Source organism: Salvelinus namaycush, chromosome 24, assembly GCF_016432855.1.
Source record: "Salvelinus namaycush isolate Seneca chromosome 24, SaNama_1.0, whole genome shotgun sequence".
NCBI lineage: Eukaryota > Metazoa > Chordata > Actinopteri > Salmoniformes > Salmonidae > Salvelinus > Salvelinus namaycush.
This window is the reverse complement of record NC_052330.1, coordinates 34,870,201-34,942,289: the sequence shown is the minus strand read 5'-3', so window position 1 is coordinate 34,942,289 and position 72,089 is coordinate 34,870,201. Positions and strand designations below refer to the sequence as shown.

Below are 72,089 nucleotides of genomic sequence, written 5' to 3'. Positions count from 1 at the left end.
CCACCCCTCCTAATGTAACAGATGTATAATGTACTATCGCCCTATCTGCAAGCGGGGCCAATCACAACACCCCTTATTGTCATCAGAGTTGAACTAACCAATAAGAATGCTTGAACATCAAATACGCGTTTCTTTAGAGGCAAGTGGAAACATAACCAACCCTGTTACACTAACTTCGTGGCTAGAGTCAAATACTTTCTGTGCCACACAACAGTCAAATACTTTGTATAGTACAAACTTCGTCAGATAACCGAAATTAATGTATGTGTGTTATATTAAACAGAGGAAGGAGTAAAATGTAGGCAAGCAATAAACATTTCAGAACAACTACTAGTTGAATAAGACATGGGAGAGATGTCGAACTTTGACCAAGATATTTATTTATTTACACCTTAAAAAAATAGCTAAACTGAAAACTGCAGACATTACTAGTGCCTACCCTGCGATCAAACCGCCATGAAAAATAAAATGAAACGAAGCCGAAGGTGATCATTGACAGCTGCCTTGAAGGAACACAGAGCAGAAATCTTTAACTAGCAAGCAAGTTGCAGCAATGAAGAATTGAGTGTGTGTGAAGGGGGAGGGAGATTTTCTATCGGCTCGGGCGCAAAGTAGGCTAATGACGAAATAACAAGATGTCAACGAATCTGCCAAAGGGATATTCAATGTCTTCTTTAAAAAAAAATCCATCTAAGAATAAGTGCCCTTCTTTGCGAGGCATTGTGATCATTGACAGCTGCCTTAAAGGAACACAGAGCAGAAATCGTTGTTGCAGCAATGAAGAATTGAGTGTGTGCGCGTTCACGCGAAGGAGGAGGGAGATTTTCTGTCGGCTCGGGCGCAAAGTAGACTAATGACGAAATAACAAGATGTCGGCTTCAACGAATCTGCATATGCGACCTTCTATTATGTTGAAAATAACGGCTGGCCTTATTGGAGGTTGTGTCTAGGTCATATTATAGCTCATAGTAAGAGTCGCGTAACGGAAAAAATACCTACTAAAGTGCAGCGGCAGTAGTAGTTGCTGTCATTCTTTTGGAAATAAGATTAAAAGAGTTGGAGTCATGTTGGCCCAATTGGTGTACAAGGAATTTCTCTCAAAAACAAAACCATGGTTTCTATGGTTATGCACACCAATGCGGTCGAATTCGCAACAGGTTCGCGTCCGTCTTCTCCCCAATCCTCGCTGTTTCTTCGACGAACCGGTGCACGTGAAGGTAGATGGACTTTCTCCGCACCAGAAAGTGGAATTGAGGTCCAAACTCAGGGACGATAAAGGGATCATCTTCAAAGCTTCCGCTCTGTACTCCGCAGATTCTACAGGACAGGTAGACCTGTGCCTCTCTCCCTCTCTGGGTGGAAGTTATACAGGAGTTGAACCCATGGGCTTGTTTTGGGCTATGACGCCCGAGACTCCACACCGGAAACTATTGAAAAATAATGTGTTGAGTTCAATGATGGTTGATATAGACGCGCTGCATGAGGACACAGGTGAGATCTTGGCAACAGAGACTATCGAGAGGCAGTTCATGACGGAAGGGCTGAGGAGGATACCGTTGGACATGAAAAATGGGAGAATTCGGGGGACCCTCTTTCTACCACCAGGTTAGTTATGTAGGCTTGGCCTATCCATTAATTTGATGAATAGTAAAAAATATCTATATATATTTCCATTGCCGTTGTGAAGTGTATGTAGTTTCATATTTCTCTCCTATCACATCGTTCTCTTCTCTGTCATCTATCGTTTATCTTGCACATATGCTTGAAAGTGTTCTTAACAACATGTGTCTCCTCAGAAAAACACAAATTACACTTGTAGGATAATAGGCCTTTTTATTAGGCTATTCAACTTTGCATCATAGACTCATAAAACAGAATGTGTATGTGTTTGAAGGAAACCGTTACAGAACAGCCATAAGTTTATATGTCGCTATCTCTCTGCAAGAGAGCGGCAGGTAGCCGAAGGGTTGCCCTTGAACAAGGCAGTAAACCCCCAACAACTTCTCCCCATGATGTGGATGGCCATTAAAAACATCCTCTCTGATTCAGAGGGTCTGGGTTCAAATGCATTTCAGTTGCACAACACGAACTGACAAGGTTGCATAACAACCCTTTCCTATTGCCACATCCTCAGGGCCAGGTCCATTTCCTGGTGTCCTGGATGTGTATATTCTGGGTGGAGGTATATCTGAGGTCCGGGCCAGTCTGCTGGCTAACAAAGGCTTTGTGGTTCTGGCGCTGGCCTACTCTGGCTTCCAGGACTTGCCCAAAACCATGCCCAAATACTTTGACCTGGAGTACTTTGAAGAGGCCATCACATTCCTGAGGAGACAGCCACAGGTTAGTTGCGGAAGAAGAGCAAGGCTCTGTATTCATAAAACATCTCAGAGTAAGAGTGCTGATCAAGGATTACTCTCCTCGTGGCTATAGAATATCGAGCACTCTTACTATAAGATGCGTCGTGAATATGGGCCATTTGTTCCATCCATGAGAGGTAAAAATGACACCTTGAGGTTCCTTTCACTGGACTTCAATATTTTGTTAACTGTGTAACTGCTGCCACCTAATGGCTGCTGTTTCTCTACACATCATATCAACTAAACAGACACACTCATAACAATGACAACATAACAACAATGCTCTTTATGTGTTCAGTTTAACCATCCTATTTATTGGTTTGTCAAAACCAGGTTACTTTGATTGTCTGTAATGATTTTTATCTCTTGGCAAACCATTGTCTTTTTCTCTAGGTCCAGGGTCCAGGAATAGGAATCCTGTCCATCTCTAAGAGTGGCGAACTGGCTCTGTCCATGGCCTCTTTTCTCTCTGGCATCTCAGCCACAGTCTGGATCAACGGCTGCAACGCTAATGTCATGACGCCACTGCACTACAAAGACCTCGTCATCCCTCCCCTCATGCCTAACCTAGAGAACATCACCCTCACACCGGCCGGCCTTCTCGACGTCCGAGATGCCTTACCGGATCAGATAACAGAAAGGAACCGCGGTTCCGTGATCCCGATAGAACGAGCCGGTTCTAGGTTCCTTTTTGTTGTCTCTGAGGACGACAGGAACTGGAACAGCTGTCTCTTTGGCCAGCAGGCCGCCGCCCAGCTGAGGCATCATGGGAAAGATAACTTTGAGGTGGTGACTTACCCCAGGGCCGGTCATTTCCTGGAGGTGCCCTACATGCCCCACTGCCCGTCTGGCTTCCACTCTGCGGTGGGTAAAGTGGTGGTGTTTGGGGGGGAAGCTAAAGCCCACCATGAGGCTCAGCTGGACCTGTGGAGGAGGGTCCAGGAGTTCTTCAGGACACACCTGAAGGACAACAGCAACACTGTCCAGAAAGCCAGGCTGTAACACTAAGAGAATGGCTGGTTGACTACTTTGCAGACTCCTGCCAGATCTCAATGTTTGGATAGGTGTTTAACATATCAGCTTACCACATCATATGATATAGTAATCTGATGTCTTACAGTGCAGTCAATGACGTGGCACATAACCATTGCTTAATGCAATGCAATGCCTGCAATGTAGTCAGCCTGGAACGCAACTAAATTATCCAATCATGAATAGCCTGTGAGTGTGCTGCTGTACTTTATTTAACTGGATTTTGTTAACAATAACATTGGTATATTATATACAGTACCAATCAAATGTTTGTTCACAGCTACTCATTCCAGGGTTTTTCTTTATTTGTACTATTTTCTACATTGTAGAATAATAGTGAAGACGACATCAAAACTATGAAATAACACATATGGAATCATGTACTAACCAAATCAAAATATATTTGAGATTCTTCAAAGTAGCCTTGATGACAGCTTTGCATGTTCTTGGCATTCTCTCAACCAGCTTCCTGAGGTAATCACCTGGAATGCATTTCAATTACCAGGTGTGCCTTGTTAAAAGTTCATTTGTGGAATTTTTTTCCTTAATACGTTTGAGCCAATCAGTTGTGTTGTGACAAGGTAGGGGTGGTATACAGAAGATAACCCTATTTGGTAAAATGGTGGTTTCTACTGACAATTGTGATGAACAAACTATGGCATAAGGGGATGACAAGCGGATAAGAGGCAATCGGTCATTTCGATTAAGACATTCATGAGTGAGCTAGGACAGATGTAGTCAATATAACTATTTGTTTAGCACTTTTGAAATGTACAGTGACAGAATTCAGAATGGGCCTTTCTTAGTGTTCTCCCTGTACACCAAGTCAGAACTATAGGATAAATAAAGGGATCATATAAGCAGACAATTAAAGCTCTTAAAATATTTGGTTATTACATTTCTCAAGAATTGGTTAAAGCCTACATGTGCACCACCAAGTCAGAACATTAGGCAAAATTAAGAGGTGAAAATATACCAAATTATTAAGGTGAGGCACATGGGCTACTATCATCTTACTACACAACATACACTTAGTATTACTTTCTTAGCTGCATTATACATATAGCCCTGGCATATTACATAATTTATGCAGCAGCATACAATACATTTTTGGACTCACCTTGTTGTGCTCTGTTCACTTGCACAGGAAGGTGGCGCTGTGGTAAATTGGGTGCAAACTTTGTCCTCAAAGTCTGGCATTCTCTTGATTTATGGTGCTTTCAAGACAACTGGGAACTCCAAAAAAAAATACAGGTTGAATCATGATGAAGTCAGTGATCTTCAGGTCGTAGCTCTAGAAAGTTCCTGATTTATAATTCCGAGTTGGATGAAAGTTCAAAACGTATTTTCCCAGTTGTAGCTCGTTTTTCCAGAGTGCCTAGTTGTCTTGAACTCACTAAAGTCTGAGGCACAAATCATGCTTCATTGACAGCATGGCCAATGTTGAATGTTTATAATTAGGAAAAGAGACCCTTAATCTTAGACTTGGGACCATACAGCCACTCCACTGAATAGCAGGCTAACGATTGCTTTCCAATGCTTTCAGTTAGCCACTGATTCCTTCCAAGGAATAAAAAGGATTTGCCAGTAGATTGTTGACTTGATTCATGATGATGACTGCTAGCTAAGTGTTAAGAGAATTTTGTTCTCAATGTTCATAAACTGAACGTCAATTAAACTACTCTGTCTGTTACTAAGGTTCTTATTGAAATGAAACAGTCTACAATAGTCAGCAAAGTTTATTTACGAGAGCTCTGCTGTGCATATACAAAAACGTTCCTTTTATAATATTCTCTTAACCTACGCACATACATACACACTAATATTTGGATTCTCTCTTCTTCTCCTGGAGTCTCACCAAAGTTTATTACCACACAGCTGACAGTTGCAGTCCCCCCCAGATACGGGAAATCTGGAGGGGCTCTCCCTGTCCTATCTCCCCAGAGTTATAGCCGGGTCGGTTCAAACATAGTTTAATGATCCACTTTGTTTTCTTTAGGCACACACATACATTCCTCTCTTCCTAGGTACATGCTACATAACCTCTTTCTTATGAACTAACATTATTTATCAATATTGAAAAACAGGGTAGAATTCAGTTAGTTATAGTTCTACGTTAAATGTGTACATCATTTAGTCATTATTCATAAAAATCATAACACTAAGATTTTAGCCAATCAAAGCTACTGTAGATATAACGTGATTTGACGTCATTTTATCTGTGGCCAATGACCTTGAGCCGTCTTGGATGGGCACTTCTATTATAACTATATGGCAGGACCCAAGGGGCTTGCATTTTCTGGCTCTACTCTTAGACTTGGCGGTGACATAGTGTCCCCATGAGTGACAGAACACTGAGCCAATCACGGCGCAACGCTCTGTATTTTCTGCTGGCTTGCCCCACCACCACAGAAAGACCTGAGCTAGGCTGAAACACCTGCATTTTGGAGCTGCCTTACTCAAGAAAACAAAAAAGAGACCATGTTTGTATGCAGCTTTATTAACTCAATGATATATATTTTACATGGTTTGCAAACTGATATGTGACACGTATTAAAAATAACATGCAAGACAGGCAACCCCCCCCCCCCCCCCCCCCCCAAAAAAAAATGTGTGGGGGGGGGGTTGCCTGTCTTGCATGTTATTTTTAATACGTGTCACATATCAGTTTGCAAACCATGTAAAATGTGCCCTGGATGACAGGTTGCCACTGTATATATTAGTACATAAAGAAAATATATTAGTGGTCAACATTTTGCTCCCAGCGTTGATCAAATCTCAGAATCTGACTGAGTTCCAGTGGTGTAAAGTACTTAAGTAAACATATTTGAAAGTACTAGTTAAGTAGTTTTTTTGGGGTATATACTTTACTATTTCTATCTTTGACTACTTTTACTTCACTACATTCCTAAAGATAATATGTACTTTTTACTCCATACATTTTCCTTTAAACCCAAAAGTGCTCGTTACATTTTGAATGCTTAGCAGGGCATAAAATGGTCAAATTTGCACAATTATCAAGAGAACATCCCTGGTCATCCCTACTGCCTCTGATCTGGGGGACTAACTAAATACAAATGCTTTTTTTGTCAATTATTCCTGAGTGTTCGAATGTAAAAAAAAAAACTTGAACATTTTCCCGTCTGGTTTGTAATATAAGGATTTTTATATTATTCATACTTATCTAGTGGTTAGAGCATTGGGCCAGTAAGCAAAATGTTGCTGGATCGAATCCCCGAGCTGATAATGTAAACATCTGTCATTCTGCCCCCGACCAAGGCAGTTAACCCACTGTTCCCCGGGCCCTGAGCAAGGCAGTTAACCCACTGTTCCCCGGGCCCTGAGCAAGGCAGTTAACCCACTGTTCCCCGGGCCCTGAGCAAGGCAGTTAACCCACTGTTCCCCGGGCCCTGAGCAAGGCAGTTAACCCACTGTTCCCCGGGCCCTGAGCAAGGCAGTTAACCCACTGTTCCCCGGGCCCTGAGCAAGGCAGTTAACCCACTGTTCCCCGGGCCCTGAGCAAGGCAGTTAACCCACTGTTCCCCGGGCCCTGAGCAAGGCAGTTAACCCACTGTTCCCCGGGCCCTGAGCAAGGCAGTTAACCCACTGTTCCCCGGGCCCCGAGCAAGGCAGTTAACCCACTGTTCCCCGGGCGCCGAAGACGTGGATGTTGATTATAGCAGCACCTCTCTGATTCAGAGGGTTGAATGCGGAAGACACATTTCAGTTGAATGCATTCAGTTGTACAACTGACAACTGACAAGGTATCCCCCTTTTACTTTTTATACTTAAGTATATTTTAGCAACTACATTTATTATTGATACTTAAGTATATTTAAAACCAAAAACTTTTAGACTTTTACTCAAGTTGAATTTTACTGGGTGACTCTGAGTGCAGAACTGGTAATTAGTTGCTTATAGATATCATTCAGTCAGGTGGCTAGCTGCCGGCAGAGACTTCTATTGCAGGAACATTGAAGGGTTCTCTCTGGCTGGTATTACTTAGCCAGCTAGAAGGATGAAGTAAGAAGCTAACATTAAATGGAGTCTACCTCAGCAGGAGCAAAAAATACGCTACTAAGTTCACATAACAACTTTGCTTTACAGAGAGTAGGCTACTGAGACCGACAGTGATTGGGTGCTCAGTGGTGAGGATGAGGCAGGCTGCAATGCATGCAGAGTAGACAGAGAGGGAGGAAGCAGAGGAGACAGAGAGAGAGGTTAGTTCCCAAACTTGGGGTCGGGCGCCCATGTGGGTCACCTGAAAAAATCTGTAAGAATCTTATCAAACCAGTTAGGAAAAATAAATAAATAAATATATATATAAACTCAGCAAAGAAAGAAACGTCCTCTCACTGTCAATTGCGTTTATTTTCAGCGAACTTAACGTGTAAATATTTGTATAACCATAAGATTCAACAACTGAGACATAAACTGAACAAGTTCCACAGACATGTGACTAACAGAAATGGAATAATGTGTCCCTGAACAAAGGGGGGTCAAAATCAAAGTAACAGTCAGTATCTGGTGTGGCCACCAGCTGCATTAAGTACTGCAGTGCATCTCCTCCTCATGGACTGCACCAGATTTGCCAGTTCTTGCTGTGAGATGTTACCCCACTCTTCCACCAAGGCACCTGCAAGTTCCTGGACATTTCTGGGGGGAATGGACCTAGCCCTCACCCTCCGATCCAACAGGTCCCAGACGTGCTCAATGGGATTGAGATCCGGGCTCTTCGCTGGCCATGGCAGAACACTGACATTTCGGTCTTGCAGGAAATCACACACTGAACGAGCAGTATGGCTGGTGGCATTGTCATGCTGGAGGGTCATGTCAGGATAAGCCTGCAGGAAGGGTACCACATGAGGGAGGAGGATGTCTTCCCTGTAACGCACAGCGTTGAGATTGCCTGCAAGGACAACAAGCTCAGTCCGATGACGCTGATGCATGACGGACCCTCCACCTCCAAATCGATCCCGCTCCAGAGTGCAGTCCTCGGTGTAACGCTCATTCCTTCGACGATAAACACAAATCCAACCATCACTCCTGGTGAGACAAAACCGCGACTCGTCAGTGAAGAGCACTTTTTGCCAGTCCTGTCTGGTCCAGCGACGGTGGGTTTGTGCCCATAGGCAATGTTGTTGCCGGTGATGTCTGGTAAGGACCTGTCTTACCACAGGCTTACAAGTCCTCAGTCCAGCCTCTCTCAGCCTATTGCGGACAGTCTGAGCACTGATGGAGGGATTGTGCGTTTCTGGTGTAACTCTGGCAGTTGTTGTTGCCATCCTGTACCTGTCCCGCAGGTGTGATGTTCAGATGTACCGATCCTGTGCAGTTGTTGTTACATATGGTCTGCCACTGCGAGGACGATCAGCTGTCCATTCTGTCTCCCGGAATTTAAATGTATTTGGCTAAGGTGTATGTACAGTTGAAGTCGGAAGTTTACATACACCTTAGCCAAATACATTTAAACTCAGTTTTTCACAATTCCTGACATTTAATCCTAGTAAAAATTCCCTGTTTTAGGTCAGTTAGGATCACCACTTTATTTTAAGAATGTGATACGTCAGAATAATAGTAGAGAGAATGATTTATTTCAGCTTTTATTTCTTTAATCACATCCCCAGTGGGTCAGAAGTTTACATACACTCAATTAGTATATGGTAGCATTGTCATTAAACTGTTTAACTTAGGTCAAACGTTTAGGGTAGCCTTCCACAAGCTTCCCACAAAGAAATTGGGTGAATTTTGGCCCATTCCTGCAATGAGATGTTCATATTGAACACGTGTGTGTGTGTGTGTGTGTGTGTGTGTGTGTGTGTGTGTGTGTGTGTGTGTGTGTGTGTGTGTGTGTGTGTGTGTGTGTGTGTGTGTGTGTGTGTGTGTGTGTGTGTGTGTGTGTGTGTGTGTGTGTGTGTGTGTGTGTGTGTGTGTGTTCAATATGAACATCTCCTCATGGCCTATCTTCCCCATAGCCCTACATTAAAATGCAAAAATGCTTTTTTTTGTTGCTGATGCATGTGTCAGTGAGAATCAGTTTCTCATATTTCTCCCCCTTTCAGGGGTATAACATTAAAATTGTGTTTGTATATCAACTGAGGTGAATGAATCTACAGCAGCCAAGGTCATAATGGCTGGAGTCATTTTTGCTTGTTTTTGCTGTTCTCCAAGTAGTTTTTAATTGTATAGAAGTGCAGTAAAAGAGCTTCAACTTTCAAAAGCTCCATCCGGACCTCACTAAAACGTAAACCCTGGCTACGGCCCTTCTGCTGTTGCCCGAGGTCTGGGATTTCTGAGGCTACTGACCGATGCAGCTGCATTTATTTATAAAGTGGAGTTCCCGTCATCACAAGACAATGTACACTTTTTACAATATTTACACTAAGTACAAAATAAAAAATAATTAAAGCATAAGTGTTTTGGTTCAAGGCCTTTGGCTCTGACCTGGCATAGCCTTCTATGTTCAGAATCACCTTTTATTTGGAGATTTTACACATTTTGTGCTATGACAATCTTCTTTAGCTAACTTCCCTTTTTGTGAATTTTGAAGCATTAATAGTGCATTCGGAAAGTATTCAGACCCCTTGACTTTTTCCACATTTTGTTACGTTACAGCCTTATTCTAAAATTGATTAAATAAATAAAAATACTCAGCAATCTACACATAATACCCCATTATGACAAAGCAAAAACATGTTTTTAGAAATTTTAGCAAATGTTTAAAACATAAATAACTTATTTACATAAGTATTCAGACCCTTTGCTACAAGACTCAATTGAGCTCAGGTGCATCCTATTTCCATTGATCATCCTTGAGATGTTTCTACAACTTGATTGGAGTCCACCCACAGTTGACAGTGCATGTCAGAGTAAAAATTCAAGTCATGAGGTTGAAGGAATTGTCCGTAGAGCTCCGAGGCAGGATTCTGTCGAGTCACAGATCTGGGGAAGGGTACCAAAACATTTTTGCAGCATTGAATGTCCCCGATGACACAGTGGCCTCCAAATCAAATTTTATTTGTCACATACACATGGTTAGCAGATGTTATTGCGAGTGTAGCGAAATGCTTGTGCTTCTAGTTCCAACAGTGCAGCAATATCTAACATGTAATCTAACAATTCCACAACAACTACCTAATACACACAAATCTAAGGAAAGGAATGGAATAAGAATATATACATATAAATATATGGATGAGCAATGACAAAGCGACATAGGCAAGATGCAATAGATGGTATAAAATACAGTACATACATATGAGTAATGACAGATATGTAAACATTATTAACGTGACTAGTGATCCATTTATTGAAGTGGCCAATGAATTCAAGCCTGTATGTAGGCAGTAGCATCTCTGTGTTAGTGATTGCTGTTTACAGTCTGATGGCCTTGAGATAGAAGCTGTTTTTCAGTCTCTCGGTGCCAGCTTTGATGCACCTGTACTGACCTCGCCTTTTGGATAGTAGCGGGATGAACAGGCAGTTGCTCGGGTGGTTGTTGTCCTTGATGATCTTTGTGGCCTTCCTGTGATATCGGGTGCTGTAGGTGTCCTGGAGGGAAGGTAGTTTTCCCCCGGTGATGCGTTGTGCAGACCGCACCACCCTCTGGAGAGCCTTGCGGTGCAGTTGCGTACTAGGCGGTGATACAGCCCGACAGGATGCTCTCAATTGTGCATCTGTAAAAGTTTGTGAGGGTTTTAGGTGACAAGCCACATTTCTTCAGCCTCCTGAGGTTGAAGAGGCGCTGTTGCACCTTCTTCACCACTCTGTCTGTGTGGGTGGACCATTTCAGTTTGTCCGTGATGTGTTCACCGAGGAACTTAACTTTCCACCTTCTCCACTGCTGTCCCGTCGATGTGGATAGGCAGGTGCTCCCTCTGCTGTTTCCTGAAGTCCACGATAATCTCCTTTGGTTTGTTGATGTTGAGTGAGAGTTTGTTTTCCTGACACCGAGTGCCCTCCCCTTCTCCCTGTAGGCTGTCTCATCCATCCTTCTTAAATGGAAGAAGTTTGGAACCACCAAGACTCTTCCTAGAGCTGGCCACCCAGCCAAACTGAGCAGTCTGGGGAGAAGGGCCTTTGTCAGAGAGGTGAGTGTGAGGAGAGACAAATAAACTTATATACACATTATCAGTGAATCAGTTTCAGGTGATGAGTTATATCTGCATGTAGCTAAGGTGTGTTGCTTATATGTAATGAAACATATACATACTGTTGATTTAGTAGAACTACATCAACAGAGACATAAGGTGATAAACAGATGATTAGCTGATAATAAATACATAAAATGAAACCTGGATTTAAATGATCTTTGTCTCTATGGAATGGAAAAACATGCCTTTATAACGTTGTATGGAAGACAGGGTTGCAGGTCAGGTCCCAATGTCTCCTATTTGGGTGTTCCTGGGAGAGAATTCAGCTAACCTTAAGAGGAATTTCCCAACTGAGTGTGGTATCAGGGACTTTGCTAGCAACATAACAATACAGAGTTGCGGTCTGGATTTCGTTCTAGACCACTGGGACATATGTGCCACGTTTTAGTACAACGATTAGGGGAAGAATTGCCTCGGGCAACATATTATAAATGTAAATCCACAGTGACATTCATGAGTATGCTAACATGCTCAAATTGTAAAATGAACAGTAATGTAGCTATATTTCTGTTTGCCCCAGTCATTCTTTATGTAGTGTTATATCCCGATGCCTAGTCACTTTACCCCTGCCTGTTTTTACATATCTACCTCAATTACCACGTATCCCTGCACATTGATCTGGTTATGGTACTCCTTGTGTATAGCTTCACTCCTGTGTGTTTTATGTGTTTTAATCTGCATCATTGGGAAAGAGCTGCTATGTAAACATTTCACTGTTAGGTTTACACCTGTTGTATTCGGCGCATGTGACAAATACAATTTCATTCGATTTTGTTTTTGTTGGTCATATATTTATGAAGGAGTCTATAGAGCTCATGTTTTTACTACGAAGAGGAGGGACTCTTGCCTCCGGTGTGATGCCTGATCTTTAGGAAAAATATTCGTTTATCCACGGCCCCATCACACAGCACAGCGAGTCTCCCGCAAATAGAATACTGGCTGACTGACAGCGGCGGGCTGACCGTGACGCTCATGGAGAGAATATTTTATCAATCGGATTGAGGAGATAGATGAACGTGTTCTCTCCTTTAATAACCTAATGGAACGGGCTGATGAGCAAGAAGCTGAAGGAAATATTAGATTTCCGTGGTGTAACCAACAAGACTGTGTCCGTAGTCTCGATAAGGAAAAACCTTGAAGGTAGGTATTGCTGAATCTCATATATTTGAGGCCAAAATACACTGCCTTTAAGTGAACAAAATCGTTGAAATGGAAACGTGCTTGATAGGCTAGATATTGGCACATCCTCTCATCTAAATATGTGGATGTAGAATGTCAATTATTATGACTGCACCCTAGTCAGTCAGTAGTTTATCGGTTTTTCATGTAGGTTGACGTTTATTTGTAATTTTTTTACATGAATCTGTGACAGAAGTTTACCTCTTAAAGAACAGGTAGCATTTTTCATCACAATGGACAGCGCACGCTCTTCAGTTGTTGAACTGAGAGATGTCACCGCATGATGTGGGGAGACAACATTTAACATGATATAATATTTGGGCAATCTGAACATATGAAATTGTGAATATATATTCTGGCCTGTTTTTCCAAACAATTTTTTGACTGTGTGGACTTGAATGCAAGAAGAGGGTGACATAAATGCCATTCTGTCTTGAAATTGGCCACTCTGCGGGAATGCCTGTTCACTAGCGGGGCAGTGGACTATTTGCACCTCAGGGCAAATCTATCCCCCCCCCCCCCCCCCCCCCCCATTTCTAAAAGGTCTCATTTTCCAAATCAAATCAATCTTGACTTTATTCCACATGAAGTGCGGCCAGTATTCACTTCTGACTAACCTCCAGCCTATTCACTGGGATTTTAGATGTAATTTAAAGTGTAATACACTCTTGAGGTGAACTAAAATGGATGTTAGGAGTTGGGTTCCAACTGCAGGAGATGGGACCGCGAATTTTACCCCGGCCTACCTCCTGCTGGATCCCCATAACGGGTCAGGTCCAACACCTACACGGTTGGATAACGGTCCGTTCAACGATGTGACGCGGTTGGACGACCAGGAGCGCTACATCACAGATCAAGCCTACCGGGACTTCACCACTACCATCCAGGTGCTCATCCTCATAGGATCCCTGTTGGGTGAGTAAAGAATTCTACACCATCTCGTCCCCCCTTTCGCTTTCTCTCTCTCTCTCTCTCTCTCTCTCTCTCTCTCTCTCTCTCTCTCTCTCTCTCTCTCTCTCTCTCTCTCTCTCTCTCTCTCTCTCTCTCTCTCTCTCTCTCTCTCTCTCTCTCTCTCTCTCTCTCTCTCTTTCTCTTTCTCTCATTGTGTGTCTCTCTCTCTCTCTCTCTCTCTCTCTCTCTCTCTCTCTCTCTTGCTCTCTCTCTCTCTATATATATATATATACACACACACACACACCAACCACACACACACACACACACCAACCACACTCCAGCCATATCCCAGTGCAGGTGATAGGGACGGTAGTCCCAAGTTGCCTGAGGATTCATAATAGGGGCCATAACATTTCATAATAATAACATTTCATATGTAATAATATTTCATAACGATAACATTTCATATTTGATAGCATTTTGTAATCAAAGCATTTCATATTTGATAACATTTTGTAACAATAACATTTCATATTTAATAACATTTTATAGTCGAAACATTTCATATTTGATAACATTTTATAGTCGAAACATTTCATATTTGATATGGAATACAAGATACAGTAATATAGTTCCAGTAGTAAGCCTCAGGGTCTACGGTGTCACCTGACTTTAAAGTTGTATTCCGAGTATTTTGGTAAATCCGGTTAGTGTGCCTCAGTGAACCGTGTCTGTGCCACTCACATCGTCACCGGTATTAATCTGTTTTTCTCCAAATACAGTAGTCCTGGTCAACCTCAGTCCCTCTGACTCTAGCTGCTAGAACAGATACCTTTATACCACCAGTCCTGGTCAACCTCAGTCCCTCTGACTCTAGCTGCTAGAACAGATACCTTTATACCACCAGTCCTGGTCAACCTCAGTCCCTCTGACTCTAGCTGCTAGAACAGATACCTTTATACCACCAGTCCTGGTCAACCTCAGTCCCTCTGACTCTAGCTGCTAGAACAGATACCTTTATACCACCAGTCCTGGTCAACCTCAGTCCCTCTGACTCTAGCTGCTAGAACAGATACCTTTATACCACCAGTCCTGGTCAACCTCAGTCCCTCTGACTCTAGCTGCTAGAACAGATACCTTTATACCACCAGTCCTGGTCAACCTCAGTCCCTCTGACTCTAGCTGCTAGAACAGATACCTTTATACCACCAGTCCTGGAAGTGGAATCTGAAAGTGAGTCAGGAGTTTACTAGTACTTAAAGCCATAGTCTGTAATATTTCCATCTTGCTCTATTGATTACATTATTGTTGCTGGGCTCACTTTTTCATGGTGCGCAAATCTTGCAGAGTATGCCTTTTATTAGCAAATACAGAAAAGGTCTAGAGGAGGCATACGGTGAGGTGTATTCATGACCAGTTTCTAATATCACATATGGAGAGGTAACAACAATGTATTTATATTCAGCCGCTAACACCTTTTTGTTCCGTTCAGACATAGTGTATGTATAAAACCACCTGAACGTATAGAAACACATGGAGAGAAACAACCAGCTGTGATAACGTTCAGCTTGACTTTCAGTACCACTGCCCTTCCATTTTCCTGGCATCGCCCGTCCCCATCAGTACCACTGCCCATCCGTTTTCCTGGCATCGCCCGTCCCCATCAGTACCACTGCCCATCCGTTTTCCTGGCATCGCCCGTCCCCATCAGTACCACTGCCCATCCGTTTTCCTGGCATCACCCGTCCCCATCAGTACCACTGCCCATCCGTTTTCCTGGCATCGCCCGTCCCCATCAGTACCACTGCCCATCCGTTTTCCTGGCATCATCCGTACCCATCAGTACCACTGCCCATCCGTTTTCCTGGCATCGCCCGTCCCCATCAGTACCACTGCCCATCCGTTTTCCTGGCATCGCCCGTCCCCATCAGTACCACTGCCCATCCGTTTTCCTCGCATCGCCCGTCCCCATCAGTACCACTGCCCATCCGTTTTCCTGGCATCGCCCGTCCCCATCAGTACCACTGCCCATCCGTTTTCCTGGCATCGCCCGTCCCCATCAGTACCACTGCCCATCCGTTTTCCTGGCATCGCCCGTCCCCATCAGTACCACTGCCCATCCGTTTTCCTGGCATCATCCGTACCCATCAGTACCACTGCCCTTCCATTTTCCTGGCATCGCCCGTCCCCATCAGTACCACTGCCCATCCGTTTTCCTGGCATCGCCCGTCCCCATCAGTACCACTGCCCTTCCGTTTTCCTGACATCGCCCGTCCCCATCAGTACAGCTGCCCTTCCGTTTTCCTGGCATCGCCCGTCCCCATCAGTACCACTGCCCATCCGTTTTCCTGGCATCGCCCGTCCCCATCAGTACCACTGCCCATCCGTTTTCCTGGCATCGCCCGTCCCCATCAGTACCACCGCCCATCCGTTTTCCTGGCATCGCCCGTCCCCATCAGTACCACCGCCCATCCGTTTTCCTGGCATCGCCCGTCCCCATCAGTACCACTGCCCATCCGTTTTCCTGGCATCGCCCGTCCCCATCAGTACCACTGCCCTTCCGTTTTCCTGGCATCGCCCGTCCCCATCAGTACCACTGCCCATCCGTTTTCCTGGCATCGCCCGTCCCCATCAGTACCACCGCCCATCCGTTTTCCTGGCATCGCCCGTCCCCATCAGTACCACTGCCCATCTATTTTCATGTCATCAATGATACTAGTAACTGACATCTGTGGTTTGGGCCTGGACATTTGCGTTATACATGATCAATGCTTGCTGTTCCTCTATATAAAAGCCATTGAGTTTAATAGCCAGTAACCACGGTGCACCGTTATCGCCCAGCAAGCATTTGAAGCACTGATAAGGCCTGGAGAGAGTGACCTTTACAGACAATAGAGAGAGAGAGGGAGAAAAGAACTGAGGAACAGATTGAGAGAACGAGAGAGACAGAGAGAGAGAGAGAGGGGGTATAAAGAGTGCAGATGACCTGTGTTTTAAAGGTAGTTATCCTCATCAATGACCTGTGTTTTAAAGGTATAGACAGCCTCATCAATGACCTGTGTTTTAAAGGTAGTTATCCTCATCAATGACCTGTGTTTTAAAGGTAGTTATCCTCATCAATGACCTGTGTTTTAAAGGTATAGACAGCCTCATCAATGACCTGTGTTTTAAAGGTATAGACAGCCTCATCAATGACCTGTGTTTTAAAGGTATAGACAGCCTCATCAATGACCTGTGTTTTAAAGGTATAGACAGCCTCATCAATGACCTGTGTTTTAAAGGTATAGACAGCCTCATCAATGACCTGTGTTTTAAAGGTATAGACAGCCTCATCAATGACCTGTGTTTTAAAGGTAGTTATCCTCATCAATGACCTGTGTTTTAAAGGTAGTTATCCTCATCAATGACCTGTGTTTTAAAGGTAGTTATCCTCATCAATGACCTGTGTTTTAAAGGTATAGACAGCCTCATCAATGACCTGTGTTTTAAAGGTATAGACAGCCTCATCAATGACCTGTGTTTTAAAGGTATAGACAGCCTCATCAATGACCTGTGTTTTAAAGGTAGTTATCCTCATCAATGACCTGTGTTTTAAAGGTATAGACAGCCTCATCAATGACCTGTGTTTTAAAGGTATAGACAGCCTCATCAATGACCTGTGTTTTAAAGGTATAGACAGCCTCATCAATGACCTGTGTTTTAAAGGTATAGACAGCCTCATCAATGACCTGTGTTTTAAAGGTAGTTATCCTCATCAATGACCTGTGTTTTAAAGGTATAGACAGCCTCATCAATGACCTGTGTTTTAAAGGTATAGACATCCTCATCAATGACCTGTGTTTTAAAGGTATAGACATCCTCATCAATGACCTGTGTTTTAAAGGTATAGACAGCCTCATCAATGACCTGTGTTTTAAAGGTATAGACAGCCTCATCAATGACCTGTGTTTTAAAGGTATAGACAGCCTCATCAATGACCTGTGTTTTAGTGATGGTTATGGTTCTCTCAGAGCTCTTGACTTTATCGTAATGGAAGTAAGCCAGGATATGTGTGTGTATCAGAGCATGTGAGCGGTTGGATATCCCGCTCATTGTTAATGGAGGGATGCGCATGCTCCAGCACTCCACATCCTTTCCAACCGCTCCGCCAAAACAAAACGCTCCCTGCCGCTCCAAATTCTCTCCATGAATTAAAATCACAATTGAACCAAAACCCATCTATTTGTGTAAGTACCTGGACCTACGAATTGTTTTTTAAGTATTGAAACAAAACCATATGGATTTGAATGAAAAGTATTTGAATAAACATGAAAATGTGAATATAAGAAGCGAACATCATTTCAAATAGGCTACAAGTCATATAAAACAGCATATTGTAAGGTTCTGTATTTATTTTCTTAGTGAACCTTGTGTTCTGTTTCGTTGTGTTCTGGAACGTAGCCCTGTTTCTTTGTGTTCTGGAATGTAGCCCTGTTTCTTTGTGTTCTGGAACGTAGCCCTGTTTCTTTGTGTTCTGGAACGTAAGCCCTGTTTCTTTGTGTTCTGGAACGTAGCCCTGTTTCTTTGTGTTCTGGAACGTAGCCCTGTTTCTTTGTGTTCTGGAACGTAGCCCTGTTTCTTTGTGTTCTGGAACGTAGCCCTGTTTCTTTGTGTTCTGGAACGTAGCCCTGTTTCTTTGTGTTCTGGAACGTAGCCCTGTTTCTTTGTGTTCTGGAACGTAGCCCTGTTTCTTTGTGTTCTGGAACGTAGCCCTGTTTCTTTGTGTTCTGGAACGTAGCCCTGTTTCTTTGTGTTCTGGAACGTAGCCCTGTTTCTTTGTGTTCTGGAACGTAGCCCTGTTTCTTTGTGTTCTGGAACGTAGCCCTGTTTCTTTGTGTTCTGGAACGTAGCCCTGTTTCTTTGTGTTCTGGAACGTAGCCCTGTTTCTTTGTGTTCTGGAACGTAGCCCTGTTTCTTTGTGTTCTGGAACGTAGCCCTGTTTCTTTGTGTTCTGGAACGTAGCCCTGTCTTTCATTTTTGTTCATTGATTTCACCTGTGTTCGTTACGCACCTGGTCTCATCAGCTCCTTATTTAGTTCAGTTCATTCTGTTTGTGCCTTTGGGAGGTATTGTTCGTTTGGACTCTGCTAAGCCTTTTCCTAGCTTGTTTGTGAGAACCAGTTATAGCCTTCAGTCCTAGTTTTGATTCCCCTGCCTGTTTGCCTACCAGTGTATGACCATTGCCTGCCTGTGACCACGATTCCTGCCTTCTGCTAAGGTGAAATAAACACCTGCGTGTGAATCTACACCTTTTCCTCCCTGAGTTTTAGCTGCACATATAAACACTGTAAATAGGTCAGGAGGCAGACAGGAACAAACATTTAATATTTAGGCTGTATTATTTCAAGGCTACAGCCTACAAAGTATTTGCGAGTGCTCCACAATAGGCTGGTACGGTAGGGACATAAAGCGGGTCAGCGTTTAAACAACATGTAGTTGTATTAAATCATTATAGTCTGTAAATTGGCCATATAGGCTGTGACTTATAATTAAATGAAAAATAACTTATTAGTGACTTTGAATTCATTTTTAGAAACACGAGTTAGTCCGTCTGTGGCTTCAGGCTCATGTGATGGTGCCTGGAGAGCCGGACAGCAGGGGAGGATATCCTCTCCACACCAGAAGAGCCACTGGGGATGATAAACACCCTGTCGGTCACTCTTGACAGGCTGGGCAGAGATGCAGAGTTGTTCTTTAAGTGTTTCTATAGGTAGGCCTAAAGGTTTTTAGGCAAAAATAACCCAATCAAAACGGAAAGCTCCTTGAACGTGGGAATATGCCAGGCCTATTGGGACAAAATCCAGTTATGGCCTATTGTATAGATAATAGAACGAAAATGAAGGAAACGTTTTTAAGAGATCAGATTTTTAGTTTATAAATGATTTGCTACATTGACACACATAGCTAGCTAGCCACCTCTTCCTTTCTGTTAGCATGTGCACATAGTAAGTACACCATCATGCTTTCAGGATATGTGTCTTTTCAGATTTCACAATGATTCTTTAGTTGTTTGCCAATAAATCACCACACTACCTCTCTTGCTCTTGGTCCTCATCTTTGTAAGTCACCTTCATTTACCACCTGTGTGTTTTATCAGTTTTTATCACTTTCTGAAAATATTTAGTGAACTCCATGACAGTAGCTAAAGCACGGGGCTATAGCAGCACACAAGTAGACTAGAAATACATGCTGGGCCGGGCATGCCCTGAGCTTGTGAAGTGAACACTACTTGGAGCGTTACTGGAGCGAAATTGGAGGGGGCGAGAAGGCTGAGGCTCCAACCTTTGGGAATCTCACTCCACGCTCCAGTCAACTTGGACACGCTCCCCACTCAGCTCCTCGATCTGCTCACATACTCTGGGGTGGGTGGGTGTGTGTGTTCGGTGTGTATGCTGTGTGTGTGTGTGTGTGTGTGTGTGTGTGTGTGTGTGTGCTTTATGTGTGTGTGTTTACTGTGCCTGTGAGCCATACAGTAGCCTGACAATCAATGGCGTGCGTTGCTCCGATCATGTGCTATGCAACATCAATGAGCTTGGTTGATACACTTGATGACCAGAACTCATCTGAAATGTCTCGAATATAGTGAGTCATTATATGCTCTGGTCTAACCGCTGATAATAATCACATTTACAGCAATCATATGGCATACTGATCAATTGACACAGAACTGTCTCAAGACCTCTGTGACTATAAGAGAACGCCTGGCTTTGAAAGGTTAATTTCAGGCTCAGGTAGGTGTGCAGTTTAAAATAGTTTTATTCCGTCTACTATGCTGGTTCTCATTCACACCAGTTATACTGGACAGACAGCTGTTTTCATGTGTTCCTCTGTCTGAGAGCTCGCTGTTGATCATCCATCACCAGACAACATGGCAGTGTTTATTCAGTAGACAACATGGCAGTGTTTATTCAGTAGACAACATGGCAGTGTTTATTCAGTAGACAACATGGCAGTGTTTATTCAGTAGACAACATGGCAGTGTTTATTCATCAGACAACATGGCAGTGTTTATTCAGTAGACAACATGGCAGTGTTTATTCAGTAGACAACATGGCAGTGTTTATTCAGTAGACAACATGGCAGTGTTTATTCAACCAGACAAGATGGCAGTGTTTATTCAGTAGACAACATGGCAGTGTTTATTCAACCAGACAAGATGGCAGTGTTTATTCAGTAGACAACATGGCAGTGTTTATTCAACCAGACAAGATGGCAGTGTTTATTCAGTAGACAACATGGCAGTGTTTATTCAGTAGACAACATGGCAGTGTTTATTCAGTAGACAACATGGCAGTGTTTATTCAACCAGTCAACATGGCAGTGTTTATTCAGTAGACAACATGGCAGTGTTTATTCAACCAGTCAACATGGCAGTGTTTATTCAACTAGTCAACATGGCAGTGTTTATTCAGTAGACAACATGGCAGTGTTTATTCAACCAGACAACATGGCAGTGTTTATTCAACCAGACAAGATGGCAGTGTTTATTCAGTAGACAACATGGCAGTGTTTATTCAGTAGACAACATGGAAGTGTTTATTCAACCAGACAAGATGGCAGTGTTTATTCAGTAGACAACATGGCAGTGTTTATTCAGTAGACAACATGGCAGTGTTTATTCAACCAGACAACATGGCAGTGTTTATTCAGTAGACAACATGGCAGTGTTTATTCAACCAGACAAGATGGCAGTGTTTATTCAACCAGACAAGATGGCAGTGTTTATTCAGTAGACAACATGGCAGTGTTTATTCAACCAGACAAGATGGCAGTGTTTATTCAGTAGACAACATGGCAGTGTTTATTCAACCAGACAAGATGGCAGTGTTTATTCAGTAGACAACATGGCAGTGTTTATTCAACCAGACAACATGGCAGTGTTTATTCAACCAGACAACATGGCAGTGTTTATTCAACCAGACAACATGGCAGTGTTTATTCAACCAGACAACATGGCAGTGTTTATTCAACCAGACAAGATGGCAGTGTTTATTCAGTAGACAACATGGCAGTGTTTATTCAACCAGACAAGATGGCAGTGTTTATTCAGTAGACAACATGGCAGTGTTTATTCAGTAGACAACATGGCAGTGTTTATTCAGTAGACAACATGGCAGTGTTTATTCAGTAGACAACATGGCAGTGTTTATTCAACCAGAGAACATGGCAGTGTTTATTCAGTAGACAACATGGCAGTGTTTATTCAACCAGACAAGATGGCAGTGTTTATTCAGTAGACAACAAGGCAGTGTTTATTCAGCAGACAAGATGGCAGTGTTTATTCAACCAGACAAGATGGCAGTGTTTATTCAACCAGACAACATGGCAGTGTTTATTCAGTAGACAACATGGCAGTGTTTATTCACCAGACAACATGGCAGTGTTTATTCAGTAGACAACATGGCAGTGTTTATTCAACCAGACAAGATGGCAGTGTTTATTCAACCAGACAACATGGCAGTGTTTATTCAGCAGACAACATGGCAGTGTTTATTCAACCAGTCAACATGGCATTGTTTATTCAACCAGACAACATGGCAGTGTTTATTCAGCAGACAACATGGCAGTGTTTATTCAACCAGTCAACATGGCATTGTTTATTCAACCAGACAACATGGCAGTGTTTATTCAGCCAGACAACATGGCAGTGTTTATTCAACCAGACAACATGGCAGTGTTTATTCAACCAGACAACATGGCAGTGTTTATTCAACCAGACAACATGGCAGTGTTTATTCAGTAGACAACATGGCAGTGTTTATTCAACCAGACAACATGGCAGTGTTTATTCAGCAGACAACATGGCAGTGTTTATTCAACCAGTCAACATGGCAGTGTTTATTCAACCAGACAAGATGGCAGTGTTTATTCAGTAGACAACATGGCAGTGTTTATTCAGTAGACAACATGGCAGTGTTTATTCAACCAGTCAACATGGCAGTGTTTATTCAGTAGACAACATGGCAGTGTTTATTCAGTAGACAACATGGCAGTGTTTATTCAACCAGACAACATGGCAGTGTTTATTCAGTAGACAACATGGCAGTGTTTATTCAGTAGACAACATGGCAGTGTTTATTCAACCAGTCAACATGGCAGTGTTTATTCAGTAGACAACATGGCAGTGTTTATTCAGCAGACTACATGGCACTGTTTATTTTACCAGACAACAACACCTCCTGACAAGGCCAAACAGGCAGGATATAACCCCACAGACCATGCCAAAGCACAGCCCCCACACCACTAGAGGGATAGCTCCAACCACCAACTTACCATCCTGAGGCTGTCCAGTACCAGTCCTTTCTGCTGCATGGCGTCATTGACTGAAGTTTCATATAGGTTTAATAGTATAGAAACTGACTGGCTGACTGAATGACTGGCTGACTGAATGACTGGTTGACTGAATGACTGGCTCACTGAATGACTGGCTCACTGAATGACTGGCTCACTGAATGACTGGCTGGCTGACTGAATATTGGCTGACTGACTGAATGATTGGCTGACTGAATGACTGGCTGGCTGACTGGCTCACTGAATGACTGGCTGACTGACTGAATGACTGGCTCACTGAATGACTGGCCGGCTCACTGAATGACTGGCTAACTGAATGAATGACTGACTGACTGAATGATTGGCTGACTGCAGTATAGTGAAGTTTCCAGAAAGACGAGTTTAATGAAAGAAAGAATGTTAATATAACAGTTGAGAGGGTCTGAAAGTCTCGGTCAGTTTGGAGTCAGAGGAGATGGGAGAGATGGAGACTGTAACTGTGATATGAGGGTCTGAAAGTCTCAGTCAGTTTGGAGTCAGAGGAGATGGGAGAGATGGAGACTGTAACTGTGATATGAGGGTCTGAAAGGCTCGGTCAGTCTGGAGTCAGAGGAGATGGGAGAGATGGAGACTGTAACTGTGATATGAGGGTCTGAAAGTCTCGGTCAGTTTGGAGTCAGAGGAGATGGGAGAGATGGAGACTGTAACTGTGATATGAGGGTCTGAAAGTCTCGGTCAGTCTGGAGTCAGAGGAGATGGGAGAGATGGAGACTGTAACTGTGATATGAGGGTCTGAAAGTCTCGGTCAGTCTGGAGTCAGAGGAGATGGGAGAGATGGAGACTGTAACTGTGATATGAGGGTCTGAAAGGCTCGGTCAGTCTGGAGTCAGAGGAGATGGGAGAGATGGAGACTGTAACTGTGATATGAGGGTCTGAAAGTCTCGGTCAGTTTGGAGTCAGAGGAGATGGGAGAGATGGAGACTAACTGTGATATGAGGGTCTGAAAGTCTCGGTCAGTTTGGAGTCAGAGGAGATGGGAGAGATGGAGACTGTAACTGTGATATGAGGGTCTGAAAGTCTCAGTCAGTCTGGAGTCAGAGGAGATGGGAGAGATGGAGACTGTAACTGTGATATGAGGGTCTGAAAGTCTCGGTCAGTTTGGAGTCAGAGGAGATGGGAGAGATGGAGACTGTAACTGTGATATGAGGGTCTGAAAGTCTCGGTCAGTCTGGAGTCAGAGGAGATGGGAGAGATGGAGACTGTAACTGTGATATGAGGGTCTGAAAGTCTCGGTCAGTTTGGAGTCAGAGGAGATGGGAGAGATGGAGACTGTAACTGTGATATGAGGGTCTGAAAGGCTCGGTCAGTCTGGAGTCAGAGGAGATGGGAGAGATGGAGACTGTAACTGTGATATGAGGGTCTGAAAGTCTCGGTCAGTCTGGAGTCAATAGAGGAAAGCTCTTACGATGTGTCCCAACTGGCAACCTATTTCCTATATAGTGTACCACTTTTGACCAGGACCCATAGGGAGTCCCATTGGGCTCTAGTCAAAAGTAGTGCACTTAATAGGGAATAGGGTGCCACTTAGGACATAACATTAGTCTCCTTCAGCAGCAGTCTAATCAGACTCCTTCAGCAGCAGTCTAGTGAAACTCCTTCAGCATTAGTCTAATCAGACTCCTTCAGCAGCAGTCTAATCAGACTCCTTCAGCAGCAGTCTAATCAGACTCCTTCAGCAGCAGTCTAATCAAACTCCTTCAGCTGCAGTCTAGTGAAACTCCTTCAGCAGCAGTCTAATCAGACTCCTTCAGCAGCAGTCTAATCAGACTCCTTCAGCAGCAGTCTAGTGAAACTCCTTCAGCAGCAGTCTAGTGAAACTCCTTCAGCAGCAGTCTAATCAGACTCCTTCAGCAGCAGTCTAATCAGACTCCTTCAGCAGCAGTCTAATCAAACTCCTTCAGTAGCAGTCTAGTCAGACTCCTTCAGTAGCAGTCTAATGAAACTCCTTCAGTAGCAGTCTAGTGAAACTCCTTCAGCAGCAGTCTAATCAAACTCCTTCAGCAGCAGTCTAATCAAACTCCTTCAGTAGCAGTCTACTGAAACTCCTTCAGTAGCAGTCTAATCAGACTCCTTCAGCAGCAGTCTAGTCAGACTCCTTCAGCAGCAGTCTAATCAAACTCCTTCAGCAGCAGTCTAATCAAACTCCTTCAGCAGCAGTCTACTGAAACTCCTTCAGCAGCAGTCTACTGAAACTCCTTCAGCAGCAGTCTACTGAAACTCCTTCAGCAGCAGTCTAATCAGACTCCTTCAGTAGCAGTCTAATCAGACTCCTTCAGCAGCAGTCTAATCAAACTCCTTCAGCAGCAGTCTAATCAATCTCCTTCAGCAGCAGTCTAATCAAACTCCTTCAGCAGCAGTCTAATCAGACTCCTTCAGCAGCAGTCTAATCAGACTCCTTCAGCAGCAGTCTAATCAAACTCCTTCAGCAGCAGTCTAATCAAACTCCTTCAGCAGCAGTCTAATCAAACTCCTTCAGTAGCAGTCTAATCAAACTCCTTCAGCAGCAGTCTAATCAAACTCCTTCAGCAGCAGTCTAATCAAACTCCTTCAGCAGCAGTCTAATCAAACTCCTTCAGCAGCAGTCTAATGAAACTCCTTCAGCAGCAGTCTAATCAGACTCCTTCAGCAGCAGTCTAATCAAACTCCTTCAGCAGCAGTCTAATCAAACTCCTTCAGCAGCAGTCTAATCAAACTCCTTCAGCAGCAGTCTAATCAAACTCCTTCAGCAGCAGTCTAATCAAACTCCTTCAGCAGCAGTCTACTCAAACTCCTTCAGCAGCAGTCTAGTGAAACTCCTTCAGTAGCAGTCTAATCAGACTCCTTCAGCAGCAGTCTAATCAGACTCCTTCAGCAGCAGTCTAATCAAACTCCTTCAGCAGCAGTCTAGTGAAACTCCTTCAGCAGCAGTCTAATCAAACTCCTTCAGCAGCAGTCTAATCAGACTCCTTCAGCAGCAGTCTAATCAAACTCCTTCAGCAGCAGTCTAATCAGACTCCTTCAGCAGCAGTCTAATCAGACTCCTTCAGCAACAGTCTAATCAGACTCCTTCAGCAGCAGTCTAATCAAACTCCTTCAGCAGCAGTCTAGTGAAACTCCTTCAGCAGCAGTCTAGTGAAACTCCTTCAGCAGCAGTCTAATCAAACTCCTTCAGTAGCAGTCTAATCAGACTCCTTCAGCAGCAGTCTAGTGAAACTCCTTCAGTAGCAGTCTAGTGAAACTCCTTCAGCAGCAGTCTAATCAGACTCCTTCAGCAGCAGTCTAATCAGACTCCTTCAGCAGCAGTCTAATCAGACTCCTTCAGCAGCAGTCTAATCAAACTCCTTCAGCAGCAGTCTAGTGAAACTCCTTCAGCAGCAGTCTAATCAAACTCCTTCAGCAGCAGTCTAATCAGACTCCTTCAGCAGCAGTCTAGTGAAACTCCTTCAGTAGCAGTCTAATCAAACTCCTTCAGCAGCAGTCTAGTGAAACTCCTTCAGCAGCAGTCTAATCAGACTCCTTCAGCAGCAGTCTAATCAAACTCCTTCAGTAGCAGTCTAGTCAGACTCCTTCAGTAGCAGTCTAATGAAACTCCTTCAGTAGCAGTCTAATCAGACTCCTTCAGCAGCAGTCTAATCAAACTCCTTCAGTAGCAGTCTAGTCAGACTCCTTCAGTAGCAGTCTACTGAAACTCCTTCAGTAGCAGTCTAGTCAGACTCCTTCAGCAGCAGTCTACTGAAACTCCTTCAGCAGCAGTCTACTGAAACTCCTTCAGCAGCAGTCTACTGAAACTCCTTCAGTAGCAGTCTAATCAAACTCCTTCAGCTGCAGTCTAATCAGACTCCTTCAGTAGCAGTCTAATGAAACTCCTTCAGTAGCAGTCTAATCAGACTCCTTCAGCAGCAGTCTAATCAGACTCCTTCAGTAGCAGTCTAATCAGACTCCTTCAGTAGCAGTCTAGTCAGACTCCTTCAGTAGCAGTCTAATCAGACTCCTTCAGTAGCAGTCTAATCAGACTCCTTCAGTAGCAGTCTAGTCAGACTCCTTCAGTAGCAGTCTAGTCAGACTCCTTCAGTAGCAGTCTAATCAGACTCCTTCAGTAGCAGTCTAATCAGACTCCTTCAGCAGCAGTCTAATCAGACTCCTTCAGCAGCAGTCTAATCAGACTCCTTCAGTAGCAGTCTAGTCAGACTCCTTCAGTAGCAGTCTAATCAGACTCCTTCAGCAGCAGTCTAATCAGACTCCTTCAGTAGCAGTCTAATCAGACTCCTTCAGTAGCAGTCTAGTCAGACTCCTTCAGTAGCAGTCTAATCAGACTCCTTCAGCAACAGTCTAATGGAACTGAGCAAACATTTACCAGAAAACTGACTGACTGGCATTTAAGGCAGAGAAACAATCTGAGGATACTGAAAGAAGAAAAATATATAATTGAATGCCTTTGTGGGCTTGAAATTCTCTGTCAGTTTTGAGTAGGAGCTTCCAGGAAGAGATGTGAAGATTGGAATGTGTACCTGTGTGTTCCTGTGAGGGTCTGAAATGCTTCTGTGAGATGGGAGAAATACTGAAGGAGAAGTAGAGTTACTGCAGAGTCAGATAGGGAACGGGAGAAAGAAATATATCAGACTACTTCAGTAGCATTCAGACCATACAGTAATATGACCACTGTGCCGAGACGGACATGTGTCCCAGCCCATTGAGACATCATGAGGATGATACATAGAGAAGTCCAGCTCATTTTAACCAGCTCAGTGGCACCCATTCTCCTGCTCTCAGAGACATGTAAAGAAATACTGTAAGAACGGTTATGGATAGAGCCTCAATGTAACAGACCAGCAGTGTGAATGATGAAGGATATGAATGTAACAGACCAGCAGTGTGAATGATGAAGGATATGAATGTAACAGACCAGCAGTGTGAATGATGAAGGATATGAATGTAACAGACCAGCAGTGTGAATGATGAAGGATATGAATGTAACAGACCAGCAGTGTGAATGATGAAGGATATTAATGTAACAGACCAGCAGTGTGAATGATGAAGGATATTAATGTACAGTCTATTGCATTGAGACTTGTATTGAAAAGGGCACTAGCTGAAATACCATTTATAAAACTCATTTATTTTCCCCTGTTTTATATCATAGCAGCTCCTTCAACTATGGACATGTTGATTTGAGTTTTTCATTAGTCGGGACATTAGGGCACTGGGCAGAGATGGAGAAGGAGGAAGGGAAGGAGATGGAGAGAGAGGAGTGAGAGAAGAGGGAAGGAGGGATAGAGGAGGGAGAGAGGAGAGAGGAGAGGGAGAGAGGAGGAAAGGAGGGAGAGAGGAGGAAAGGAGGGAGAGAGGAGGAAAGGAGGGAGAGAGGAGGGAGGGAAGGAGGGAATGTGCCAGAAGGAGTTGTGGGTTGTGTGAAGTTCTGTTCCCAGTTTGAGCACCATCACAGGGTTTGGAAAACTGTTCTCATGGAACTCTGCTAAAATTACAAATGGAATGTCATGGCAGTGCTTTGTATGTGTATGCATGTTTGTGTGCTGTGTGTGTGTGCGCGAGAATGTGCGTGTGTGTGTGTGTGTGTGTGTGTGTGTGTGTGTGTGTGTGTGTGTGTGTGTGTGTGTGTGTGATGAATCACAAACTCGGGTGTGTGTGTAAATACCAGTGGCATGTCACACTTTGTTGTTTAAATTGATCTGTCTTCTTGGTGTCACTCAGGTCTACCTCTGCCCTCCAGTTTAAATGGATTGTTTTGACAAATTGGTTGCTGATGTTTTCACAAACTGATTGTAAAAGGCAAATGGAAAAGACAGAAGGGGGTGCTTGAATAGCCACAAGATCGATCATTTCTACAATTTAGTTTATTCCTGATTGTCTTTCAAAAGTACTTCACAAACTCACACACCATAACATTTCACTGTATTACGTTTTCTCACATGCCCTTATACTGTAAAACAAATCAAACTGCCATCCTGTCTAAACCCTCTCTCTCTCTCCTCCCCTCTCCCTCACCCCCTTCCACCCCCCTCTCTCTCCTCCCCTCACCCCCTTCCACCCCCCTCCTCTCCCCCTCTCTCTCCTCCCCCTCACCCCCTCCTCTCCCCCCTCTCTCTCTCCTCCCCTCTCCCTCACCCCCTTCCACCCCCCTCCTCTCCCACTTCCTGCCCCCCCTCTCTCTCCTCCCCTCTCCCTCTCCCTCACCCCCTTCCCCCCCTCCTCTCCCCCCTCTCTCTCTCCTCCCCTCTCCCTCACCCCCTTCCACCCCCTCCTCTCCCACTTCCTGCCCCCCCCTCTCTCCCCTCCCCTCTCCCTCACCCCCTTCCACCCCCCTCCTCTCCCACTTCCTGCCCCCCCTCTCTCTCTCCTCCCCTCTCCCTCACCCCCTTCCACCCCCCTCCTCTCCCACTTCCTGCCCCCCCCTCTCTCCTCCCCTCTCCCTCACCCCCTTCCACCCCCCTCCTCTCCCACTTCCTCCCCCCCCTCTCTCTCCTCCCCTCTCCCTCACCCCCTCCTCGCCACCTTTCTTTCCCTCACCCCCTTCCACCCCCTCCTCTCCCACTTCCTGCCCCCCCCCTCTCTCCTCCCCTCTCCCTCACCCCCCCTCGCCACCTTTCTTTCCCTCACCCCCTTCCACCCCCCTCCTCTCCCACTTCCTGCCCCCTCTCTCCTCCCCTCTCCCTCACCGCCTCCTCGCCACCTTTCTTTCCCTCACCCCCTTCCACCCCCTCCTCTCCCACTTCCTGCCCCCCCCTCTCTCCTCCCCTCTCCCTCACCCCCTCCTCGCCACCTTTCTTTCCCTCACCCCCCTCTCCATCTCCCCCTTCCATCCCCCTCCTCTCCCACTTCCTGCCCCCCCTCTCTCTCTTCCCCTCTCCCTCACCACCTCCTCGCCACCTTTCTCTCCCTCACCCCCCTCTCCATCTCCCCCTTCCACCCCCCCCTCTCCCACTTCCTGCCCCCCCTCTCTCTCTCTCTCTCTCTCTCTCCTCCCTTCCTCCCCTCCCTCCCTCCCTCCCTCTCTCTCTCCCTCCCTCTCCCAGGCAATGCCACTGTTCTATGGTGTACCTGCTGTACCAATGTCTTCAAGTCGGTGACCAGTCGCTTCATTAAGAACCTGGCGTGCTCAGGGATCTGTGCGGGTCTGGTGTGTGTTCCTTTTGACGTGGCTCTAGGGGCCAGCCCTCGCTGCTGTTGGTGGCTACACACTCTGCTGCTCTGCAAGGCCCTGAAGTTCCTCCACAAACTCTTCTGCTCCGTCACCGTGCTCAGCTTCTCCGCTATCGCTCTCGACAGGTGGGTGATTGCACGGAAATCAAGTCAAATACAGCGTCTTTCTTTGGGTTACAGAACGTGCTATAAGAATGGGCTGTTATGTAGGCCCAATTTTTTTATTTACAAAATAATAATATGGAACTCTGCCTGGGTCTCAACTTCCTGTTGACAGTTAGAATAGTAGAATACACGAGGTGCAATTTCTAAATATGGTTTTGTATCAACAGTCACTTAGCCCATGTCAGCAAAACATTTTTAGAATGGTAAGTTATTCTAGCGGCCAGCTATCTAAACTTGTAGTAAGCAGGTCGAATTACCAACCAGCGTGGGGCCCATTGATCATCAGGTATCATATATTAAAAAAATACAAACATTTGCCTCCACCCTATGGCAAAATGTGTAGAATTGCAGCAAACTTGCTTTAAAAAGGCAACATTTTCTCTACGCCACGTGGCAAAATGTGTAGAATTGCATAAAATTACCTTTAAAACTTCAATGTTTTCTCTTCGCTGTTGTGAGGAGGGCTGCTAAAATGTTTTGCTCGCAAGGTGGGGGGGGGGGGGGGGGGGGGGGGTTTGGGTTAGAAAAACACTCCAGCGCACTGTTGAAGGTGTAAAACCAGATATAAAGTAGGTAGATGTAATGGGTGCGTGCTGGTGGCAGGGAAGTCAGGCGCAGGAGAACGAACTTGGTATAATAGGAGTAGTTTAATAACAATTCAAAAACTCCGGAAACCAACATATACAAAATAAGAGGGTGCAAAACCCATCGCACACCAGAACATATCTGCACCAATACATACAACAAACAATCACCGACAAGGACATGAGGGGAAACAGAGGGTTAAATACACAACATGTAATTGATGGGATTGGAAGACAAAACCAATGGAAAATGAAAAATGGATCAATGATGGCTAGAAGGTCGGTGACGTCGACCGCCGAACGCCGCCCGAACAAGGAGAGGGACCGACTTCGGCGGAAGTCGTGAAAGTAGAAATTATAATGGACCTATATATGTTCAACTAACTGCCTTTTCCTAGGCCGCAAATTGATTTTGACAAACAAATGGGTCCCCCCAAAAAAAATCTGTGTGGCCCCCCCCAAAAAAGGTTTGCCCACCCCTTGTTTAGTGTTTTGGTAGAGGCTGCTAAGGGTTGGTTCTGGATGACAAAGGCTATTACTGCTGAAATGTTGGTATAAAGCACAGGAGCAGCTTGTACAACTGTGCATATTTGTCTTTCTTTATACACGTGTAAAGCCACACACAGGGGGAGAACCGTGTGATTCGCCTAGCAGACCTTTACATCTGGAAATACTGTTATTGCTCCAGATCAAAAGAATAAAAAACGTGGTGCAGAGAGAGGCAGTAATTGGTGCAGCATGTCTACTCTACACTTCCTGGTGGTGTCCCTGTCTCTCCCACAGAGCTCTCTGTTCTGAGCTGCAGCCACACGAATTGACAGTCCACAGCAAGGAACACTCTCCCTGACTCTTCCTCTACCACCACCACCACTCTCTCTCTCTCTCTCTCTCTCTCTCTCTCTTTCTCTCTCTCTCTTTCTCTCTCTCTATGCCTTCCCCCTCTCTCTCTCTCTATGCCTTCCCCCTCTCTCTCTCTCTCTATCTGTCTATCTATCTACCTAGTCCCAGCCTCCCAGCCCCACCCGAGCCTCAGCTCCTTCTTTAAGGGCTAGCTAGCGCTTCCATACCAACATTTAATCAATCTGAATTATTTATTTCATATAGAGTTGTGCTGGGAGAGAGTTGTTGCTGAGAAGGTATCACACTTGCAAGCTGCAAACTGAACAGTCTGTGGATACACAGACTACAGTACACAAGCACACACACGTTTGCACACATGTAGGCAGGAAGTCAGTCAGACAGACAGGCTGGCAGGCTGGCAGGCTGGCAGGCAGGCAGGCAGGCAGGCAGGCAGGCAGGCAGGCTGGCTGGCAGGCTGGCAGGCTGGCAGGCTGGCAGGCAGGCAGGCATGCAGGATGGCAGGCTGGCAGGCAGGCAGGCAGGGGACGCGTACACACAGACAGCCGTTTACCACACATACCTATAGTACTCACCTACTCACACATACACTCGCTTGTAAGAAACAATCAAAATATGTGTAATCTGTGAACACAAGACCCTTCACACCTCAGTTAAGAACCTTCACACCTTCAGTCACACCTCAGTTAAGACCCTTCACACCTTCAGTCACACCTCAGTTAAGACTCTTCACACCTTCAGTCACACCTCAGTTAAGACTCTTCACAACTTCAGTCACACCTCAGTTAGGACCCTTCACACCTTCAGTCACACCTCAGTTAAGACTCTTCACACCTCAGTTAAGAACCTTCACACCTTCAGTCACTCCTCAGTTAAGACTCTTCACACCTTCAGTCACACTTCAGTTAAGATCTCTCTCTTCCTCTTCCCCTTCACATTGACCTACCTAGTTAGGCACAGTCGATACAGCCAGGTTAGTCTAGATAGAAGGTGTAGGCCAAGCAGAGTAATATATAATATTAAGCAGACATTTTTATTCAAAGGGACTTACTAAGGGTATATATACTGTATACGTGCAACTATAGAGTATTTATCTAGCCTCAGTGAAGGACCCTTCGGTCTCCACTCCAGAGAGTCTTCCATCTACATCCTCTAAGAAGGCTTTCCTTAGTGTTCATACTGTTTACATCAAACTCACAGGAAATTAACAATCACAAGAACACAAGTTTTACCTTTTATTCTCTTCTGTGATGTTTCCAAGAGAATCCTTGTCAATGCCTGCTGTCTGCTCTAATGAGAGATTCCTTCTCCTAGTGCTCAGACTGCAGCCTTTGTAAATACTACTGTCCTGTCTACATCTAATGGTAGATACTACTGTCCTGTCTACATCTAATGGTAGATACTACTGTCCTGTCTACATCTAATGGTAGCTACTACTGTCCTGTCTATATCTAATGATAGATACTACTGTCCTGTCTATATCTAATGGTAGATACTACTGTCCTGTCTACATCTAATGGTAGATACTACTGTCCTGTCTACATCTAATGGTAGCTACTACTGTCCTGTCTATATCTAATGGTAGCTACTACTGTCCTGTCTATATCTAATGGTAGATACTACTGTCCTGTCTACATCTAATGGTAGCTACTACTGTCCTGTCTATATCTAATGGTAGATACTACTGTCCTGTCTATATCTAATGGTAGATACTACTGTCCTGTCTATATCTAATGGTAGCTACTACTGTCCTGTCTACATCTAATGGTAGATACTACTGTCCTGTCTACATCTAATGGTAGCTACTACTGTCCTGTCTACATTTAATGGTAGATACTACTGTCCTGTATACATCTAATGGTAGATACTACTGTCCTGTCTACATCTAATGGTAGCTACTACGATCCTGGGGGTATGACCTGGTCTCCACAATCACCCAACCTCAACCCAATTGAGATGGTTTGGGATGAGTTGGACTGCAGAGTGAAGGGAAAGCAGCCAACAAGTGTCCAGCATATGTGTGAACTCCTTCAAGACTGTTGGAAAAACATTCCTCATGAAGCTGGTTGAGAGAATGCCAAGAGTGTGCAAAGCTGTCATCAAGGCAAACGGTGGCTATTTGAAGAATCTCAAATATAAAATATGTTTTGTTTAACACTTTTTTGGTCACTACATGATTCCATATGTGTTATTTCATAGTGTTGATGTCTTCACTATTATTTTACAATGTAGAAAATAGTAAAAATAATGAAAAACCCTTGAATGAGTAGGTGTGTCCAAACTTTTGACTGGTACTGTATATATATATATATATATATATATATATACAGTGGGGAGAAGAAGTATTTGATACACTGCCGATTTTGCAGGTTTTCCTACTTACAAAGCATGTAGAGGTCTGTAATTTTTTATCATAGATACACTTCAACTGTGAGAGATGGAATCTAAAACAAAATTCCAGAAAATCACATTGTATGATTTTTAAGTAATTAATTTGCATTGCACTACATGCTTTGTAAGTAGGAAAACCTGCAAAATCGGCAGTGTATCAAATACTTGTTCTCCCCACTGTATATATATATATATATATATATATATATACTGTATATATTACCCTCTGGACAGTGTGTAATGTTGTCTCCTCTTCTTCTTCTCTCTAGGTACTACTCTGTCCTCTACCCTCTGGACAGTGTGTAATGTTGTCTCCTCTTCTTCTTCTCTCTAGGTACTACTCTGTCCTCTACCCTCTGGACAGTGTGTAATGTTGTCTCCTCTTCTTCTTCTCTCTAGGTACTACTCTGTCCTCTACCCTCTGGACAGTGTGTAATGTTGTCTCCTCTTCTTCTTCTCTCTAGGTACTACTCTGTCCTCTACCCTCTGGACAGTGTGTAATGTTGTCTCCTCTTCTTCTTCTCTCTAGGTACTACTCTGTCCTCTACCCTCTGGACAGTGTGTAATGTTGTCTCCTCTTCTTCTTCTCTCTAGGTACTACTCTGTCCTCTACCCTCTGGACAGTGTGTAATGTTGTCTCCTCTTCTTCTTCTCTCTAGGTACTACTCTGTCCTCTACCCTCTGGACAGTGTGTAATGTTGTCTCCTCTTCTTCTTCTCTCTAGGTACTACTCTGTCCTCTACCCTCTGGACAGTGTGTAATGTTGTCTCCTCTTCTTCTTCTCTCTAGGTACTACTCTGTCCTCTACCCTCTGGACAGTGTGTAATGTTGTCTCCTCTTCTTCTTCTCTCTAGGTACTACTCTGTCCTCTACCCTCTGGACAGTGTGTAATGTTGTCTCCTCTTCTTCTTCTCTCTAGGTACTACTCTGTCCTCTACCCTCTGGACAGTGTGTAATGTTGTCTCCTCTTCTTCTTCTCTCTAGGTACTACTCTGTCCTCTACCCTCTGGACAGTGTGTAATGTTGTCTCCTCTTCTTCTTCTCTCTAGGTACTACTCTGTCCTCTACCCTCTGGACAGTGTGTAATGTTGTCTCCTCTTCTTCTTCTCTCTAGGTACTACTCTGTCCTCTACCCTCTGGACAGTGTGTAATGTTGTCTCCTCTTCTTCTTCTCTCTAGGTACTACTCTGTCCTCTACCCTCTGGACAGTGTGTAATGTTGTCTCCTCTTCTTCTTCTCTCTAGGTACTACTCTGTCCTCTACCCTCTGGACAGTGTGTAATGTTGTCTCCTCTTCTTCTTCTCTCTAGGTACTACTCTGTCCTCTACCCTCTGGACAGTGTGTAATGTTGTCTCCTCTTCTTCTTCTCTCTAGGTACTACTCTGTCCTCTACCCTCTGGACAGTGTGTAATGTTGTCTCCTCTTCTTCTTCTCTCTAGGTACTACTCTGTCCTCTACCCTCTGGAGAGGAAGATCTCAGAAGCCAGATCACGTGACCTGGTTATCTACATCTGGATCCACGCCACCATCGCCAGCGTGCCTGTGTTCGCCGTCACCAACGTTACCGACGTGTACGCCACCTTGTCATGTTCCGACGCCCACGCCCGCTCCTTGGGTCACATGGTCTATGTGATGATCTACAACGTAACCACGGTGGTTACATTTACATTGTGATCATTTAGCAGTCGGTTTTTATCCAGTCAGTGAATTTCAATCATTGCAAGTAAAAAAACCTTCTTTAAAAAAGATTAGCTTTTCAGCAAGTCAGTGTTTAGTAACAAAATAGAAGTTTGAGTGCTACGCTCTTAGAAAAAAAAGATGTTATCGCGAACATTTAAGGATTCTTCGGCTGTCCCCGTATGAGAACCGTTTGAATAACCCTTTTTTGTTCCAGGTATAACCCTTCTGGGTTCCGTGTAGAACCCTCTATGGTTTTACATGGAACCCAAAAGGCTTCTACCTGGAACCAAAAATGGTTATCCTATGGGGACAACCGAAGACCCCTTTTTAGAACCAATTTTTTTCTAAGAGTGTTGGTGCAGGAAAGACAACAGGTTAACAGTTGTTGTGTTTTTAATGACATTTTATTTTTAGGTGATCCTTCCCCTGGCGGTTGTCTTCCTGTTCATGGTTCTGATTCGCCGAGCCCTTAGCGCCAGCCAGAAGAAGAAGGTGATTATTGCAGCGTTGAGAACCCCTCAGAACTCCATCTCTATTCCGTACGTGTCGCAGCGCGAGGCTGAGCTACACGCTACATTACTAGCTGTAGTTTTAGCCTTCTCGGCCTGTAGCGCCCCCTATGGGGCGTTGGTGGTATACCGCACCCTTCTCGGGGACGGTGAGGAATTGTCTCCTTCTCTCCAACTCACAGCTATCTGGCTGCCAAAGGTGTCTCTCCTCACCAACCCTCTGCTGTTTCTGACGGTGAACCGCACGGCCAGGCAGTGCCTGTTGGATGTTTTAGCCCGGGTCCACAGACGCTACAGCCGGCGTAACGTAGTCAGCACTGGGGCCCTGGGGCTGGGGCTAGGGGGCGAGGGAGGGCTGGAGGGGTCGGCTCAGGCCGGGAGCCAGCTCCTGGAGATGTTTAATATCGGACAGCAGCAGATCTTTAGGCCGACCGATGAAGAGGACGAGGAGGAGGTAGAGAATGAGATACTTTCGTTTGGTTCAGGGGGTGGTGGGGGTTGTTCGCAACCCAAAGAGAACCACCTTGGAGGGGGTAGACTAGGGGGACACGAAGGGGAGATGGTTCTACAGAAGGAGACCCAACCAACCAGAGAGAGTGTGCTAGTGACTAGAGAACCTCCTCCTCTCATATTGCCCAAGGTCTCCGCTGCCCCTGTCCATGCCTGCTCTTACACCTCCTCGTCACAGGTGGCGCCAGCGACCCCCACGGAGCCCGACGACGCCACCCAGTTTGGGTTCGGTCCATTCGAGCTGCCGCCCCAGTGGCTGCCGGAGACCAGGAACAGTAAAAAGAGGCTCCTCCCACCGCTGGGGAATACCCCCGAGGAACTGATCCAGACCAAACAGCCACGCCCACGGCCAGAACGACGAATCAGCAGGAACAACAAGGTCAGCACCTTTCCCGTTGTCGACCCTTAAACTATGAACCCTGTCCATTGACCTTTGAACCTATGATCCCTGATGACAGCTATGGCTGGAGGTCAGCCAGAGGAGTATTCCACTGACGGAGCGTAATGAGAACAGCAATGCACCTTTTCCCTTTTCTATCAAGTTTTTGATACATTTTATGTCAATGACTGGATACAAAGTCAATGGAGGAAATCCGACCAACCACCTGACCAACCACCTGACCAACCACCTGACCAACCACCTGACCAAAGGCCTCCTGTAAGAGAAAGCAGGGATGTACAACTCCAGAGCTCGATGAGTCTGTCTCATTGATGATTCTCCCTGTCGTGTAATGGATACATTTTATGTCAATGACTGGTGAGATTTTAGAAAGTCCACACCGGGACACCTAATAGCCCAAGTCTAACGTCTAAAGCCACGTTTTTCTGAAGACATGGATTTTGACCCCAATGTCCTGGTTTCGATGTTCTCTCTTTTTTTCTTGCTCTATCTTTCCAATAAATATTTTCATTTGATTTGTACTGGTACTGCTAACAAAGCAGGTAAAACCTTTTGAAGTGATTTGTACTGGGACTGCTAACAGAACAGAAAACCTTTTTAATTGATTTGTACTGGGACTGCTAACAGAGCATTTTCAACATCTCTGTTTTGTTCAACATAATTAGTACAAGCAATTAATCTAGTTGATTTCTAAGAAAAGTTTGGCAATGATGTATTGAACATACAGTACATGCATTAGATTCTTGCAATGCCACATTTACATTGTGATTGACATGGAGAATTGAGTCACACAAACACTGGATGAATCTTAGATTCTGGGTGAGACATTGAAGCTAAATAAGAGTATTTCTCAATGTGTTTTTCCATGAACAAAACATATTCTAACATCATTAAAATGTCATCATCAAGTCTTAAATAATGAATGAGTTTCTGTATCAAACCTTTCACTTGTCTCCATAGCGATGTTATTTTCTCTTGTTGTTTTTCATCAAAAGCAACCAGCAATATTTCATTTTGAGAAATCTATCAAGCCTTGAGCTGTAGCTGTCCCTATGTGGGCTTCATTTTTTATTCCAAATTATGTTGAGTTTATTTTCTATGATAGAACATGTCTCTTCAGATGTATTGAATAGCATTCCTTTACAACGCCAACCCTTTGTACTACAGACAGTGACTGGAACATTCAATGAAATTAATGACATGATAAGTGCAATTGTACAGTTTGCAAATATATAGCATAAATTAACTTTGGATTAACTGAGTTTATATGATCCTCATGTTCTGTTTATATTCTATTATGAAACTCTTCTAAAACAGTGTTCCTCAACCTCAGATCAAAACTAGCACTCGAACCTCAGATTCCTGGACCGGGCCCGGTCCGTGGGATATTGCTTTACGGTACCCTGAGATGTTCGAGTGCTAGTTTTAATGGAAGCGGCACCCAAAGTACCCTGAGATGTTCGAGTGCTAGTTTTAATGGAAGCGGCACCCCAGGTACCCTGAGATGTTCGAGTGCTAGTTTTGATGGAAGCAGCACCCCAGGTACCCTGAGATGTTCGAGTGCTAGTTTTGATGGAAGCAGCACCCCAGGTACCCTGAGATGTTCGAGTGCTAGTTTTAATGGAAGCGGCACCCAAAGTACCCTGAGATGTTCGAGTGCTAGTTTTAATGGAAGCGGCACCCCAGGTACCCTGAGATGTTCGAGTGCTAGTTTTGATGGAAGCAGCACCCCAGGTACCCTGAGATGTTCGAGTGCTAGTTTTAATGGAAGCGGCACCCCAGGTACCCTGAGATGTTCGAGTGCTAGTTTTAATGGAAGCGGCACCCAAAGTACCCTGAGATGTTCGAGTGCTAGTTTTAATGGAAGCGGCACCCCAGGTACCCTGAGATGTTCGAGTGCTAGTTTTGATGGAAGCAGCACCCCAGGTACCCTGAGATGTTCGAGTGCTAGTTTTAATGGAAGCGGCACCCCAGGTACCCTGAGATGTTCGAGTGCTAGTTTTGATGGAAGCAGCACCCAAAGTACCCTGAGATGTTCAAGTGCTAGTTTTGATGGAAGCGGCACCCCAGGTACCCTGAGATGTTCGAGTGCTAGTTTTGATGGAAGCGGCACCCCAGGTACCCTGGGATGTTCGAGTGCTAGTTTTAATGGAAGCGGCACCCCAGGTACCCTGAGATGTTCGAGAGTGCTAGTTTTGATGGAAGCGGCACCCCAGGTACCCTGAGATGTTCGAGTGCTAGTTTTAATGGAAGCGGCACCCCAGGTACCCTGAGATGTTCGAGTCCTAGTTTTGATGGAAGCGGCACCCCAGGTACCCTGAGATGTTCGAGTGCAAGTTTTGATGGAAGCGGCACCCCAAGTACCCTGGGATGTTCGAGTGCTAGTTTTGATGGAAAGGGCACCCCAGGTACCCTGAGATGTTCGAGTGCTAGTTTTGATGGAAGCGGCACCCCAGGTACCCTGAGATGTTCGAGTGCTAGTTTTGATGGAAGCGGCACCCCAGGTACCCTGAGATGTTCGAGTCCTAGTTTTGATGGAAGCGGCACCCCAGGTACCCTGAGATGTTCGAGTGCTAGTTTTGATGGAAGCGGCACCCCAAGTACCCTGAGATGTTCGAGTGCAAGTTTTGATGGAAGCAGCACCCCAGGTACCCTGGGATGTTCGAGTGCTAGTTTTGATGGAAGCGGCACCCCAGGTACCCTGAGATGTTCGAGTGCAAGTTTTGATGGAAGCGGCACCCCAGGTACCCTGAGATGTTCGAGTGCTAGTTTTGATGGAAGCAGCACCCCAGGTACCCTGAGATGTTCGAGTGCAAGTTTTGATGGAAGCGGCACCCCAGGTACCCTGAGATGTTCGAGTGCTAGTTTTGATGGAAGCGGCACCCCAGGTACCCTGAGATGTTCGAGTGCTAGTTTTGATGGAAGCAGCACCCCAGGTACCCTGAGATGTTCGAGTGCTAGTTTTGATGGAAGCGGCACCCCAGGTACCCTGAGATGTTCGAGTGCTAGTTTTGATGGAAGCGGCACCCCAGGTACCCTGAGATGTTCGAGTGCTAGTTTTGATGGAAGCGGCACCCCAAGTACCCTGGGATGTTCGAGTGCTAGTTTTAATGGAAGCGGCACCCCAGGTACCCTGAGATGTTCGAGTGCTAGTTTTAATGGAAGCGGCACCCCAGGTACCCTGAGATGTTCGAGTGCTAGTTTTAATGGAAGTGGCACCCCAGGTACCCTGAGATGTTCGAGTGCTAGTTTTGATGGAAGCGGCACCCCAAGTACCCTGAGATGTTTGAGTGCTAGTTTTGATGGAAGCAGCACCCCAGGTACCCTGAGATGTTCGAGTGCTAGTTTTGATGGAAGCGGCACCCCAGGTACCCTGAGATGTTCGAGTGCTAGTTTTGATGGAAGCGGCACCCCAGGAGGATAAAAAACATTGTTTGCCAGTCCTAGCCTGGTCTCAGATATCTTTCTGCTCCTACCATCTCCATCTCTCAATCCAATGAGTGACAAGAACTTGTTGGCATTTTAGCAAAAACCGACTGGCACACAGTCCCTGTTATAAAACAGATTGAGAAACACTCATCTAAAAAGGGCCATCGGTAGTATAGAGGGTTAGTCCAAAATGGTAGCTTATGTCCTATATAGTGCACTGCTTTTTACCTGAGCACTATGGGCTTGGTTAAAGGGAGTGCACTATATAGGGAATAGGGTGCCATTTAGGACACAACCTTTGAAGAGAGTCTGAAGTGACTAAGTGAGGGAGAAAGAGTTATGTGTGATTAGGTCTCCTACAAAAATCCTCAATGGATCAATCCTATTGACTCTACAGAGAAGCTGCAGATCAATACCCAGACTGCTCCATTTACGACACACTGAGTGGTATAATTAAGCAATAAGGCACAAGGTTTTGTGGTATAAGGCCAATATACCACGGCTGAAGGCTGTTCTTATTCACGATGCAACGCGGCGTGCCTGGATACAGCCCTTAGCCGTGGTATATTGGCCATATATAACAAACCCCCAAGGTGCCTTATTGCTATTATAAACTGGTTACCAATGTAATTAGAACAGTAAAAATATATGTTTTGTCATACAATGTGGTATACAGTCTGATATACCACAGCTTTTAGCCTATCAGCATTCAGGGCTCGAACCACCCGGTTTATAATTAATAATGAACCTCTGATAAATTAGAAATTCATATAGGCCTAATGAAAGTCTTTTGCTTAATATATAATGTCAGATTTAATTTACTGTATAACCTTTATATAAAGATATTTTGTTTAAAAGTTCAAACCACAAGGTTTACAAAGATCGTGTCTAAATGATGTAGTTTTTTTTTTGTTGTTGTTTCAATTGTTATTTTTTCTGATGATGGTCACTGACAGGTTTACACTGAGTGTACAAAACATTAGGAACAACTTCCTAATATTGAGTTGCACCCAGTGTTGCCCTCAGAACAGCCTCAATTCGTCAGGTCATGGACTCTACAAGGTGTCCAAAGTGTTCCACAGGGATGCTGGCCCATGGTGACTCCAATGCTTCCCACAGTTGGGTCAATTTGGCTGGATGTTCTTTGGGTGGTGAACCATTCTTGATACACACAGGACACTGTTGAGCCTGAAAAACCCAGCAGCGTTGCTGTTCTTGACACACTCAAACCGGTGCACCTGGCACCTACTACCATACTCAGTACAAAGGCACTTAAATATTTTGTCTTGCCCATTCACCCTCTGAATGGCACACATACACAATCCATTTCTCAATTGTCTCAAGGCTTAAAAATCCTTCTTTAACCTGTCTCCTCCCCTTCATCTACACTGATTGAAGTGGATTTAACAGGTGACATCAGTAAGGGATCATAGCGTTCACCTGGATTCACCTGGTCAGTCACTAGCTAGGTTTCCATCCAATTGGTGACAGATTTTCATGTGAATACTCATAAAGAAAATATGCACAATTTCCACCAGTGGTGTGTTTCCACCAAATTGACTTTTTTTTGCTCATACAAAAATGCACTTCTTCGCTTAAGTTTTCATGTATCAGGTAAATATCTATAATATAATATAATATATTCATCGTATTAGTTTACATCAATATTTTTACCACCATATATCACATAATTAATTTTACCAACACAAAAAGATCCCACCATTTTGAACGAACAAATTATCTTTTGGCGTTCATAAAAATGGTCCGTAAACTTCCTATTTCCATTACGGCTGTCATTAGTTTTGTTATATACTGTATGACGTTCCTCACATAACATCTGTGGATGGAATTGTGGTTTATGTCATGGAAAGAGCAGGTGTAGCTAATGTTTTCTACACTCAGTGTATATGCTGTCAAGTATGTCAAAATAAGAAAACGATAGTCATGTTTTGGCTATAATGTTTTCGCTACAGCACCAAGTAATCTACGTCATCAATGAAAATCACCCATTGTATCCAGTGGTGTAAAGTATTTAAGTAAAAACACTTTAAAGTACTAATTAAGTCGTTTTGGGGGGGGGGGGGGGGTATCTGTACTTTACGATTTATATTTGTTGACCACTTTTACTTCACTACATTCCTAAAGAAAATAATGTACTTTTTACTCCCTACATTTTCCCTGACATCCAAAAGTCCTCGTTACATTACACTAAGTTTGTAAATTATGTATGAGTTTTGGTATGTGCCCCTGGTTATCCATAAATTTAAATAACAAGAAAATTGTGCCGTCTGGTTTGCTTAATATAAGGAATGTGAAATGATTTATACTTTTACGTTTACTTTGGACACTTAAGTATATTTTAGCAATTACACTTACTTTTGATACAGAAGTATATTTAAAAACAAATACTTTCAGACTTTTACTTAAGTAGTATTTTACTATGTGACTTTCACTTTTACTTGAGTCATTTTCTGTTAAGGTAGTGTCACGCCCTGGCCTTAGTTATCTTTATTTTCTGTAATATTTTGGTTAGGTCAGGGTGTGACTGGGGGGATGTTTGTGTATTTGTCTCGTCTTGGGTGGTTGTATGGTATAGGGGGTTTTGGGTAGAGTGTATGGGTTTGTGTTGAGTGTAGGTGTCTAGGTATGTCTATGGTTGCCTGAATGGTTCTCAATCAGAGACAGCTGTCATTCATTGTCTCTGATTGGGAGACATATTTAAGGCAGCCATAGGCATTAGGCTATCGTGGGTAATTGTCTATGTGTAGTGTTTAGTGTCAGCACTATTTGTTTGAATAGCTTCACGGTCGGCTGTTTGTTCGTTTGTTCGTCTTCAAAATAAAAAGAAGATGTCGTTCTATCACGCTGCGCCTTGGTCCACTCTGCCTCATTACGACGATTGTGACAGAATTACCCACCAAACTCGGACCAAGCAGCGTGTTAAGCAGCAGCAGGAGCAGCGCATACAGGATTCTTGGACTTGGGAGGAGATACTGGAAGGTAAGGGACCTTGGGCACAACCGGGAGAATATCGCCTCCCTCGTGAAGAGCTGGAGGCAGCTAAAGCCGAGAGGAGGCGATATGAGGAGGCAGCACGGAAGCAAGGCTGGAAGCCCGCGAGTAAAACCCAAACATTTCTTGGGGGGGGGGGGGGGGGGGGGGGTACAACGGAGTGTGGCGAAGTCAGGTAGGAGACCTGCGCCAACTCCTTATGCTTACCGTGGAGTGCGAGAGTACGGGCAGACACCGTGTTATGCGGTAAAGCGCATGGTGTCTCCTGTACGTGTGCATAGCCCGGTGCGGGTTATTCCACCTCCCCGCACTGGCAGGGCTAGATTGGGCATTGAGCCAGGTGCCATGAAGCCGGCTCAACGCGTCTGGTCTCCAGTGTGTCTCCTCGGGCCGGCATACATGGCACCAGCCTTACGCATGGTGTCCCCGGTTCGTCAACACAGCCCAGTGCGGGTTATTCCACCTCCCCGCACTGGTCGGGCTACGGGGAGCAGTCAACCAGGTAAGGTTGGGCAGGCTCAGTGCTCAAGGGAGCCAGTACGCCTGCATGGTCCGGTATATCCGGCGCCACCTCCCCGCCCCAGCCCAGTACCACCAGTGCCTACACCACGCACCAGGCTTCCAGTGTGTCTCCAGAGCCCTGTTCCTCCTCCACGCACTCGCCCTATGGCACTAGCCTTGAGGTGCGTGTCCTTAGCCCGGTACCTCCAGTTCCGGTACCACGCACCAGGCCTACTGTGCGCCTCAGCCGGCCAGAGTCTGCCGTCTGCCCAGTGCCGCCTGCGCTGCCCGTCTGCCCAGTGCCGCCTGCGCTGCCCGTCTGTCCCGAGCCGTCAGAGCTGCCCGTCTGTCCCGAGCCGCCCGTCTGTCAGGAGCAGCCAGAGCCGCCCGTCTGTCAGGAGCAGCCAGAGCCGCCCGTCTGTCAGGAGCAGCCAGAGCCGCCCGTCTGTCAGGAGCAGCCAGAGCCGCCCGTCTGTCAGGAGCAGCCTGGGGGTTACTGTCACGCCCTGGCCTTAGTTATCTTTATTTTCTGTAATATTTTGGTTAGGTCAGGGTGTGACAGGGGGGATGTTTGTGTATTTGTCTCGTCTTGGGTGGTTGTATGGTATAGGGGGTTTTGGGTAGAGTGTATGGGTTTGTGTTGAGTGTAGGTAGAGTGTATGGGTTTGTGTTGAGTGTAGGTGTCTATGGTTGCCTGAATGGTTCTCAATCAGAGACAGCTGTCATTCATTGTCTCTGATTGGGAGCCATATTTAAGGCAGCCATAGGCATTAGGCTATCGTGGGTAATTGTCTATGTGTAGTGTTTAGTGTCAGCACTATTTGTTTGAATAGCTTCACGGTCGTCTGTTTGTTGTTTTTGTTCGTCTTCAAAATAAAAAGAAGATGTCGTTCTATCACGCTGCGCCTTGGTCCACTCTGCCTCATTACGACGATCGTGACAGGTAGCTTTAGTTTTAGTCAAGTATGACAATTGGGTACTTTTTTCCACCACTGTATTTTCCCTTTTCCCCCTGATATCAAAAAGGTGAATATCATAGAAAGCTAGTGTAGTGACGTAACGTTTTCTTTCAATTAACTTCTGAGAGAAGGTATACACACCAACCCAGCACGTCTTCACATATTTGTTAAGCCATGACCCCACCTCCCTCCTCCTTGGTTTTCCCCCACAATGCACTATGCTCTCTGCTATCTCCTTTAGAGAGGTTCAGTCTATAAGTACACCCTCGCCTCGGCTGCCGCCAACATTATGCAGTGGACCACGATAATGACTACAACACCACATCATGGGGTGAACTTTACGTTACCACTGTTAAGACTATTGTTTATACGTTTATACGGAAGTTTTGTCCTTCTAGCTGATCGATTCCTATAAGTGCTTCAGATAGTATTTGTATTTATTAGGGATCCCTACTGTCAAAGGCAGCAGCTACTCTTCCTGAGGTCCAAACACACCAAACCACCCACATTAGATATAACTAAACAGATTAAACAGTGAATTATGTTTGTACTGAATGAGCTAAAGATGAAACAGTACATCATATAACATCCCTACACCACCACATTATCCACAACACAACATGTTCAATACCACCATACAACAATATCACAATGTGTGCGTATAAATGTGTCTGTACCTCTGTATGTTTCTCTTCAGTACAGAATGACAGAGATAGACATTGCCCTATCAGCTTTCACCTGAGGGTCAGCAAGACATCACTCAACCAGTTTATACCCGAGGGTCAGCCATACCTTAATAACCAGAACATGTTATAACCACCAGAACATGTTATAACCACCAGAACATGTTATAACCACCAGAACATGTTATAACCACCAGAACATGTTATAACCACCAGAACATGTTATAACCGCCAGAACATGTTTTAACCGCCAGAACATGTTATAACCACCAGAACATGTTTTAACCACCAGAACATGTTATAACCACCAAGAACATGTTATAACCACCAGAACATGTTAACCACCAGAACATGTTTTAACCTCCAGAACATGTTAACCACCAGAACATGTTGTAACTGCAAGAACATGTTATAACCACCAGAACAAGTTAACCACCAGAACGTGTTGTAACTGCAAGAACATGTTATAACCACCAGAACATGTTATAACCACCAGAACATGTTGTAACTGCAAGAACATGTTATAACCACCAGAACATGTTATAACCACCAGAACATGTTATAACCACCAGAACATGTTATAACCACCAGAACATGTTATAACCGCCAGAACATGTTTTAACCGCCAGAACATGTTATAACCACCAGAACATGTTTTAACCACCAGAACATGTTATAACCACCAAGAACATGTTATAACCACCAGAACATGTTAACCACCAGAACATGTTTTAACCTCCAGAACATGTTAACCACCAGAACATGTTGTAACTGCAAGAACATGTTATAACCACCAGAACAAGTTAACCACCAGAACGTGTTGTAACTGCAAGAACATGTTATAACCACCAGAACATGTTATAACCACCAGAACATGTTGTAACTGCAAGAACATGTTATAACCACCAGAACATGTTATAACCACCAGAACATGTTAACCACCAGAACATGTTATAACCACCAGAACATGTTATAACCACCAGAACATGTTGTAACTGCAAGAACATGTTATAACCACCAGAACATGTTATAACCACCAGAACATGTTAACCACCAGAACATGTTAACCACCAGAACATGTTAACCACCAGAACATGTTATAACCACCAGAACATGTTAACCACCAGAACATGTTAACCACCAGAACATGTTAACCACCAGAACATGTTATAACCACCAGAACATGTTATAACCACCAGAACATGTTATAACCACCAGAACATGTTAACCACCAGAACATGTTAACCACCAGAACATGTTAACCACCAGAACATGTTAACCACCAGAACATGTTAACCACCAGAACATGTTATAACCACCAGAACATGTTATAACCACCAGAACATGTTATAACCACCAGAACATGTTAACCACCAGAACATGTTAACCACCAGAACATGTTATAACCACCAGAACATGTTATAACCACCAGAACATGTTAACCACCAGAACATGTTAACCACCAGAACATGTTATAACCACCAGAACATGTTAACCACCAGAACATGTTATAACCACCAGAACATGTTATAACCACCAGAACATGTTGTAACTGCAAGAACATGTTATAACCACCAGAACATGTTATAACCACCAGAACATGTTAACCACCAGAACATGTTAACCACCAGAACATGTTAACCACCAGAACATGTTATAACCACCAGAACATGTTAACCACCAGAACATGTTAACCACCAGAACATGTTAACCACCAGAACATGTTATAACCACCAGAACATGTTAACCACCAGAACATGTTATAACCACCAGAACATGTTAACCACCAGAACATGTTAACCACCAGAACATGTTAACCACCAGAACATGTTAACCACCAGAACATGTTATAACCACCAGAACATGTTAACCACCAGAACATGTTATAACCACCAGAACATGTTATAACCACCAGAACATGTTAACCACCAGAACATGTTAACCACCAGAACATGTTAACCACCAGAACATGTTAACCACCAGAACATGTTATAACCACCAGAACATGTTAACCACCAGAACATGTTATAACCACCAGAACATGTTAACCACCAGAACATGTTATAACCACCAGAACATGTTATAACCACCAGAACATGTTATAACCACCAGAACATGTTAACCACCAGAACATGTTAACCACCAGAACATGTTAACCACCAGAACATGTTATAACCACCAGAACATGTTAACCACCAGAACATGTTAACCACCAAGAACATGTTATAACCACCAGAACATGTTATAACCACCAGAACATGTTAACCACCAGAACATGTTATAACCACCAGAACATGTTAACCACCAGAACATGTTATAACCACCAGGAGGTGCAGGAGTTCAGCCCCCTGTGTGGGGTGCAGGAGTTCAGCCCCCTGTGTGGTTTGCAGGAGTTCAGCCCCCTGTGTGGTTTGCAGGAGTTCAGCCCCCTGTGTGGTTTGCAGGAGTTCAGCCCCCTGTGTGGGGTGCAGGAGTTCAGCCCCCTGTGTGGTTTGCAGGAGTTCAGCCCCCTGTGTGGGGTGCAGGAGTTCATCTCTCTTGTGTGGGGTGCAGGAGTTCAGCCCCCTGTGTGGTTTGCAGGAGTTCAGCCCCCTGTGTGGGGTGCAGGAGTTCAGCCCCCTGTGTGGGGTGCAGGAGTTCAGCCCCCTGTGTGGGGTGCAGGAGTTCAGCCCCCTGTGTGGTTTGCAGTAGTTCAGACCCCTGTGTGGGGTGCAGGAGTTCAGACCCCTGTGTGGGGTGCAGGAGTTCAGCCCCCTGTGTGGGGTGCAGGAGTTCAGCCCCCTGTGTGGGGTGCAGGAGTTCAGACCCCTGTGTGGGGTGCAGGAGTTCAGCCCCCTGTGTGGGGTGCAGGAGTTCAGCCCCCTGTGTGGGGTGCAGGAGTTCAGCCCCCTGTGTGGGGTGCAGGAGTTCAGACCCCTGTGTGGGGTGCAGGAGTTCAGACCCCTGTGTGGGGTGCAGGAGTTCAGCCCCCTGTGTGGGGTGCAGGAGTTCAGACCCCTGTGTGGTTTACAGGAGTTCAGCCCCCTGTGTGGGGTGCAGGAGTTCAGCCCCCTGTGTGGGGTGCAGGAGTTCAGACCCCTGTGTGGTTTGCAGGAGTTCAGCCCCCTGTGTGGGGTGCAGGAGTTCAGACCCCTGCTGCTTCATTGAATAAGATTATTGCTTCTCTTCTCCGATAGAGAGAAGATTCTAAGATTCCGAGATTTTCTCCAGCTTCCAAGTGGAGAGGCAATGTGGGCTTTGAATACAAGCCTGTTACGATATGTTGCACCTCAATGGGATTTTAGCTTTTTAAAAATGATTACTCATATATTTTTTTTATTATTACTCATATTTCACGTAAAATGTTTTGGGTGGGTTTTCTCTGTATAAGTTTCAAATGCAGCGGTATTTAGTCTAGACCGAGTCTGCGACTAATCTGAAGCTTACTGCGTACGTAAGAAGTCTTAATGTACATTCTTGGGAAATAGGAATTGACCTCTTCAGACCTTTACTTAAGACGTGTGTTTTGACCCAAGTATTCTTGTTTCAAGAGCTATTAACAGCAACTTAATGTTTTGAATTAAAGACAGATCAATATTTCTTCAGTTGGCTCACCGTTAGTATGTGTGATATGGAGAAATACCACTGCAACTGTAATAGTGGAACTGGGACCAAGTTTCGAGACCTCTACACCTGCCAGAAAAGGGAAGAAAAACAGGTGTAGCTAATCCTCTTTGGAGTCACAGAGGAAGCCTTAGACTGAGAAGAAGAAACACATGACTAGCTCTGGAAACAGAAAACCAGGAGAACAAAGTACCTGTTTGTTAAAAGAGTTTGGGGGATTTTATTTTCTACGCAGCCATTGTCGTCAATGTGGTTATCCTTCATGTCATCATAGACGTCATTGGCACTTGCAGCACCACAGGTCGTGGGTTCGATTCCCAACGGGATCACCCATATGTAAAAATCGAAGCATGCATGACTATAAGTCGCTTTGGATTAAATCATTTGCTAAATGGCATCTATTATATTATCATTGTCATCACCATCACCATCACCATCATCACCAACACCCTCCTCCTCCTCATCCTCTTCACCACCATCATCATCCTCCTCCTCCTCCTCATCATCATCCTTCTTCCCCTTCTTTCCTTCCTCCAGCTGTTTACCAAATGCACATAACAGAAATAAATGTCTTTCCCATTCCTTGAATACTTTTGCTGTTGAATTGATTGAATGTTATTTGATCATACAGTACCCCCACAGCCATATTGCTTGGTGTATTGGGGGGAAAGTTGACTACATGTTATATGATCACATTTCTTCATCAATTGCTTGGTTTTATTACGGCCTACTGCTCATGTGTCTGCACGGCATACTTCTTGATTAGGAAGGGATTTGGTGTGGTGGCCAAATCCCCAACCCCCCCAGCACCACTAACTCTAGAGCAGCGGAGAAGGATTTCCACTTATTAAACTGAGCTGAGAAACTGTCCTGAGAAAACACTGCTGCAGTCTGCTGAAGTCACCACGGTCCTAAAGCAGCCTGCTTCCTCATGGCCCTAATGTGGCCTGCTTCCTCATGTACCTAAAGCGGCCTGCTTCCTCATGTACCTAAAGCGGCCTGCTTCCTCACGGCCCTTAAGCGGCCTGCTTCCTCATGTCCCTAAAGCAGCCTGCTTCCTCACGGCCCGAAAGCAGCCTGCTTCCTCATGTCCCTAAAGCAGCCTGTTTCCTCATGTCCCTAAAGCAGCCTGCTTCCTCACGTCCCTAAAGCAGCCTGCTTCCTCACGGCCCTTAAGCGGCCTGCTTCCTCACGTACCTAAAGCAGCCTGCTTCCTCACGGCCCTTAAGCGGCCTGCTTCCTCACGTCCCTAAAGCAGCCTGCTTCCTCACGGCCCTTAAGCGGCCTGCTTCCTCACGGCCCTAAAGCAGCCTGCTTCCTCATGGCCCTTAAGCAGCCTGCTTCCTCACGTCCCTAAAGCAGCCTGCTTCCTCACGTCCCTAAAGCAGCCTGCTTCCTCACAGCACTAAAGCAGTCTGCTTCCTCACGGCCCTAAAGCAGCCTGCTTCCTCATGGCCCTTAAGCAGTCTGCTTCCTCACGTCCCTAAAGCAGCCTGCTTCCTCATGGCCCTTAAGCAGCCTGCTTCCTCACGTCCCTAAAGCAGCCTGCTTCCTCACAGCACTAAAGCAGCCTGCTTCCTCACAGCACTAAAGCAGCCTGCTTCCTCACGTCGCTAAAGCAGCCTACTTCCTCACGGTCCTAAAGCAGCCTGCTTCCTCACGGTCCTAAAGCAGCTTGCTTCCTCACGGCCCTTAAGCAGCCTGCTTCCTCACGTCCCTAAAGCAGCCTGCTTCCTCACGGCCCTAAAGCAGCCTGCTTCCTCACGGCCCTAAAGCAGCCTGCTTCCTCACGGCCCTAAAGCAGCCTGCTTCCTCACGGCCCTAAAGCAGCCTGCTTCCTCACGCCCTAAAGCAGCCTGCTTCCTCATGGCCCTTAAGCAGCCTGCTTCCTCACGTCCCTAAAGCAGCCTGCTTCCTCACGTCCCTAAAGCGGCCTGCTTCCTCATGGCCCTAAAGCAGCCTGCTTCCTCACGGCCCTTAAGCGGCCTGCTTCCTCACGTCCCTAAAGCAGCCTGCTTCCTCACGGCCCTAAAGCAGCCTGCTTCCTCACAGCCCTAAAGCAGCCTGCTTCCTCATGTCCCTTAAGCAGCCTGCTTCCTCACGTCCCTAAAGCAGCCTGCTTCCTCACGTCCCTAAAGCAGCCTGCTTCCTCACGGCCCTTAAGCAGCCTGCTTCCTCACGTCCCTTAAGCAGCCTGCTTCCTCATGGTCCTAAAGCGGCCTGCTTCCTCACGGCCCTTAAGCGGCCTGCTTCCTCACGGCCCTTAAGCAGCCTGCTTCCTCACGGCCCTTAAGCAGCCTGCTTCCTCACGGCCCTAAAGCAGCCTGCTTCCTCACGGCCCTTAAGCAGCCTGCTTCCTCACGTCCCTAAAGCAGCCTGCTTCCTCATGGTCCTAAAGCGGCCTGCTTCCTCATGGTCCTAAAGCGGCCTGCTTCCTCATGGCCCTTAAGCAGCCTGCTTCCTCACGTCCCTAAAATTAGTTCCCCGCATCCAGTGCAGGCGGGAGGGATTGTTAATTGCGCTACCGAACTGCCCCTAATCAAAACAAAACAAAACGGCCTAAACCCAGCCGTCAGAAAACACAGAAAATTTAACTTTTTTCAATGTGTCAATCACTCTCGAGTCATCTGGGACCCACGAGCTAAGCCCAAGGGACTACTAGGGGGGCACTTGAACATTCGTAGTGTCATTCCAAAAAGTGATCAAATTCAACATCGACTCCAACCTTGACTTTCTCTGCCTCTCAGAGACATGGCTCCATAAAAACTCTCCATCTGCTGCTTTGATTGTGCCTGGCTACAATGTTTTCAGGAGAGACAGGACTGAAGGAAGAGGAGGGGGTGTGATGATTTACATTAAAGAACATATCCGATGTAAACAAATTGAGTGGTCATGTGATAATGAACTAGAATGTATTGGCCTGAACATTACACTGTCTCCCCAAATGTCTTTTACCCTCATTGGAATGTATAGGCCACCTTCCACCAAAAGTGTGTTTTTTGATCAGTTTAATAACATGCTTAGGGAATGTGATTTTGGGAAAGAGGTCATCTTAATGGGAGATTTTAACATTAATTATGAAGACAAGTGTTGTAGGAAAACCCTCAAACGGATCACTAATACCTTTGACCTTACACAGCTAGTTAAAGGGCCAACCAGGGTGACTTGTTGCTCTAAAACACAGATTGATTTGGTGTTCAGTAATAAACCAGAGAGAGTGACTAAATCATTCAATATGGTTACTGGGCTATCTGATCATAATCTGACACTTATAGCCAGAAAGCTGTCTAAGAGCAGGTTTAACCTCTCTACTGTTAGAAAGCCTGATCAACTAAGAATACCTAAGAGTGAATTAAGCTATTTTGAAAACGCAATTAAGGGAATTAACTGGAATGATCTCTTGTCCTATGCAGACGTGGAAGCTGATAGTCAAGTTTTTCTATCCACAATCCAGACTACATTAAATGGTTTCCTAAAGAAAATCAAATCCAAACCTGGCCAAAAGAGCACTCTTCCTTGGCTAAATGGAGAAATCTGGAAATTGATGAAAGAACGAGATTATTATCTAAAAATAGCCCTAAGATCCAAATTAGAGCATGACAGACGTAGGTTTACCATGTTGAGAAATAAGGTGATGAAAGAAATCAGACAGGCCAAGGCAAACTTTTTTATTAACATAATTGGTGAAGCAAAGGGAAATTCTAAACTGATCTGGGAGAATCTAAAAAAGTTAACAGGGAAAGACCATAGTAACACTGCAAAAAGACTAGAAATCATGGTGAATAACAATCTAACACAGGATGCAGTCAAAATAGCAATAGCCTTCAATTCCTACTTTATTGACTCTGTCAGGGTACTGACACAGAACCCCTCCACTGGTTTCTTGGGCTCAGTGCTAGTAAATGATGCTCAACCTGTCTTCATCATAAGGGAGGTTTCTGAGTCAAAGGTGGACAAGGTGATTAGCTCACTAAAGAACTCTAAAGCCAAAGATGTGTTTGGGATGGACTCTACCTTTCTTAAAAACTACAAAGAGTCACTCATTGGCCCCATTACTAAGGTCACCAACACATCTATTGGTCTCGGGGTGTTTCCAAGGGTATGGAAGTCGGCCATAATAACGGCCATCTTTAAATCAGGCGACCCTGCTGACGTGAGAAACTACAGGCCCATTAGTATACTACCTGTGGTGTCAAAGGTTGTTGAAAAGTGTGTAGCAGAACAACTGATTGCCCACCTCAACAACAGCCCCTTCACATTACATTCCATGCAGTTTGGCTTCAGAGCGAAACACTCCACAGAAACGGCCAACTGCTTTCTTCTGGAAAATGTGAAGTCCAAGATGGACAAAGGGGGCGTTGTTGGGGCTGTGTTTCTGGACCTAAGGAAGGCTTTTGATACTGTTAACCATGAGATTCTCATCACAAAATTGTCCAAGTTCAACTTTTCCCCCGATGCCTTGAGATGGATGAAATCATACCTTGAAGGCAGAACTCAGTGTGTCAGAGTGAGCAATGAGCTGTCGCCCACTCTTAGCTATGATGTGGGTGTGCCCCAAGGGTCAATACTGGGGCCCCTCCTGTTCAGCCTGTACATTAATGATCTGCCTTCTGTCTGTACTGGGTCTGAAGTTCAAATGTATGCAGATGATACAGTGATATATGTGCATGCAAAGAGCAAACAACAAGCTGCACAAGAACTCACTACTGTAATGGTCCAGGTTACAAAGTGGCTCAGTGACTCGTGTTTGCATCTCAATGTGAAAAAAACTGTTTGCATGTTCTTCACAAAGAGGGCAACAGATGCTACTGAGCCAGATGTCTATGTGTCAGGGGAGAAGCTCCAGGTGGTATATGATTTTAAGTACCTTGGCATCATACTTGATTCCAACCTCTCTTTTAAAAAGCATGTGAAAAAGGTAATTCAAATAACCAAATTCAACCTAGCTAATTTCCGATTTATACGAAATTGTTTGACTACAGAGGTAGCAAAACTGTACTTCAAATCTATGATACTCCCCCACTTAACATACTGCTTGACTAGTTGGGCCCAAGCTTGCTGTACAACAGTAAGACCTATTCAGTCTGTCTACAAACAGGCTCTCAAAGTGCTTGATAGGAAGCCCAATAGCCATCATCACTGTCACATCCTCAGAAAGCATGAGCTCCTGAGTTGGGAAAATCTTGTGCAATACACCGATGCATGTCTTGTATTCAAGATCCTAAATGGCTTGGCTCCCCCTCCACTCAGTATTTTTGTTAAACAGAAAACCCAAACATATGGCAGCAGATCCACAAGGTCTGCCATGAGAGGTGACTGTGTAGTTCCCCTAAGGAAAAGCACCTTTAGTAAATCCGCTTTTTCTGTGAGAGCTTCCCATGTCTGGAATACACTGCCATCAGACACACATAACTGCACCACATATCACACTTTCACAAAATGCTTGAAGACATGGCTAAAGGTCAATCAGATTTGTGAACATGGTCCCTAGCTGTGTGTTGCCGCTTTCCATGTCTGTTGTCTGTAACTTGTGAGGTGTGGAAACACTTTGTTGCTTTTATGAATTTTGTCTTGCTGCTTTTTGTTCTATGTTGCTCTGTCTGTATGCTACGTCTTGCTTGTCCTATGTTGCTATGTTGCCCTTAAGCAGCCTGCTTCCTCACGTCCCTAAAGCAGCCTGCTTCCTCACGGCCCTAAAGCAGCCTGCTTCCTCACGTCCCTAAAGCAGCCTGCTTCCTCACGTCCCTAAAGCAGCCTGCTTCCTCACGGCCCTAAAGCAGCCTGCTTCCTCACGTCCCTAAAGCAGCCTGCTTCCTCACGTCCCTAAAGGAGCCTGCTTCCTCACGGCCCTAAAGCAGCCTGCTTCCTCACGTCCCTAAAGCAGCCTGCTTCCTCACGGCCCTTAAGCAGCCTGCTTCCTCACGGCCCTAAAGCAGCCTGCTTCCTCACGTCCCTAAAGCAGCCTGCTTCCTCACGGCCCTTAAGCAGCCTGCTTCCTCACGTCCCTAAAGCAGCCTGCTTACCAGTGCTGTAAAATGTACGTAATCGTCATACTTGAGTAAAAGTAAAGATACCTTAATAGAAACTCAAGTAAAAGTGAAAGTCACCCAGTAAAATACTACTTGAGTAAAAGTCTAACATTTGGTTTTAAATATACTTAAGTGTCAAAAGTAAATGGAATTGCTCAAATATACTTAATCAAGTATCAAAAGTAAAAGTATAAATCATTTCAAATTCCTTATATTAAGCAAACCAGACGGCATCGTCTTTTTTTACAGATCTTTTTTTTACAGATAGCCAGGGGCAAGTTGGTAAGTCTGCCAGATCAGAGGGAGTAGGGATGACCAGGGATGTTCTCTTAATAAGTGTGTGAATTGGATAATTTTCCTGTCAAAAGGTAACGATTACTTTTGGGTCTCAGGGAAAATGTATGTAATAAAAAATACATGATTTTCTTTAGGAATGTAGTGAAGTAAAAGTAAAAGTTGGCAAAATTATAAATAGTAAAGTAAAGTAAAGTACAGATACCCCTATAAACTACTTAAGTAGTACTTTAAAGTTTTTTTAACTTAGGTATTTTACACAACTGCTGCTGCTTCACGGCCCTAAATCAGCCTGCTTCCTCACGGCCACGATTAGTTTAGTTTACATGTCAAAGAAAAAGCAGTAGGCTACCCCCAGATGAAAACATTCATGTTCATTTTTATTCACTTTCATTTTCACGGACTACAGATCCTGAGAAAACACTGCAGCAGTCACCGTGGCCACAATTAGTTCACATAGCAAAGTTTCTTCAGTACCTTCAGGTACCATGAAGATACTATGGTATTTCGTTCACTTTCATGTTCAAGGACTACAGTACAGTGCCTTATTCTTTATCATCCTTTATCACATCTTACAACGGTTGGTTCACTCCCTGCTGGCTGCTGAGAACACAATGTCCTCTGGGATACAAGTGAGGATCACGCTCCATAAGGGGAGTCCATCTAGCCTGGGTATCAGTCTGTTTGTCCTTGGCTAGGAGTGGCATGATCGAACACACAGACTGGTACCCAGGCTAGAATCCCATCCTGTTCTGATTTAGAATGCTGAACCAAAGTGACATTGAAAGTTATGGGTATTTGCCTGGCCTGTATCAAAGACATATGCTTTTCTATATGCGTGGAAAAACTAAATAGGTAAACATATTGTATTGAAGTGTAAATATATCTACAATTTGATCATTTTATTGTTCTATACTGTGTACATCATGTGTAATCCAGTTAGAATGTCCACATTGAACATGACAACCGTCGCCGGGTACCATGGATAAATGCATTAGTCACTTCATTCAATTCCCAGGTTAATAAATAGTATTACGATGAACTCACCTGTGTGAGGATAAATGATATAGGGTGTGTCTCAAATGGCATCCCATTTCATATTAAAGTGTGCTAATTTTGGCCAGATTCCCTATGGGGCTTAGTCCAAACTAGTGCACTAGAACGGTAAAAAGGTGCCATATTAAGATGCATGTAGAATTGTTGTGGCCTTGTTTATGTTGGTACCGTGTAGGATAACTATATCCCCATGTTCGTGGTGTGGAGGCGTTGCTTAGCAACATGTACAGTATATACCAGCCGCTTCAAAGCTAATTCCATGCATAATAGTTAACATAATGGGAGGGAGGGTGAGTCCCAAGTGGCTCCTTGTTCCCTACAGCCCTGGTCAAAGTAGTGCACTACACTGAGTGTACAAAACATTAAGAACACTTTCCTAATATTAAGTTGCACCCCCCCTCACTTTTGCCCTCAGAACAGCCTCAATTCATCGGGGCATGGACTCTACAAGGTGTCGAAAAGCGTTCCACAGGGATGCTGGCCCATGTTGAGTCCAATACTTTCCACAGTTGTGTCATCGGCTGGGTGGGCCTCGGAGGGCATAGGTCCACCCGCTGGGGAGCCAGGCCCAGCCAGGCCCAGTGTTTTTCACCACAAAAGAGCTTTATTACAGACATAAATGCTCCTCAGCACGATCCTGCAGGTGAAGAAGCCAGATGTGGAGGTCCTGGGCTGGCGTGGTTACACGTGGTCTGCGGTTGTGAGGCCGGTTGGACGTACTGCCAAATTCTCTAAAACAATGTTGGAGGCTGCTTATGGCAGAGAAATTAACATTCAATTCACTGGCCTACAGTTCTGATGGACATTCCTGAAGTCAGCATGCCAATTGCAAACTCCCTCAAAACTTGAAACATCTGTGGCATTGTGTTGTGTGACAAAATTGTATATTTTAGAGTGGCCTTTTATTGTCACCAGCACAAGGTGCACCTGTGTAGTGATCGTGCTGTTTAATCAGTTTCTTGATATGCCACACCTGTCAGGTGGATGGATTATCTTGGCAAAGGAGAAATTCTTACTAACAGGGACGTAAACACAATTGTGCAAAACATTTGAGAGAAATAAGCTTTTTGTGCACATGCAGTTGTTGTTGCCATCCTGTACCTGTCCCGCAGGTGTGATGTTCAGATGTACCGATCCTGCGCAGGTGTTGTTACACGTGGTCTGCCACTGCGAGGATGATCAGCTGTCCGTCCTGTCTCCCTGTAGCGCTGTCAGACGTCTCATAGTACGGACATTTTATTGCCCTGGCCACATCTGCAGTCCTCATGCCTCCTTGCAGCAGGCCTGAGGCACGTTCACGCAGATGAGCAGGGACTCTCGGCATCTTTCTTTTGGTGTTTTTCAGGGTCAGTAGAAAGGCCTCTTTAGTGTCCTAAGTTTTCATAACTGTGACCTTAATTGCCTACCGTCTGTAAGCTGTTAGTGTCTTAACGACCGTTCCACAGGTGCATGTTCATTAATTGTTTATGGTTCGTTGAACAAGCATGGGAAACAGTGTTTAAACCCTTTACAATGAAGATCTCTGAAGTTATCTTTGAAAGATAGGGTCCTGAAAAAGGGACGTTTCTTATTTTGCTGAGTTTAATTCATGCTGATAAAAAATGAATCCATAGGCCTACTGGACACATGCTCAAACTGGTACACTTCTGATAGACTTAAAGGAGCAATCTGTAGTTGCTACATCCATGTTTGGATGGTCAGTCCTTGCATCCATAGTTCTGTCTATTAATCTGAGAGTGGTTACATTTCTCCAGACCCATCCCTCAGCTTTTTACCAAAGCAGAGGCGGGGCGACCTTTTTGTTATTGTTTCATCTGTGGATTTGCCCTTTAAACAGCTGCATATTATCAAGATATCAAAGTGTCACCAACAAAAAGGTAAACAATAGTCCAACAGCAAATGCAGCATACGGCATTCATTTTTCACATGTAAATAGCACTTTTCAGTAGTGCTCAAAGCATGCCATTTCATGAGTGCAGCATTTATTTTTGAACACGAATCAATGAGCCCAATCAGTCCTCCATGACAACAAAATCATAAACAACAGAGTAGGGCTGGCTAATAAGTCCTTAGTCTTCCATATTTTCCAAGTCCTATTCTTGAAGATCAAGGGGTATAACATTTATTGGAATGACTGGAATTCTGATAGACTTTGGTTTTTAATTTAAAGATATCATTTAATGGTATTACTCTATGCAGCAGAAAGTGATGGGCTAGAAGAAATCTACATAACCAACCCATAAAGTAACATTGAACATCCATATATGGCCAGCTATGTAAACTTTAACATTGATTTATCCTGCAATAGATGTCGTTAAATTGGTAACATACATTTTTGTCTTCTTCTAATGCCTCTGAAGGGGAAAGTAATCTAAAAGTAACTGAACGTAATCAGATTACATTACTGAGTTTGGGTAATCCAAAAGTTACGTTACTGATTACAATTTTGGACAGGTAACTAGTAACTGTAACGGATTACATTTAGAAAGTAACCTAGGCAACCCTGGATATATAATCTATGATTATTTTTTACTGCTTTGTGAGGCGGCATTTCTACACAAAGAAAACCAAGTGTACTGTTATGTGCATGTCTATTTTTTTGTGGGACATTTAATAATGTCTAAAGAATTATGTCTTTGGTCAAACCTCAATCAAGTTTAATCCAGTTTCTTCAAAATTAGCCGAGGCCTAATTCGAAAGATCCATTTTTGACTGCGAGAGAGGGGTGGCAAACTAACGACAGCAGAATGACTAGATAATCACAGCAATCATCACACGGCGTAACATAACAAGAAGCAATCAAGAACCCTCTCAAGTGTCTGTGAGGACCATAGAGAGAAAGGGAGGTGAAAGATGATGTGGATTGAGGAGAGGAGGGGAGTGGAAGTGAGGAGAGGAGAGACAGAGGCAGGGAAGAAGAGGGAAAGAATAATCACTTTTACCAGTTGAATGGAAACTGAGACGTCACCATGGCAACAAGGCATCCCCCATGACTCAATTTAAAGTGTGCACTACCGTGTATTCTCCATTCTTGGAACTCTCACATTCACGTGTAGGGTTGCAAACTTCCGGAAAAATCCTGGCTAGAGGATTTCCGGATTTCCTGCTTCTTCCCATCTGACTCCGGGAATCTTCCAGTCAGAATTTCTGGAAAACCTGGGACTTTTGGCAAAGTTAATAAAAATGTTAACCCCACCCACATGTAGTGAGTGGGTCTGTTGCCTATAGGGACACTGCAACACTGTTTGATTGAAAGATGAATGTTATAAAGGCTTGTGTTCCTCTATGGATATACAGTAGATCAATTGAAAGGTAATGTGGGTTTAAAATACAAAACATTATAGCCTCAATATTCTCCAACACTCCATTCTTCTGTGTAGTGTGTGGCTGTGTTATTCCCCCCCCCCCCCCCACCTTTTCAAAGAATCTAATATACAGTATGTATTATCATATCATTATCATTTATCAAACACATAAAGGCTTTATGGCTTACAAGATTGAACGTCGACAGGGAAGGTGGAGGCAGTACAATATTCTTTCCTCCCCTGTTGCTGATAAAAAAAAACCTTACTAGCCCTTTCTGCGCTGGCCGTTCAATCCCCCCGGCTGTCGTCAGTACCTGTCAATCTGCCTGCCAGAGAAAATAGACGTCAAGCCCTTAACTCTGCAGGAGAGCAATTTTTTTCACTCCATTTTCTTCCCCTTCATCTCTCTCTCTCTCTCGCTCTCGGCATGGGAAACATACATTTACATTGCCAAAGCAAGTGAAATAGATAATTAACACTTAGTGAATTAAACAATAAAAAATGTGCAGTAAACATTACACTTCCAAAAGTTCCAAAAGAATAAAGACATTTCAAATGTTATATTATGTCTATATACAGTGTTGTAATGATGTGCAAATAGTTAAAGTACAAAAGGGAAATAAATAAACATAAATAAAGGTTGTATTTACAATGGTGTTTGTTCTTCATTGGTTGCCCTTTTCTCATGGCAACAGGTCACAAATCTTGCTGCTGTGATGGCACGCTGTGGTATTTCACCCAGTAGATATGAAAGTTTATCAAAATCTGGTTTGTTTTCGAATTCTTTGTGGATCTGTGTAATCTGAGGGAAATGTATGTCTCTAATATGGTCATACATTTGGCAGGAGGTTAGGAAGTGCAGCTCAGTTTCCACCTCATTTTGTGGGCAGTGAGCACATAGCCTGTCTTCTCTTGAGAGCCATGTCTGCCTTCGGCGGCCTTTCTCAATAGCAAAGCTATGCTCACTGAATCTGTACATAGTCAAAGATTTCCTTAATTTTGGGTCAGTCACAGTGGTCAGGTGTTCTGCCTGTACTCTGTGAGTACTGTGTACTCTCATTCTAGTTTGCTCAATTTTTTTGTTAATTCTTTCCAATGTGTCAAGTAATTATCTTTTTGTTTTCTCATGATTTGGTTGCGTCTAATTGTGTTGCTGTCCTGGGGCTCTGTGGAGTTTGTTTGTGTTTGTGTACAGAGCCCCAGGACCAGCTTGCTTAGGGGACTCTTCTCCAGGTTCATCTTTCTGTCGGTGAATACTTTGTTATGGAAGCTTTGGGAATCACTTCCTTTTAGGTGGTTGTAGAATTCAACGTCTCTTTTCAGGATTTTGATAGTTAGTGGGTATCGGCCTAATTCTGCTCTGCATGCATTATTTGGTGTTTTACGTTGTACACGGAGGATATTTTTGCAGAATTCTGCATGAAGAGTATCTCTTTGGTGTTTGTCCCATTTTGTGAAATCTTGGTTGGTGAGCAGACCCCAGACCTCACAACCATAAAGGGCAAGGGGTTCTATAACTGATTAAAGTACTTTTAGCCAGATCCTAATTGGCATGTTGAATTTTTTGTTCCTTTTGATGGCATAGCCTAGTGGTTAGAATGTTGGGCCAGTAACCGAAAGGTTGCTAGATCGAATCCCCGAGCTGACAAGGTAAAAATCTGTTGTTCTGCCCCTGAACAAGGCAGTTAACCCACTGTTCCTAGGCCGTCATTGTAAATAAGAATTTGTTCTTAACTGACTTGCCTAGTTAAACAAAGGTTAAATAAATAAAATAAGTAAATAGAATGTCCTTCTTGCCTTGTCTCTCAGATCGTTCACAGCTTTGTGGAAGTTACCTGTGGCGCTGATGTTTAGGCCGAGGTATGTATCGTTTTTTGTGTGTTCTAGGGCAACGGTGTCTAGATGGAATTTGTATTCGTGGTCCTGGGAACTGGACCTTTTTTTGAACACCATTAATTTTGTCTTATTGAGATTTACTGTTAGGGCCCAGGTCTGACAGAATCTGTGCAGAAGATCCAGGTGCTGCTGTAGGCCCACCTTGGTTGGGGACAGAAGCACCAAATCTCTTTCTCTCTCTCTCCCCCCACCTCTCTCTCTTGCTTGCTCCCCTTCCCATCTCTCTCTCTCTCTCTCCCCTTCCCGTCTCTCTCTCTCTCTCCCCTCCCCATCTCTCTCTCTCTCTCCCCTCCCATCTCTCTCTCTCTCCCCTTCCCGTCTCTCTCTCTCTTGCTTGCTCCCCATCTCTCTCTCTCTCTCTCCCCTTCCCGTCTCTCTCTCTCTTTCCCCTTCCCGTCTCTCTCTCTCTCTCCCCTCCCCATCTCTCTCTCTCTCCCCTTCCCGTCTCTCTCTCTCTCTCTCCCCTTCCCGTCTCTCTCTCTCTCTCCCCTCCCCATCTCTCTCTCTCTCTCCCCTTCCCGTCTCTCTCTCTCTCCCCTTCCCGTCTCTCTCTCTCTTTCCCCTTCCCGTCTCTCTCTCTCTCCCCCCTTCCCGTCTCTCTCTCTCTCCCCTTCCCCTCTCTCTCTCTCTCTCTCCCCTTCCCTTTATCTCTCTCTCTCTCTCCCCTTCCCCTCTCTCTCCCCTTCCCTTTATCTCTCTCTCTCTCTCTCTCTCTCTCTCTCTCTCTCTCTCTCTCTCTCTCTCTCTCTCTCTCTCTCTCTCTCTCTCTCTCTCTCTCTCTCTCTCCCCTTCCCGTCTCTCTCTCTCTGTGCTTGCACATTGTTACTTTCTTCCACCTCTATTTTCCTCTGAAGGTCACCTAGGTATTAACGTTTATTTTCAGAGCTGTTTTGTTCTGTTTAGCAGGATCTGGGTCACCTATTCAACAACAACACAGATTTAGTGTAGGGGTACTTACTGTTGGCTACAATACATGGCCTGCTTTCAGACTTCAATTATTCATAATTTCTCAATATACTTTTTGATAACACAGCATTAGCTGTGCCAAAATCAACGGGGTACTGTAGAATCCTGAAAATGTTCATCTTGGTGCTGAGAGGACTCCACCACATGTGTTTTACTCTCTCAGGGGGTCAATTAACATGCAGTCTCTCACAAAAAAGACCCTGTCAAGAGATCGAAACCCACTGCCTGGGAAAACAGCTGCAGTGAAAACACACTGCCTGGGATAACTGCTGCAGTGAAAACCCACTGCCACGGAATAACAGCTGCAGTGAAAACCCACTGCCTGTGAAAACAGCTGCTGTGAAAACCCACTACCTGGGAAAACAGCTGCAGTGAAAACCCACTGCCTGTGATAACAGCTGCAGTGAAAACCCACTGCCTGGGATAACAGCTGCAGTGAAAACCCACTGCCTGTGAAAACAGCTGCTGTGAAAACCCACTACCTGGGAAAACAGCTGCAGTGAAAACCCACTGCCTGTGAAAACAGCTGCTGTGAAAGCCCACTACCTGTGAAAACAGCTGCTGTGAAAACCCACTACCTGGGAAAACAGCTGCAGTGAAAACCCACTGCCTGTGAAAACAGCTGCTGTGAAAACCCACTACCTGGGAAAACAGCTGCAGTGAAAACCCACTGCCTGTGAAAACAGCTGCTGTGAAAACCCACTACCTGGGAAAACAGCTGCAGTGAAAACCCCCTGCCTGGGAAAACAGCTGCAGTGAAAACCCACTGCCTGTGAAAACAGCTGCTGTGAAAACCCACTGCCTGTGAAAACAGCTGCTGTGAAAACCCACTGCCTGTGAAAACAGCTGCAGTGAAAACCCACTGCCTGTGAAAACAGCTGCAGTGAAAACCCACTGCCTGTGAAAACAGCTGCAGTGAAAACCCACTGCCTGTGAAAACAGCTGCAGTGAAAACCCACTGCCTGTGAAAACAGCTGCAGTGAAAACCCACTGCCTGTGATCTGTTTGTCACTCTGACTGTACCACTGCTACTTTACTTTGTGTCCTGTGTTCTCCATATACACATATACACACACACGCACACACACACAGACACAGACATTAGATCTGGATGACCAGGGATTAGACACACACACACACACACACACACACACACACACACACACACACACACACACACACACACACACACACACACACACACACACACACACACACACACACACACACACACACACACACACACACAGGGTGGTTAAACCAACTCAGGGCGACCACGGAGAGGCTATTTATAGTCAGGCATAAACAACGGGCACCTATAAAGTGATTGCTGTTGAGGTGGTGAAATAAAGAAGCTTTTATACTAGAAGTGGAAGGAATGTGTGGTCGGTGTGATGACTGATTTCACGCTTTTATTTACTTCAACAACAACTGCACAAGGCGGCTGCAATGTAGAGTTGATATATATTAATGACAGATCTAATGTAGAGATGATATATATTAATGACAGATCTAATGTAGAGATGATATATATTAATGACAGATCTAATGTAGAGATGATATATATTAATGACAGATCTAATGTAGAGATGATATATATTAATGACAGATCTAATGTAGAGATGATATATATTAATGACAGATCTAATGTAGAGATGATATATATTAATGACAGATCTAATGTAGAGATGATATATATTAATGACAGATCTAATGTAGAGTTGATATATATTAATGACAGATCTAATGTAGAGATGATATATATTAATGACAGATCTAATGTAGAGATGATATATATTAATGACAGATCTAATGTAGAGATGATATATATTAATGACAGATCTAATGTAGAGTTGATATATATTAATGACAGATCTAATGTAGAGATGATATATATTAATGACAGTTGTAAGAGATGCCTACATTGTTAGTTGTATTTTTTTTTTTATATGTAAGGTGACCCTATAAGTTTATAGTTAAATTGCAAATCAGGCGAATATGCATGTTAAAACTGTTTCTGAAAACATGTCAAATACCAGTGTTTTCTGTATCACTACATCAAGGGGTCACTGGGCTTTTAAAATCTTAAATTGGAAATATGATGACGAACAGAAAAGCAATTGAAGGTTTCTATTCACCTCAATGTAGACGTATTCCATCATAAATCTGCTGAACCCTAAATACTGTACAAAGTAGCTGATTCATTCAGCATGTTAACAGTTTGAGCACCACCTGCTGGTCATAAAGTACAGCACCACTCTCTCCAGCAACGCTGGTGGAGACCACTGCTTTGCCAGAGAAAGGCTGCTATGGTATTTAAATAACTGTGTTTAAGTAGGGACTGACAGAACCTGGGGGACTGGGGCTTGAGTGGCCCCTAAGAGCCACTGTAAGGGGTTCGGGGATTGAGTGGCCCCTAAGAGTCACAGTAAGGGGTTCAGGGATCGAGTGGCCCCTAAGAGTCACAGTAAGGGGCCTGGAGATTGAGTGGCCCCTAAGAGTCACAATAAGGGGTTCAGGGATTGAGTGGCCCCTAAGAGTCACAGTAAGAGGCATGGGGATTGAGTGGCCCCTAAGAGTCACAGTAAGGGGCCTGGGGATTGAGTGGCCCCTAAGAGTCACAGTAAGGGGCCTGGGGATTGAGTGGCCCCTAAGAGTCACAGTAAGGGGCCTGGGGATTGAGTGGCCCCTAAGAGTCACAGTAAGGGATTCAGGGCTTGAGTGGCCCCTAAGAGTCACAGTAAGGGGTTCAGGGCTTGAGTGGCCCCTAAAAGTCACAGTAAGGGGTTCCAGGACCGAGTGGCCCCTAAGAGTCACAGTAAGGGGTTCAGGGATTGAGTGGCCCCTAAGAGTCACAGTAAGCGGTTCAGGGCTTGAGTGGCCCCTAAGAGTCACAGTAAGGGGTTCCAGGACCGAGTGGCCCCTAAGAGTCACAGTAAGGGGTTCAGGGATTGAGTGGCCCCTAAGAGTCACAGTAAGGGGTTCAGGGATTGAGTGGCCCCTAAGAGTCACAGTAAGGGGCCTGGGGATTGAGTGGCCCCTAAGAGTCACAGTAAGGTGTTCCAGGACCGAGTGGCCCTGGAGCATGTTAACTCAACCGTCCCATGGGGGGCACAAGCTTTAGTCCACAGCTTTATACAAAAAACAATCCTGTTTGGATCTCACACGTTAAGACATTTGTATCGAGCAGGTAGGCTGAACACTGTAAATACCATAATTAGAGAGCAGTGGTGGAAAAATAACCCAATTATCATACTTGAGTAAAAGTAAAGATACCTTAATAGAAAATGATTCAATTAAAAGTGAAAGTCGCCAGTACAATACTACTACAGTAAAAGTCTAAAAGTATTCGGTTTTAAATATACTTAAGTATCAAAAGTCAATATAATTGCTAAAATATACTTGAGTATCAAAAGTAGAAGTGAAAGTATAAATAAAAATAAGACGGCACAATAATTATAAAAAAAAAAAAAAATGTGTATACACCGATAGACAGGGGGACATCCAACACTCAGACATAATTTACAAAGGAAGCATGTGTTTAGTGAGTCCACCAGATCAGAGGCAGTAGGGATGACCAGGGATGTTCTCTGTTTAGTGAGTCCACCAGATCAGAGACAGTAGGGATGACCAGGGATGTTCTCTGTTTAGTGAGTCTGCCAGATGAGAGGCAGTAGGGATGACCAGGGATGTTATCTTGATAAGTTTGTGAATTAGACCATTTTCCTGTCCTGCTAAGCATTCAAAATGTAATGAGTACTTTTGGGTGTCAGGGAAAATGTATGGAATAAAAAGTAAATCATTTTCTTTAGGAATGTAGAAGTAAAAGTAGTAAAAAATATAAATAGTAAAGTAAAGTACAGATACCACAAAAAACTGCTTAAGTAGTACTTTCAAGTATTTTCTACTTAAGTACTCTACACCACTGTTACAGAGTTAGTATTGTTAATACCTGTTTCAGAAAAACCTCCAATCAAAACTATTTACGTTTCATAATCATTTGGAAATAGACAGATCCATACCAGACATCAATCCAACTATAAATGTAATGGCATTACGTGATGCTTTGATTAGGGAGCATGTTTCTGATGGCTTCTGGCTAAACACCCACGCTTCATGAAGGTGATAGGAGCTCAACTCTATTTTATCCAGAAACCCCATTTACAGAACAATTCAGCTTGAATTGGTCTGTAGAGACGTAAAAAAAAAAATGGCCTGATTGATAAAGTTGCAGCTGTTGTTTTGAAACAGCCAAGCTGCTCACAGCACCATGCAGACTGTGTTGTCGTGGTGTAACTAAGGTGTGGCAACCTCAGGCTGCTAGTAACACAGTGTTCACAGCAGTCCCATTTAAAGCCCACAGAGCCAGAAGAGAGCGTTACATCTCGTTACAACCGACAGAACAGTAGGTCGTCCCCATTAGCTGCACCTCCTAATTAAATGTTTAATTTTAGACTTTGAGGAAAGAAAGTCTTGTAAAACAACATTTTTGTGTGGGTTAGGTTAGTTCCGGAGTTCCACCCTTTTCTTCTCTCCTTCCATCTTTTCATCTACCCGTCTCCCTCCCCCCACCCCTCTCTCTTCTTCCTCTCTCTTCCTCTCCCATTTTTCCACTCTCCAGGCAACCCCACCTCCATGCCCAGTCAGACTTAAGATTTAAGATCACTTTATTGGTCAATTGCACACAAGGTCCCACCGAAATTTGACTTTCCATTTGAACCCAACCCCTCTGAACAACACACACATACAATACAGTATCATACACACACACAGGTTTTGAAGAGGTGTGGGGTTTTGCCACACTGGATGCCCTGGGAGCTGTTGTAGGGGGGGGGGGGTTAAGTGCGTTGCTCAAGGGCACAACATCAGGCAATGGCATCTGGGATTTGATACCAGCAACCCTTCGGTTGCCAGCTCACTTCCCGCCAGATTTTTCCTGTCGGACCGGGGATTTGAACTGGCAAACCTCCAGATGCTGGTTCGCCTCTGTAACTGCTAGGCTACCTGCCACCCCCAGACACTACCTCCCTGGCACTGTGATCCCCTTGTTAAACCATAGCTAGTCACCGCCAATCTGGCACACAGCGACTTAACTGTTTCTCACATAAAACCATACACATTAGCCCGAGCCTATAAAACAAACAAACTGTGAGGCATGTTAACTAAGGTTTTAGTGTGAATTTGTCATGTTGTTCCTGTACATAATCTTCCAGTTAAAATGTTAAATATTGCAACACATAACATATTCTGTAGGCTTAATGTCTGTGCAAAATCTGAACCCCTACAAATCAGCCGGGCTAGACAATCTGGACCCTCTCTTTCTAAAATTATCTGCCGAAATTGTTGCAACCCCTATTACTAGCCTGTTCAACCTCTCTTTCGTATCGTCTGAGATTCCCATAGATTGGAAAGCTGCCGCAGTCATCCCCCTCTTTAAAGGGGGAGACACTCTAGACCCAAACTGCTACAGACCAATATCTACGTCACTTCCTGTTGAATTTGCAGACGTGTTGCTGTGCGTTTTGTTGCTGTGCGTTTTGCTGCCAACTTTACTTTGCTAGCTGACAACTTTACGTTTTGTTTTTTTTCTTTTTAATTACCGTTTATATTTTTAGTTTTTCCATCGCAACTTTTTTTTCCCTCATTCAACTTTTTCACTCCGGACGCTTTATCTGGACATGGTTCGTCAGCACCTTCAACAGCCGAAGCTAAGTAGTAACATTAACATGATGTCTTCTAATTGCAGTCGCTGTACTCATAATATACAGGAGAACGATCGCCTTATGGCGAGGATAGCTGTGCTGCAAGCCCAGCTTCAGACGCAATCGTTAGGCAAGGGTAATTTCAGTGTAGGAAAGGAAGAAACAGCGTCTGTGCCACCAGTAAGTACAGATAGTAACGTTAGTATAAACCCCCCCGCACAGTCCCCGCAGCCGGACAACTTTCTCATGGCTTCTGGAGGGAAATGCTGTAGGAATGCTCAACTGGTGTCGCTCATTCAGCCGACAGAAACTTTCAACCGGTTTTCCCCATTATGTAGCGAGTCGGAGTCTGAGGCTGAGTCTTCTCTTGTCTCTACTCCTCCCGCTACGGGGTCTGAGACGCCGAAGGCTCCAACCATTAGCTCTGACAAATTGAAAACCCTAGTCATTGGCGACTCCATTACCCGCAGTATTAGACTTAAAACGAATCACCCAGCGATCATACACTGTTTACCAGGGGGCAGGGCTACCGACGTTAAGGCTAATCTAAAGATGGTGCTGGCTAAAGCTAAATCTGGCGAGTGTAGAGAGTATAGAGATATTGTTATCCACGTCGGCACCAACGATGTTAGGATGAAACAGTCAGAGGTCACCAAGTGCAACATAGCTTCAGTAGGTCGTCGACAGTAGGTCGTCCCCATTAGCTGCACCTCCTAATTAAATGTTTAATTTTAGACTTTGAGGAAAGAAAGTCTTGTAAAACAACATTTTTGTGTGGGTTAGGTTAGTTCCGGAGTTCCACCCTTTTCTTCTCTCCTTCCATCTTTTCATCTACCCGTCTCCCTCCCCCCACCCCTCTCTCTTCTTCCTCTCTCTTCCTCTCCCATTTTTCCACTCTCCAGGCAACCCCACCTCCATGCCCAGTCAGACTTAAGATTTAAGATCACTTTATTGGTCAATTGCACACAAGGTCCCACCGAAATTTGACTTTCCATTTGAACCCAACCCCTCTGAACAACACACACATACAATACAGTATCATACACACACACAGGTTTTGAAGAGGTGTGGGGTTTTGCCACACTGGATGCCCTGGGAGCTGTTGTAGGGGGGGGGGGGTTAAGTGCGTTGCTCAAGGGCACAACATCAGGCAATGGCATCTGGGATTTGATACCAGCAACCCTTCGGTTGCCAGCTCACTTCCCGCCAGATTTTTCCTGTCGGACCGGGGATTTGAACTGGCAAACCTCCAGATGCTGGTTCGCCTCTGTAACTGCTAGGCTACCTGCCACCCCCAGACACTACCTCCCTGGCACTGTGATCCCCTTGTTAAACCATAGCTAGTCACCGCCAATCTGGCACACAGCGACTTAACTGTTTCTCACATAAAACCATACACATTAGCCCGAGCCTATAAAACAAACAAACTGTGAGGCATGTTAACTAAGGTTTTAGTGTGAATTTGTCATGTTGTTCCTGTACATAATCTTCCAGTTAAAATGTTAAATATTGCAACACATAACATATTCTGTAGGCTTAATGTCTGTGCAAAATCTGAACCCCTACAAATCAGCCGGGCTAGACAATCTGGACCCTCTCTTTCTAAAATTATCTGCCGAAATTGTTGCAACCCCTATTACTAGCCTGTTCAACCTCTCTTTCGTATCGTCTGAGATTCCCATAGATTGGAAAGCTGCCGCAGTCATCCCCCTCTTTAAAGGGGGAGACACTCTAGACCCAAACTGCTACAGACCAATATCTACGTCACTTCCTGTTGAATTTGCAGACGTGTTGCTGTGCGTTTTGTTGCTGTGCGTTTTGCTGCCAACTTTACTTTGCTAGCTGACAACTTTACGTTTTGTTTTTTTTCTTTTTAATTACCGTTTATATTTTTAGTTTTTCCATCGCAACTTTTTTTTCCCTCATTCAACTTTTTCACTCCGGACGCTTTATCTGGACATGGTTCGTCAGCACCTTCAACAGCCGAAGCTAAGTAGTAACATTAACATGATGTCTTCTAATTGCAGTCGCTGTACTCATAATATACAGGAGAACGATCGCCTTATGGCGAGGATAGCTGTGCTGCAAGCCCAGCTTCAGACGCAATCGTTAGGCAAGGGTAATTTCAGTGTAGGAAAGGAAGAAACAGCGTCTGTGCCACCAGTAAGTACAGATAGTAACGTTAGTATAAACCCCCCCGCACAGTCCCCGCAGCCGGACAACTTTCTCATGGCTTCTGGAGGGAAATGCTGTAGGAATGCTCAACTGGTGTCGCTCATTCAGCCGACAGAAACTTTCAACCGGTTTTCCCCATTATGTAGCGAGTCGGAGTCTGAGGCTGAGTCTTCTCTTGTCTCTACTCCTCCCGCTACGGGGTCTGAGACGCCGAAGGCTCCAACCATTAGCTCTGACAAATTGAAAACCCTAGTCATTGGCGACTCCATTACCCGCAGTATTAGACTTAAAACGAATCACCCAGCGATCATACACTGTTTACCAGGGGGCAGGGCTACCGACGTTAAGGCTAATCTAAAGATGGTGCTGGCTAAAGCTAAATCTGGCGAGTGTAGAGAGTATAGAGATATTGTTATCCACGTCGGCACCAACGATGTTAGGATGAAACAGTCAGAGGTCACCAAGTGCAACATAGCTTCAGCGTGTAAATCAGCTAGAAAGATGTGTCGGCATCGAGTAATTGTCGCTGGCCCCCTCCCAGTTAGGGGGAGTGACGAGCTCTACAGCAGAGTCTCAGCACTCAATCGCTGGTTGAAAACTGTTTTCTGCCCCTCCCAAAAGATAGAATTTGTAGATAATTGGCCCTCTTTCTGGGACTCACCCACAAACAGGACCAAGCCTGACCTGCTGAGGAGTGACGGACTCCATCCTAGCTGGAGGGGTGCTCTCATCTTATCTACCAACATAGATAGGGCTCTAACTCCTCTAGCCCCACAATGAAATAGGGTGCAGGCCAGGCAGCAGGCTGTTAGCCAACCTGCCAGCTTAGTGGAGTCTGCCAATAGCACAGTCAGTGTAGTCAGCTCAGCCATACCCATTGAGACTGTCTGTGCCTCGACCTAGGTTGGGCAAAACTAAACATGGCGGTGTTCGCCTTAGCAATCTTATTAGGATAAAGACCTCCTCCATTCCTGCCATTATTGAAAGAGATCATGATACCTCACATCTCAAAATAGGGTTACTTAATGTTAGATCCCTCACTTCAAAGGCAGTCATAGTCAATGAACTAATCACTGATCATAATCTTGATGTGATTGGCCTGACTGAAACATGGCTTAAGCCTGATGAATTTACTGTGTTAAATGAGGCCTCACCTCCTGGTTACACTAGTGACCATATCCCCCGTGCATCCCGCAAAGGCGGAGGTGTTGCTAACATTTACGAGAGCAAATTTCAATTTACAAAAAAAAAAATGACGTTT

General features: G+C 44.7%; 2 protein-coding genes across 2 annotated transcripts; both read left to right on the top strand.

Annotated features, from left to right (window-relative positions):
- Positions 1–418: 418 nt before the first annotated feature.
- LOC120019199 (acyl-coenzyme A thioesterase 1-like) lies at positions 419–3,730 on the top strand. The gene is made up of 3 exons (XM_038962509.1): positions 419–1,605; positions 2,135–2,340; positions 2,751–3,730. The coding sequence occupies exons 1-3, from the start codon at positions 1,065–1,067 to the stop codon at positions 3,357–3,359; spliced, it is 1,356 nt and encodes a 451-aa protein (XP_038818437.1). The 5' UTR covers positions 419–1,064; the 3' UTR covers positions 3,360–3,730.
- A 9,674-nt stretch (positions 3,731–13,404) lies between these two features.
- On the top strand, positions 13,405–37,227 carry LOC120019404 (probable G-protein coupled receptor 176). The gene is made up of 4 exons (XM_038962693.1): positions 13,405–13,636; positions 29,995–30,247; positions 35,559–35,772; positions 36,214–37,227. Exons 1-4 carry the CDS (start codon positions 13,405–13,407, stop codon positions 37,225–37,227), a joined length of 1,713 nt encoding a protein of 570 aa, XP_038818621.1.
- The last annotated feature ends 34,862 nt before the right edge of the window (positions 37,228–72,089 follow it).

Coding starts and splice junctions, on each gene's coding strand:
- LOC120019404 (XM_038962693.1), top strand. CDS start 13,405: ATGGATGTTAGGAGTTGGGTTCCAACTGCAGGAGATGGGACCGCGAAT. Junction 30,248..35,558: donor TCCGCTATCGCTCTCGACAG/GTGGGTGATTGC, acceptor TCTTCTCTCTAG/GTACTACTCTGTCCTCTACC. Junction 35,773..36,213: donor TGATCTACAACGTAACCACG/GTGGTTACATTT, acceptor TTTTATTTTTAG/GTGATCCTTCCCCTGGCGGT.
- LOC120019199 (XM_038962509.1), top strand. CDS start 1,065: ATGTTGGCCCAATTGGTGTACAAGGAATTTCTCTCAAAAACAAAACCA. Junction 1,606..2,134: donor GACCCTCTTTCTACCACCAG/GTTAGTTATGTA, acceptor CCACATCCTCAG/GGCCAGGTCCATTTCCTGGT. Junction 2,341..2,750: donor TCCTGAGGAGACAGCCACAG/GTTAGTTGCGGA, acceptor CTTTTTCTCTAG/GTCCAGGGTCCAGGAATAGG.